The sequence below is a fragment of the Bactrocera neohumeralis genome, unplaced genomic scaffold, assembly GCF_024586455.1.
Source record: "Bactrocera neohumeralis isolate Rockhampton unplaced genomic scaffold, APGP_CSIRO_Bneo_wtdbg2-racon-allhic-juicebox.fasta_v2 cluster11, whole genome shotgun sequence".
In the NCBI taxonomy this organism is placed as follows: Eukaryota; Metazoa; Arthropoda; class Insecta; order Diptera; family Tephritidae; genus Bactrocera; species Bactrocera neohumeralis.
Window position 1 is genome coordinate 4,731,688 of NW_026089624.1, and position 62,938 is coordinate 4,794,625.

The 62,938-nt window shown below is 37.7% G+C and overlaps 1 pseudogene; it reads right to left on the reverse strand.

The window, feature by feature from the left end:
* Positions 1–7,840: 7,840 nt before the first annotated feature.
* Positions 7,841–40,736, reverse strand: LOC126765867 (uncharacterized; annotated as a pseudogene).
* Between the last annotated feature and the right edge of the window lie 22,202 nt (positions 40,737–62,938).

A 62,938-nucleotide genomic window follows, 5' to 3' on the forward strand; every position in this document is an offset into this window, starting at 1 on the left:
TTAAATCCTTTTGCGCTGGTTGGCGCTGAGCACAGTTTCCATAAGAGTGTGCGTTAGTCTTGTTCTCGTAAATGAAATAATCATGGGGTGGATAGCGGATTTAACTGGGTACTTATTTGAATAGAAATACAAACAAAACAGAAAAAATTGATGAAAGAAAAGATAACCGGGAACCGAAATCTTCTTAAGTGAGTTGTGCATGGGGTTAGTACCGACAGGAAATGAAAGGAGAGTTGATTAGTCGATCATATTCTAGGTCCACGTGTGAGACTACGGTTTGCTCAGACTAACGGGTGATCCAAGTAGATGTACTTTTTTCAATAGCCTTTTTTGACAGATCATGCGTGTGTCGTGTCAAGCTGTCGTGTCAAGCTGTGTGTGTTATGTATTGTTTGGTATTTCATTATGGAAAAACTTACGTCTGAACAACGTTTGCAAATCACTCAACTTTATTACGGAAATTCACGTTCTGTAAAGAATGTGTTTCGCGCGCTTCTCCCAACTTATGGTCAACAAAATCGGCCTATTGAACGTAGTATTCGCAAAACCTTCACCCATCTTAAAACACAGCATTCATTATTGGATAATATTCGGAAATTGGAGCTCGTAATCTTAGCGACATTTGGTTCCAACAAGATGGTGACACTCCCCACAAATCGCGCCAATCAGTGGATTTATTGAGAGAGAGAATAATTTCACGTTGTCGGCCGGTCAATTGGCCACCAAGATCGTCAGACTTTTTCCTGTGGGGGTATGTGAAGTCTAAAGTCTATGTGCGCAATCCCGCTTCAATCCAGGCCTTGGAACAAAACGCTTGTCATTCGCCAGTTAACAGCCGAAATGTTCGAACGAATCAACGAAATTTGGACTTAACAGATGGGCCATTTGGGACGTAACCGCGGTCAACATTTTAAAGAGATTATCTTCAAAAAAGAAATGCTAAATAATGTTCTTTCCAATGATAATAAATACTCCCCATTAAATTTGAAGTTTCTGTGCTTTTATTTAAAAAAGAAAGGAACCTCGAAATTAATCACCTTTTAATTGGGTGAAAAATGAAGTTATTGTTTCATTCATGCCTAACTTCGGCATCATCGTCATCACCAGACTAAAACTTGGAGTCACTGCCAGTTTTCCTGAGGAAGATTTTGGCAGAGGCCTGACAAGGGGGACATAGCGCTTTATTTGGTTAGGATGCCAACCAGGGCACACAGAAGTGAATCTATTTATATGTACTAAGAGAACCTTTCCCATTTTAGAAACGGCTGGGTGCTCCCTATATCCCCCGTCCAAGAAGTGTGATGGACGGGACAATGTCTGAGATGAGTAGGTTCAGCGGCCATATAGAGGAGCGGAAGTTCGGTATAGGTTTTGTGGTGGCAGAGAAACTCCGTCGCTGAATCCTGGCATTCACCCCGGTGGATGAGCGTCTAGCCACAATCCGCAGCAAGGCGAAGTTCCTCACCAGATCACTGACTTGCCTTCACGCACCGATGGAAGAGAAGGACGATGTGACCAAAAATGTCTTTTATGAGCGCTTAGAGCGCACTTATGAGATCTGCCTCCACCACGATGTCAAAATCGTGCGTGGCGACTTTAATGCCGGACGTTCCATTGCCTGACCATGTAGAAGCTCGAATAGTAATTGTCTGTCTGAAGAACAACAAAGCAGCGGGGTACGATGGATTGCGGGCCGAGCTATTCAAATACGGCGGCGCTGAACGGATAAGAAGTATGCATCAGCTTCTTTGTAGAATACGGTCGGGCGGAAGCATGTCCGGCGATTAGAATTGAAGTGTGCTCTACCCAATCCACAAAACGGGAAATCCCATAACCAGGGTTTTCATTTACTACTCCGTAGCAGCAAAATTTCTTAAATTATTGCTATGCTATCGCTACCGCTCTCAATTTGTCGGGAGCCACATAACAATGTAAAGTATTTGTTCTATTCTGCTCCGAGTTTTGTTAGGTAAAAAACTATAGCTGGAGCGGTAGCAAAAAATTAAATTCTGCGCTATGCTCTGGCGTAGCGGTAGCAAAAAATTGGGAGCGGTAGCACAGCAGAGCTAATGAAAATTTTCATGTGCTACAGCTCCCGCATGTGGTTGTTGTTTTTTACCGCTACGGTAGATCATAGCGCAGAATTTAATTTTCTGCTCCCGCTCCAGCTATAGTTTTTTACCTAACAAAACTCGGAGCAGAGTAGAGCACTTACTTTACATTGTTATGCTGAGGCTATGCTGTGGCTCCCGACAAAGTTAGAGCGGTAGCAAGAGTAAGATGAAATGCTACGAGAGTAGCATAGTTTTTCAAACGCTGCCCATCACCTGCGCCAACTACCGTAGGATAAGCCTCCTCAACATCGCATGTAGTCAAATATTGATATAAACACCCTACAAAAAAAAATACAAAGTACGATCCAAAGTAAACAGGACTTTAAAAACAACAGAACAAATGGTTTTTTCGGCAAAATCAATTTATTTTATTCTGCTTCAATACAGCTTTTTGCATGGTCCAAAAGCATGTCGAACGAGGGTTTTAGCTCGTTGGGCGGTATGGTCGCCAGTATGCCGGTACAAGCCTTTTGAATGGCCTCTACGTCTGCATAATGCGTTCCTTTCATGGCCCCATGAATTTTCCCGAAAAGGAAGTAGTCGCACGGTGCCATATCAGGTGAATACGAGGAGTGGTTTATCTTTAAAATGTGATTTTTGGTCAAAGAATCGGTCACAAGCGTCCTTCGAATGTTGGATTCTGAGCAATTTTTGGTCGTCAGTCAATTTGTGCGGAACAAACCGTGCACACACCTTTCGTAAGCCCTAATGTTAGGTCAAAATGCGATAAATCGATATTTTGGAGATGTTCAATTCCATTTCCATGAATTTCAATGATGATTTCGGCTGATGTTTGATGAATTCACACACAGTTTCAACGGAATTTCCGATGATCACGGATTTTGATTGGCCCACATGCTGATCGTCATTTATGTCCTCACGACGACGACCACTTTGAAAACGTTGAAACCACTCGAGCACTCTGCTACGGGATAGGCAATCATCGCCATAAACTTGTTTCAATAATTGAAATGTTTCGGTAAATGTTTTAGTAATTTTAAAACAAAATTTAATATTGGCTCTTTGTTCGAAGCTCATTTTTGCACCGATGACACAATCATACTGACACTTAAAACACAATAACTTTACTTCCAATTGATGAAATGTCATGAAATTCTCACTGGAAAATCGAAAAAGATAGCAGACATATAAATAAAAGGTCTGTCGCAAAAGAAACAGAACTTTTTAAATATAACTGTTTCTGGCGGCGCCACCTATTGGTGGGTATATGAAAAAAAAGTTCGATCTCTCCTTGACATTTCGTAAAAATTTTAAGACAATTGGATAACTGCAATCGATGTTATCGATCAAAAAGTGATAGCAGCTCTTGGTCATCGATCGTAAAATGCATACAAATGCATATAAAGACAATGCTGACTTGTTTTTACGATTCCGAGGGTATTGTACACCGAGAGCTCTTCTCACCTGGCCAAACGATTAATCTTGTGTTTTACCTTGGTGTTATGAAGCGTCTTTTGTCACGCATTCGTCGTGCTCGACCACAATACCGTGAGGAAGGGTCCTGGCGCCTGTTGCACGATAATGCGCCGTGTCATCGGTCGACGCTTGTCACTGATTTTTTGACAAAAACCTCCATATTAACCATTAATCACTCACCCTACTCATCTGATCTGGCACCCTGTGATTTTTACCTATTTGGAAAACTTCATTTGCCCATGAGAGGACACTGGTTTCAGGACATTTCAGCTATCCAAAATACCAATATTCTCAAGAGCATTCCGAAAAATGACCTTAAACACTCATTTGAAATGCTAATTGACCAGGCTAAACGCTGCATCGAAGCACACGGAAACTACTTTGAATAAAAAAGTATAACTTTTGAAAAATATTATATTTTTTTGTTGTTTTTTTTAACAGTTCTGTTTCTTTTGCGACAGACCTTGTAGATGGCGCCACCAGAGGGCGCTAGTTTCAAAAAGTCCTGTTTACTTTGGAACGCATCTTGTAAATAAACAATATTCATTTAAATATAAACATCAAATATGAACTCTATCTTGAAATGAATCGAGATTGACTACACATTTCTACTGACCAATCAATAATTCTGGAATGCACGCAAATATATACATTCTAGCTTTTACCACCGACTTCGTCCGCATAAGTTTTTTCGTTTTCTCCCGGCTGTAAGTCCCCCTGACACAATGTCCCACTATCGTGTTCCGGTTCTCAACTTCACATCAAAATTTCTTCAAAAGCAACCTAAGCACATAATGGGTAGCTCCGAATGTTTCCTTAATAAATATAAAAAGTAAATAATGTAAATCCGTTTAAAATACTACTAACTACCTACCAACCCCCGATGTTAGACAGTGTGACATCCACAACATCGTCTGCGTAGGAAGTACTAGCTTAACGTAAGTAGTATAATAATGTAGGAAGCTAAAAATAAGAGGCCTTATTATTGTAGTACATTTTTGTAAACTATGTTCTTTGCTTTTCCCTCTCTGGCCAACACATGGAGATTCCGTGGACTTGAAACACGTGAGCAAGCCACGTATAATTGTCCGTGAGAAAAACAACTCTTTTCTAAATTAATGCCGGCTACTTTTAATGCTTGCCCCTGACCTTAATTTATCGTCTTAGTGAATGCGATTTTCAGCGGAAACTGTAATCTCTTAAACTGGAATGGCAAATCTGCCGGAATTATGGGTATATGGGGGATTAAAACATTCTCTCCTTTTGCCATTCCAGTCATAATGATTGCTTTTACAAGATTGCGACCGAGGTGTGTTACTTGCAACCGTGTGCCATTACACAGTCTTGGTGCATCTAAATTCCGCATCAAAAGGACAGGAACGCCTATTTTCAGCCTCAGTTTGTGTGAAGGTACTCCCGACAGTTCTAAAGAATTAAGAAATTCTACAGGGGATGATGTTACTTGTTCAATATCCCTTACACTGTCTACAGAGAAAAACTCAACAATATCACCTCCCACGCGTGACATAATTTGCTCGTTTATCTGTCCCACCATTCATTCGTCGGCGCTAAAATTGCTCTTTCACATAACCATTCTCTATTCCTCATATTAGTTAGCAGTTCGCTATAGACGAAGTTATTTAGATCATCTGGATTATACACAACATTGCAGAATTCACGATCCAATGTAATCATGCCATTACCATCCTTTGCCATACGATCTTCTCCAATTTTAAGAAGAGCAGCACCATATTGTCCAGATTGTACATCATTGTGTAGTTGTACTCTCATATTTGTAGACAGACTAAACGTTTTTACGTTCATCCATAACGTTGACGCTTTTAAACACGCATTTATTTCAACTGCAGGGGTGTCTTAAGTGATAACCGGCAAAGTCTGTCTAAAATCGCCCGGAAAAAGTAAAACCATCCCGCCATGATATTTGGATTACTCTTGATGTCTTTCAAAGTCCGATCTAGAGCTTCAATTGCTCTTTTATGGGACATGGTACACTCGTTATAAACTAATAATTTACATTGCTGCAACATACGGCCACGCTCGCTGTTTTTACTTATATTACAGACTGTCATTTCTTCATGAGCTAAGTCTAATGGCAGTTTAAGCACCGAATGTGCCGTCCGACCATCATTGAGCAGAGTGGCGGCTATTCCGGAAGAGGCAACTTATCTTTTCGGATTTGGGCTAAAAGCAATTTTAAAAGAAAGGTATTTCCCGTGCCTCCAGGAGCATGCAAAAATAACAAACCCCCTTCGCCATCTTCGATTTTTTTGACAACATTGTCAAATACTAACCTTTGTTCTGGGTTCAAACATGGAACAGACTCTGTTAACTGTTGTTGTAAGGAAGCAGTACCGTAATCTAGTTCCCGTATTAAATCGCTACTGATTTCCTCGGTTCTCTGTGGTCTGTTCATTCCATAATCTGATAAATCCTTTCCAGAAAATGTTTTAACCTGGTCTTCAATTTTTGTCAGACCCTCATTGTAAATTAAATCACTGTATGTGACATTGGGGTTTTGCTCTTGTAATCTGTGCAATATATCGTTCGTCATATCATTTTTGTATTTATCCCACAATTGTTGAGGATTTGAAAGACCACATGTCGCTACTAATACAGCAAATAGCTCTCTCATCTTGCCTGCTGATCTATATTGAGCAGCTTCTTCCAGTGTCACATCCCAATGGTTATCATTCTCCAGTAATCCTCTTGCCTCACATGCCTCTCGAAATGTAGAATAATCTTGTGTGTTGTATTTTTTTTTAGATCATTGAAAGAGGTAGGTCCGCGCACATGGTGTAAAAGCATGCGTTGACAAAAATATTCCATGTTACTAACATGAACTGTATAAACTCGTCCGAAAGCATCTCCAGATTTGACGCCAGGCCAATCCTGAACAGAAGTACCTTGACTGCGGCGTTTCCAAGTTTTCCTACTTGCATCCGAAGTATAATACCTCGGCACCTTGACATAAAGAAGAGTTTTTGCAAACTCATCTCTGATACAAAGATCAAAAAAAGCAGTTAGAGTGGTTTTTGGCGGAGTAGTTATTCGTTCGTGGAAATTGTGTTCATTAAAATAAACGCGTTCACCATTTTCTAAATGCACGCTGAGATGTGTCACGGTGGGATGCCTTTCGTGCAACGGAAATCCTAACAGACGCCACACGGCTTCGTTGCCGCTGACATACCGACCAGACTGATAAGTTTGTACCTCATCTACGGGATTCGGAAGATCAGTATTTCTAAAATTGAAAATAGCTTGATCACTACCCTTGTTTATATATTTGCAGTAGGGTTGCCAGATAGAAAATCGTTACTAACTGGACAAGATAAAAAAAATTAACTTGTCTGGACACCGCGAACAAATTAAATAAGTCAATTATTTAAAAAAAAATTTTATCATATTAAAAAAAAACATATATAAATTCATATTAATAAGTACGTATAGGTATAATACATATTTCAAAATGTATATTTGTTATTACTTTTTAAATCCTTTGCCAATTTTATGCCTTTTTCCGTATTTAATAATTTTATAAATTCATTACAATTTTCAGATAAATTTTGTCTTATTAAAAGCTCTGCTTTTATTAGATCTATAAGCATTTTGTTCCTTTCTTTCGAAAATAAATTATTAAATAAACTAAATATTTTTCGCAAAAAGCGTTGCTAATTGGTATGGAAAATATGATTGAAATAATTTTTTTTCATATTTTTCATTTCATTTTTATTGTATTTTGAAAAAAAAATTAGACTGTCGTAAATATTACGTAAGGAGCAATATTCATTATATAACTCATCACAATTAATATCGTTACATATATTTAAGTTTGATATCACATCATTTAATTCAGTCCATGTGCATAATTTTGTTTTGATGCAAAACAAAGATAACTGTTTCATAATTGAGCCCCCTAAAGCACAAGTGGTATAACTCCACTTTTTCTTCTGTCGAGATATTAAAGGGTTTGCTAAAAGTTGTATATAAAAATCAATATTGAACTTTTGGACTACTTTTTTCAATAAAACTTCAGAAAAAGGTCTTATTTAACGTAAATTGATGTTTTTGAAACTTTTTGTCCATTAACTCTTGTTTTATCGAGTACCGAAAATTAATTATACCATTTGTGCTGTAAATTTCATTTAACTTATAATTAGTTTGAAATCTGTTTCGTTTTCTCAAATATTTTTTTATTCATCGTCACTTTCTTGAGATTCTTCCTGAAGTGGGCCAACATCTTCAGCAGTCTCACTAGTAACAAGCCCCTCGAAATAATTGTGGTGTACTGGAGGGATGTATGGCAGCAAGTCCATCATATCTTTCCTTTTTTCTTTTGAAATAGGCCGAGCTCTTGTGTACAGCTTACCTGATCAATGATGCAAACATTAACCGGTCGTCCTTTTTTCCTGCTGATCGTCATAACTGTCACATGAAAGGCATTCTTTTTCCTTGACAACGCAATAGTTCTATACCAGTCGTCAGGTGTAAATATTTGTTGCGACTTACCAAAATTTTCAATAGATGCAAAGTCACAGTCATTGGGGAAGAATGAATGTCCACTTTGCATAAACTTTTGGTCCATAATTTCTACATTATTGTCTGGACTTTGGACATATTTCATCAACGTCATAGCGATTTTCCAGTTACGGTTTTGACCTGTGCATGTGTCGCTATACATAACCACATGTTTGGCTGCTGTCGATCTAAATTTTATGTGTTTAATTAAACACGATGAAATTTCTTGTGAACCTTTAGAATCATTTACTTCGCCCCAACAATACATGAACCCCATTTTCGTTGAAAGTTCATGGCAACCTAAATTGTATACGTACATATTACGTGTGTAGTAGGCCTGTTGACACACCAATTTCGGGAAAGGCAGGGACTTCTCCAAATCAAAAGAGAATGCATAGTAGCTGTCATTGTTAGCACCTTTTTCAGCATTCGCCTTCATGGAATCGCGAGCTTGTTCTGCCTTCCGTAAATGAAGTTCATGGTCCTGCTTGAGCTGTCTCTTTTCTTCTTAATCTGTTGAGTATTTTACTATATTAGAAAAAATGTCACAATTGACGCAAGTGTCTTTATGTGGGGCGTGAAATTGCAGATTGAACTCGTTATTAAAAGTTCTTCGATATATATGCACCCTAACAGGCTGAAGCCCTTGGCTTTCAACGTGCTCCTTATACAGATTGTACATAAGTCGTATATTTAAGTTCTCGGCTAAATATTTCCTATTTGGGTTGTGTTTTCTTGTGTAGTGAGATTCGTATGAAGGAAAAGCTGAAATATGGGCTCTTACTTGTGCCATTTGTTCATCGGAGGTTTTGTTACCAGGCACCTTCTTACCCCGTTTATCGTCCCCTGGAGGATAGCCCATTTTGACCTTCTCCAAAGCTCGCGTCATTCTTCCATTTGAGATTTGCAATGTTTCTAAGAAGTACCTCTTGGAAACCTGTTTGGTTTCCCCAGCAACATTATGATAGAACCAATTGAACTTGTTCGATTCTTCTCAGCGGTGGTTGGCCGACGACGTACCGGTAATATTGGTTTCAAAAGACCACAAGGGAATGCATTTTGGGCAGAGAATGTCCTTATTTTCAAAAATGCTTCGACTATTTTTTTTCGTTCTTCTTCTGTTATTTTGTTAAAACACTTTTTGGTGCATTTGCAATCGAGATTGCTAAATTGCTTCTCTGGAATTGGCTTTCCCTTTCTAGTGACGTAAGAGTCTCCCGAATTTCGCTTCCTTTCTTCTCGCTTCCATTCCTTTCTCTGCCTTTTTCGATCTCTCTTGGGCCTTCCTTCTGCATTTTCCTCTGCTTCACCACTTTCATGAGTACTGGGTCTCCCTTCCACATCAGCAGCTGCTTCATTGTCCTCTATGGAACCGGGATCATCAACGGCTGAAACCAAAGTTTACGTTCAATTATTTGAGAAAGTATAAACATTACGACATGAATTAGCATTTTCGATTAAGCACCAAATTGGGTTTTACAACAACAACAAACGAGTGAAGAAATTTTGCCATTTTCAGCTTAACAGTTAATTCTTAATTTCACTATCGTTACCTTCACCTGAGTCCATCTAAAGAAATTATTACAAAAAAATACTGAGAATAAGTCTTTCTCCCATGAAATTCACTGCACGAACGGTGAATTTGTCAATTATACCACTTGTGCTGTCAACGAATAGGCGGCAGCATTCACTGCACTAGTAATTTCTGCTTTTTATGAGGTTGCTATGGGAACTAGAAGCTACCACGTTATTGCATTAAATAGAACACATTTTCCTCAATACAGTACCATAGCTAACTCAAAAAAAAAAAATGGAGTTATACCACTTGTGCTTTAAAGGGCTCAATTGAGTAGTTTAATGTTTTTGTTAGGAATAATTCCGCTTGTTGTTTAAATTCATCTTTGTCATCTGGGTTCATTTTGTGCATCAATGTATTTGCCTTATTCCCAAAAAAATTATCATTCAGTCTATTTTTGAGGCCTATTCTTCATTTTTCCATTACTGTGTCGACTTCAACAATTGTACATGAATCAGATTCCGATACTTTCATTGCCACATGAAAATCGTGCAAAACATTTTGCGCAAAATATAAATATGCTTCCGAAAAGCCATCGTGTTGGCACGTGTGGGCGAAGCGATTTATACTCCATGGTGAACTCGAAACACTCCTTTAACTTTTTTGTTTTGCTGGATAAAGAACTAAACTCGTTAAAAATTTTGATAACAATATTTTCGATGTCAATTGATAAACAGCTTATTCCAACTTTTACACAATTGTTGATTACATGGCAATTGCAATTTGCTTTTAATATGTTCTTATTTTCAAGCAAACGGTTTTGGTATACCGAATTGTTAATTCCATAATTAACCGCTGCATTATCTGCACTGAATGCAGATATTTGATCAATACTCAGATGAAAATTGTCATTTATTTGCTTGATTTTGTTATATATATCAATCGACTTGGAGTTATCGTCTTCATAAAAATCCAAGATGTTTTTACAAATACCACTTTTAGAATCAAAACATTGAACAGTATATGCAAAATATTTAACATTGCCAAAAGCTTGCTGCATCGTTTCCAATAGCAAAATAATAACACTTTTTTAAATCCAAAACTACTTGCTCTTGCGCAAATGGTCCTAAAACATTTCGTGCAATAGCAGAACTTTTTGTACGACCACAAGTTATGTTTGCTGCAATTTTACTATCGGGAAAAATACTTTTCTCAAGCTTAGTATGGCAATCTAAGCTATTATAGCTCAATCCATTCTTAATATTGTGGAAAATGGTTAAAAGCTCAAGTTTCGCGATAAGTATTTCTTCAGTGTTTGCTGATTCTCTTAACATAAATTTGCTCACGCTTCCAGAAATTTGGTTGGTCTTTACAATATTTTGATGTCTTTTTGTACGTGAATATTTCTCCACTCCTCTGACGGCTTCATATTTAATTGTAATATCAACCAAGCAGAATTTGCACAAAGCAGTGTACTCATCTTTTTTTTTAACCACGAAGCAAAGTTTGGCATTTCTAGCCATCTTGATGAAAACGCAGTTAATCTCTTTTAATTTATTGGCTCTTCTTCATCCGACATTATCAACTGATGAAACCATATAAATAAATACTCATGTAATTAAAAATATAACTTAGTCATCAATTTCTACTTACATTTTTTACAAAAGCGTTTTCCTTATTCACAAACAGCTGTTTAAGTGATGTCAAACGATCATTATGCATTGAACACTTAGACAACAGCAACTTCACGACGTAACGACAACAAATGTAATGGCAACAAAAGTAGTGACATTGCAATATTAAGTAGTTTAAATAAAGGAAAGTGATTATATATACGTATCTTAGTGTGTTTTATTTATGTTAAACATGGAAAACGCTGTTCCGAACCAGAAATGTGTAAGCCCAACCTATATGATTGAATGTACATATGACAATCTGAATATAGGTTGCATTCCCTTATTTCTGCGCCGGAACTGCAATTTCTTTATTTAACATATATATAACACACTTAATTACATGTATATAACAACTTTTCGTTATAGAAAGCACATAATATTGAGATTTTACTACTTTTATCACAGCATCCAAAACGTGCAAACGCATTGAATGTATGTCTATTTTCAAATAGATTGGATTCAGTTATTTCTGCGCCGGAACAACTTTTCCCCATCTTCCATAATTAAAACACACTAAGTTACGTATATATAACCGCTTTTGTTTATTTATAGCACATAGTTGTGCTATTTTATTAAAATTATTTGATTTAAAACGAAACCGAAAGCAAAATGTCAACAAACTTCGAATTGTACGATTTACGTCACAGCGATCAGCTGTTCCTCATTTACTTTTTTCTCACTCGTAAATTGTCGTAAACTTTATTATTTCAGCCATAATAAGAACGTGTGTATTTCCAGTTTGAGAGATGCTGCTTGTCGCTCGCTGTTGTCTAATCCAGACCACCTATAAACCCTAATTTGCAGATATATTTGATGGCGCGTACTGAACTGCATGCCTCAACATTTATGTGGGCGTTAAACATTTTTGATAAAATTGGTGAATTGGGGACTACCCAACTATTATCAACCGTAACGTAGCTACCTTTTCGGAGCTTCACGGTTCCTCTTCGACCTCCGTCTGCTGGCGCTCTTTTACGATACAGCGGGCATCCGTGGTCGTTCTGAACGGTCTCTTTCACTAACTTGCCAGGACATTTTTTTGTGCATTTTCCGTCCTTCATGCAGGGGCTCTGTGGATTTTCGGGTCCGCATGGACCGTGAATCATATTTTTTACAATAATGTCATGGAGAGTCTTGTCAATGTTGGGATCCGGTATTTCAGCGCTGATTATGTTATCTATTTGATCGGGTCGTAACTTATCTTTTAACCACAATAATATATGGACATGTGGCAGTCCATGTTTCTGCCATTCGACAGAGTACATAAAGCAGCGCGCGTCTCCGAACACTCGGCCTTTATTAATCACATCCATTAGTTTTTTAACTTTTAGTATAAAAACTCTTGCGACTACATCATGTCTATCTATTGCGCTTTGCCCCGGCATCAACTCATTGACTATTATGGGACAGGTTGGGTTGCAAGTAAAGGTGACGAATAAGTCAGGGCGACCATGTCTACGCACATAAACAAACGCGTCCTGAGTATATTCGTGTAAGTACCGCGAGCTATTTACAAATGAAGACGGTAAAATGACCATGCGACCTAAGTTATTTGGATTTAAATTAGCGTCATTTGCCACAGCGTCTTGAAGATGGATGTAATTCTCTGCTCTTAGTTTAGTTTGATTTAATGATATGTACCGAAACCTCTCGCTTTCAACTTTAACGTACATGTCAACGTAAAACTGATTGGCCAGTTGCTTGCATCTTTGTAAAATGTTAAAGTTGTTTTCTCGTAGCATCATGTTGTAGGCGTAAAAATCCATGCATGAAACCATTTTGTTATGCAAGTGAAGACCTGTTTCAGGATTAATTTGAGGATATTGCAATGCATCATAAAATTTATGAGTATCAGGCACCCTGGTTAATGTGTCATCTCGGGCCTGTAAAACTATATCACGGGAAGCAAACTGTTCGCCTGTAACCATGGCTGCGACTTCATTTATTAACGGTGCATTATACCGCCTTTCATGTTCCCCACTTGGTGTGCGATCAGGGTGCATCACCAACCTATAATCATCTGCCGGCATTCTTTCTAGTGCTGTTTGAAAGTATTGATAAGGCGATTATGTTCATGCAACATTCTCTGGTTTTTTAAAACAGTATCCCTTTCGATTTCTTGTATATTTTGACACCTGCGATCAGCTTCGTTTTCTTCATCGCCCATGAAATAAAGTTGCAAAAACTTTGGTTGTTCATTATTTGCGGGAAGTAAGGAACCAATCCTGTGATACACCAGTCCTTGGATGGTAAAAGTAGGTGAAAATCCAGGCATTACGACCTCTTTATCTACACCAAATGATGTCATCTGAAAGCAAGAATTATACTTTCTAATCCTGCTTAAAAGCCGGGGCGATTCGTTGCTGTCGTATAAAAGTAAAGATTTAAGAGGTTCCTCTGGCCCGCTAAGTAATGGAATTTTAACCTTTCCACCAGAACAGCACATACCTGGAGTTTCTTCTTTCCATTTCAGTGCTTCACAATATCTGCATTTTTTTCCCATTCTCTCAATGATAACCAATCGGTGATTAACTTAGTCGATCAAAGGGTCATACTCAAAAGCGGCACCATTAAATGCCTTCCACGTACTCATTGAAAACGTACGTCTTCTTTCTGCGTGCCGTTCAGCATTTAAAAGACGTCGTCTTTGTGAATCTTCGTCAGTCTCTGCCGCAATCAATTGCGCGTGACGTTCGGCATCTAAAACTCGACGTGTCTGAGTCTGTTCCACTGTCTCAGAAGGTCTTTGAGATGCGTGGCGTTCAGCATCCAGGATCTGACCTCGGCCTGAGTCTGCGTAAACGTCTCTGAGGCCCTTTGAGATGCGTGGCGCTGAGAATCTAACATCTGACGCGTCTGAGTCTGCTCTTCAGATTCTTTGCTTCTAGCAACTTTTGTATTTCGAGCTCTGCTAGAACTACGACTTAGATTGGATTTACGTTTGCGTGGCATATCGTAAACAATAATTAAAGATTTTTTAAATCGGTAGTTTTAAAAACTACAACGTAAGACAATTTTTTATAAAAACTTCGATAAAGCTAACCTTTTTACTTAAAACCTAAATATAAAAATCAATCAATAACGTATTGAACCTAAACAACTAGGTTTAAATAAATTAAAAAGGCTTATCTTCGCCAATGCTGAGGCAGTACAAAGCAAATACATATACAGACATATACTTAAAATGCATTTTCATGCAAAACAATAGCATTCAACAAACAATAACATAAGCATTACTAAGGATAAAATGTTTACATATGATAACCCATGGGTTCTTAGAATACATTTTAGCAACTGTTTGTAAATGTACTCACATTAAAACAAACCCAAGGGCACACAACATGTGCACTTGAAAACAATACCATACAATGTAGCATAAACAATATGGTACATACATATGAACATGCACATGAATTGAAAATTAACAAATGAAAGCGACTGCAAAAATAAAGAATAATACGTATCTGAGTAAACCTAGAGTTATGAATGATTGGTTAGGAAAATACCTAAGTACATCTAACAGTTACCTTAACTACCTAATAATAAAAATGTAACTAAGTACTATCTATCTCCTAACTAAATTTCATCAAAATCCGTTCAGCCGTTTAGACGTGAAAGAGCAAAAGTCCCAACAAAAACGACTAAAAATCACTAACTCAATTTAGTTATCTACCTACTGCCTACCCGCTAAGAACGATGGCGTGATTATTTATAGCCTATGACCATTTCTAGGTTATCATCTATCACCATACCAAATTTCATCAAAATCCGTTCAGCCGTTTAGGTGTGAAAGAGTAACAGACAGACAGAGTTACTTTCGCATTTATAACATTAGTATGGATTTAAATGATAAGGATGACGAGAAAAGTTTAAATCCGGTTGACTGTCTGTATGTCCGTTCATCCGTACAAGCTGTAACTTGAATAAAAATTGAGATTGCTGAAACTTGGTAGATAGCTTTCTTAGTATCTACAAAAAAGATTTTGAGTTCGTAGATGACCGTAATCGAACAACTGCCTCGCCCACAAAACGCCATTAACCGAAAACATGCAAAGTGCCTTAACTAAGCACTAAATAAAGATATAAAACTGTTATTTGGCACAGAGGATTGCAGTGGCAAGGGGCACCTGTGGGTAAAAACATTTGGAAAAGTGGGTGTGTCCACGCCCACTAATAAGTTTAATGTGTATTTCTCCCATACCATTAAAGCTACAACAACCAAGTTTGCTGAATAAAAATCTTATAAGAATTTCTAACGAAAGTGTGAGAATGGATGAAATCGGAAGGTAACCCAGCTCATGCCCCATATAACGGTACAGTTCAAAACTACTAAAAGCGCAATAAACCCATAACTAATTACTCTAGAGACATTAAATTTTACTTCCGAGATGGTATGAGAAGGCTTTTTGATAGCCGGTGTAAAAATGGGACAATGGGTGTGACACCGCCCACTTTTTGGTTAAATCCCATACCTCGAGACCCGATTTCGACTAAGTTTAGTACGTATCATTTTCCTGATATTCTTATGTTACAGTGGTAAAATAGGCAAAATCGGCCTACAACCACGCCTATTTCCCATATAACACAATTTAAAATTATATGTGATTCCTTTACTTTCCAGTACAAAAATAAAGTAATAAAAATATAACAGAATAAAATTTTGCAGTAATAATTCCCTTTTAACCAAAAATTGTCCAAATCCATCCAAAAAGTACCTAGGGTCTCGAATATGTGGACCCCAGTATCTATAGTTGACTTTCGACTTATCGCTCAATGTGTGAGATATACATATAGTTGAAATTCATGGATAAAGCTCCTCTGACAATGGTATGTCTGTATGCCAAAAATTAGTCGAATAGGACCAATACTTCGCTGAACCCCCATACCTAATACAAGAATAAGGATTTTCGAACTTTCAGGTGACTTTATGCTGGATATATCTGCCAATATTTGAGTTATCTCAATGAAATTGGGAGAGTGTGTTTTAATCATGTCTATGTATGAATTCGTATTTTGCAGTTTTTTGCATATGGGTAGGGATACTGTCTAACCCAAACAGAACCATTACTTCCTGTTCTAATTTCTGCTTGTACCATTTTAGTATATGGTAAATGTTCAGTTTTATAATAATATTTCATTAGGGTATTCAGACCGAACTTGTTAATCTGGTAGTTCGGTTGTTGATACTTCGTTAAAACACTTAACATATTTTTTGCTGTACATCAGTAGTGGGTGTAAATTTTGTTTCAATTATATTAAATACTTACTTTTGAAAAATTTGTCAAAAACTAATTTGTAGTGGACAGCAAATGTATTTGTTCGCAATGAAGTAAGTTAACTTTTGAGGCAACAACGCAAACAAAACAGCTGAGTGATGTTACCAAGTAACGAAAAAACTATCAGTGCCAGTCTAGTACTTCGTTATTCGGTAAAACGATAATCTGTTAATTTTACAAACAATTTCCGAGTTATTTGCAAACCACTATTCTGAAACAAGCTCAGATATTTCATTCAGCACACAGTTTCAAACCTCTAAAACCACCACACTGTCCGACACTTCCTACTCTGTCTCCTCTCTTTCTTTTTCTGCTAAACAAATAGAAACCAGCATTTCACTGTCTGAATTCGAGTTCGTTGCATCTACCGTTAAGGGCAAGTCCCCGGGGCAAGATAAAATTTCTTATCCAATTATCAGACATATGCCGAAAAGTCTCAAGCTCCGATTGGTAAAGCTTTATAACAAAATTTTCAATACTGGTGTCTACCCCCAATTTTGGAAAACGTTCTGTGTTATACCAATACTTAAACCACACAAATCCTCCGATGAACTTGCTAACTATAGGCCGATTTCCTCCTTCCATGTATGGGCAAAATTTTGGAAAAGATCGTGGCTAACCGCTTGATGTGGTATGCTCAGCGAAACAAGTTCATATCACCGAATCAAGTCGCCTACAAAAAAGGTCAAGGCACATTAGATGCTTTAATCCAACTAGACTACTTCATTACCAACGCTTTGTCCAGCAAAAACCACGTGTTCGTACTTACTCTGGACTTTCACAGAGCCTTCGACAAAATTGGAGCCCATATTATTATTCGACAACTTACAAAATGGAAAATAGGCCAGAATATGATACGTTTTATTACTAACTTTCTCACAAACAGAAAACTCAAAGTCAACGTAAATGGGTTTCTTTCATCAACACTCCCGCTTTCTAATGGTACGCCGCAAAGCTCACCTCTTTCAGCCTTCCTTTTTATCATTGCTTTCGATGATATTAGTAGGATGATAAGAAATTACATAGGAGTTGAGCACCAGATCTATGCTGACGATGTTCTAATCTACACAAAAGTCTCTGACATTAATTTAGCTCAATCCTTATTTACTAATATGCTCGCCAGAATTGAGTCTTGGTCACTGGAGTCTGGTGCTTCACTTTCCTTAGACAAAACACATATCCTTCATGTATGTAGGAAGCAAAATTGCAACGGTATTTCACTTACCCACAATCAAACTAACATCGAATGTAAAACACACCTGAAAATACTAGGATTAATTTTTGACTCTAATTATAACTTTAATGCTCACTGTAAATATGTCAGAAACTCGTTAATGACACGATTAAATATTGTTAAATATCTCTCGTCTAAGCATTCATTTATTCATCCGAACACACTAATCAATGTTGTCAGAGCTCTGCTAACTTCAAAAATAGATTATGGGCTCCCCATCTATGGCAATTGCTCCAAAAGCAGTATCAACCTTTTAAATGCACCATACCATTGCGCAATACGGCAAAGTCTCCGGGCCTTTCCAACCTCGCCAATAAAAACGATAATGGCTGAATCTGGTTTACCAACTATTCAAAATAAAATTATAGATTCTTCGCTCCAAATTCTTGCGAAAACGGCTGAGAACACCAACCCATTACTAAATACAACAATCACGCATGCCACGAAAAAAAGAAAAATTCCAAGAATACAATCGGCTATTTGGAGATGCTTAAGTTTCGCTGCAGAAAATAATATTTTACGTAACGCAACATGCAACAGAATAAGCTTATGTTTTTGTCCAAGCAAAACACACCAAACGAAGTCTTTCAACAAACCTTTGCTGAACTGGAATCTAATTATACAAATAATGGCTGGAAGTTATTGTTTACGGATGGCTCCAAGTCCATCGATTCCACTTCGTTAGCAGTTGTCACTGCCACAGGAGAAATTATTTGCAATTGGCTTCTCCCCTCAACGAGCTCTGTATTTACCGCTGAAGGAGCTGCTATTCTTCATGCAGTTAATCACGCAAAAATGACGAAAGGAAAGTTCCTCATCTGTACCGACAGCAAATCGTGTATGTCTGCAATAACGTCTCCTTCCAATCGCAATCCCATAATAGAAGTTATCAGGGACGCGGTCATTGGTGCCCCTCAGAAAATCCAAGTAATGTGGATCCCTGGCCTTGCTGGTATTCTGGCAACCACTTTGCAGACCTCGCTGCGAAAAATGTAGCCAGAACTCCTGCCTTAACATACTATGTCTCAACCAAGCAAGACATTTCTAACCTTATTAAGCACAAAAGGCATCAAAAAAACGCAAGCGAATGGAAAACATTTAAACATCACTACGCGGTCATAAACCCAGCCAGAAATCGAATAATCTACTCGTCAACAGTTCCAACTAGCGCAATGAAGACATATACTCGATTAAGGATTGGACACACTATGATAACACACGCCCACCTACTATCGGGTAAAAGCCCAACCATTTGCCCCCTTTGCGATGACACCGCTTCTATGAAACACTTACTCACACTCTGACCGATGCTTCACTCAACAGGCCACAACTCTGGCAACATTGATCTCATAAAAATACTAAGTGAACCTTCAGAAAAAAACGTTATGACTGTATATATGTAGATTCTTAAAAACCAACGATTTGCTAAAACATATTTAAGCAACTCACATCTTTACTAACCCTTAGCAGATAGAATTTTTCACCTAGTTATAATTACAAGGCGGCTGAAGGCCTCGTAGCCAGTGCTGCGTTTATGTATTTATATCGGGTGATTTTTTTGAGGTTAGGATTTTCATGCATTAGTATTTGACAGATCACGTGGGATTTCAGACATGGTGTCAAAGAGAAAGATGCTCAGTATGCTTTGACATTTCATCATGAATAGACTTACTAACGAGCAACGCTTGCAAATCATTGAATTTTATTACCAAAATCAGTGTTCGGTTCGAAATGTGTTTCGCGCTTTACGTCCGATTTATGGTCTACATAATCGACCAAGTGAGCAAACAATTAATGCGATTGTGACCAAGTTTCGCACTCAGTTTACTTTATTGGACATTAAACCAACCACACGAATGCGTACAGTGCGTACAGAAGAGAATATTGCGTCTGTTTCTGAGAGTGTGGCTGAAGACCGTGAAATGTCGATTCGTCGCCGTTCGCAGCAATTGGGTTTGTGTTATTCGACCACATGGAAGATTTTACGCAAAGATCTTGGTGTAAAACCGTATAAAATACAGCTCGTGCAAGAACTGAAGCCGAACGATCTGCCCCAACGTCGAATTTTCAGTGAATGGGCCCTAGAAAAGTTGGCAGAAAATCCGCTTTTTTATCGACAAATTTTGTTCAGCGATGAGGCTCATTTCTGGTTGAATGGCTACGTAAATAAGCAAAATTGCCGCATTTGGGGTGAAGAGCAACCAGAAGCCGTTCAAGAACTGCCCATGCATCCCGAAAAATGCACTGTTTGGTGTGGTTTGTACGCTGGTGGAATCATTGGACCGTATTTTTCAAAGATGCTGTTGGACGCAACGTTACGGTGAATGGCGATCGCTATCGTTCGATGCTAACAAACTTTTTGTTGCCAAAAATGGAAGAACTGAACTTGGTTGACATGTGGTTTCAACAAGATGGCGCTACATGCCACACAGCTCGCGATTCTATGGCCATTTTGAGGGAAAACTTCGGAGAACAATTCATCTCAAGAAATGGACCCGTAAGTTGGCCACCAAGATCATGCGATTTAACGCCTTTAGATTTTTTTTGTGGGGCTACGTCAAGTCTAAAGTCTACAGAAATAAGCCAGCAACTATTCCAGCTTTGGAAGACAACATTTCCGAAGAAATTCGGGCTATTCCGGCCGAAATGCTCGAAAAAGTTGCCCAAAATTGGACTTTCCGAATGGACCACCTAAGACGCAGCCGCGGTCAACATTTAAATGAAATTATCTTCAAAAAGTAAATGTCATGAACCAATCTAACGTTTCAAATAAAGAACCGATGAGATTTTGCAAATTTTATGCGTTTTTTTTTTAAAAAAGTTATCAAGCTCTTAAAAAATCACCCGATATAATAAAACTCTTTTTTGTTATACGAATTATTATAAATAAATAAATAATTTTACAAAAGCAAAACACACGTTAAAAACTACCGAGTAACGACTAACGAATTAACAAAGCTGGTCTGAATACCCCTATTAAGTTGTATATTATATTTATTGTGTAATTTAACTTTTCACTGTTTAAGTGGTTTGACACTTTCATAAATGTCACAGAATACTAAAATAAATGTATTACTGCTTTCGTATTCTTCAAGGAGTCTCCTCTTAATATTAAAAATATTAAATCAAAATTAATTAGTATAATTTGAAGTTTATCAATTTCATAAAATTCTAAATTATGTCTTACTGAGTTTATCTTTCTTTTGTGTGTGAATATCGAACTGCCATGCAAGGTGTTCGTTTTATAGACTTGTTTAATAATATTCTACTTAGATAAGGATAATCCTTTTTTATATACAAGTACATAGCGACTTGTTGCACCTGTATCTAATAATATACGCAAGGGCTTGCAATTGGGTGCTGTTCATTGTAGTGTTGGAAGACCATGGTGTTTTATAAAAAATGCTTCTGGTCTGCATATTCACTTGATGATTCATTGTGGAGAGAGTGTATGTCTTGGGAGTGATCGTTTATTTGGTTCACAGTCTGTGCTTTCGTATGTATGTTTGCGTCGGTTCCGTCTCTGGCCCTCTTGAGATGTAAAATTCACATCATTAGGTTGTAGGTAGTTACATACATAATTGTTACTGTGTCGGTGCAAGGTTTAGTACTTCAAAAATCTTTCCTGTAGACCAACTACTATAGCTTGTAATGCTATTATGGCTTAGTTTGTTGACATCATTTATTTTTGTTTTTTTTTATATGTATATAAGTTTGTTACTTTATGTTCTTTATAGGATTGTTTTTTGGGCAGGGTATATGTCCTGTGTACGAGGCGTCAACGCCTTCTGCATCCTTTTATTGTAGGGCCCCACGTTGGGCACCAACTAATATTTCTGGGTCAATGACTATATAAAAATATACTTTTAGTTCCACAAAAGCGGAACGTTCTTTATTCGAAGCGAGCATGTGTGTGTGAGCATATTATTGTTTGGGCGTTGGTTACTACAGACATATGTGTAGTTTGTGGTTTGATTAATGGAAAATTTCTAAAGTGGCGTTACATAGAATAATGTTACCGCTTGTTACTATAAGCTGCTGCCTCATGTGCAGACTTCGTAGTGTGAGCATTAACTCGAACAAGTGTTTTTGATTGGTACAAATTATTCAAAGAGGGTCGAACACGAATTGACGACGAACCACGTCTAGGATGGCAATCAATATCAACTGATGATCAACAAGTCAATCAAGTAAAGGAACTGGTGCTTGAGAATCGACAATTCACAGTCAGAGATTTTACTGGCACCGTAGAAATATCGGAAGAATCACTGAAAACCATTTTGAAAGATCACTTGGGCCTAAGAAAAGTAAGATTGGTTTCAAAATCAATAAATTTTTATAAATCTCCTTAACGTCTGTGAAACAATGCTTTCGAAAAACCACGTCAAAGCTGGTCAAAAGGCAGTGTTATGTTGACAGTTTTCTTCGATTATCGAGGTGTGAAGCACTTCTACTTCCTTCCGAGCGGCCAAACTGTTAACAGGGAATAATATTCGTTTGCGCGAAACTATTCGTAAAAAGAGGCCCAATTTATGGGCTGACAACTCTTGGTCTTTACATCACGATGATGTACCGTTGCATACCGTATTTATTCTTCGTGAGATTTTCGCCAAATTTTCAACCAGTATCGCGCCACTCGCTCCGGGGAAACCGTTTTGAGGCAATTGAAAACATTAAACGGGAATCGCTACGCGAATAGAAGGCTGTTGTGCTAATTGACTTGGAAAAAACGTTGGCACAAAAGAGTTTAATTTAAGGTGGCCGACATACATAGATTTTGAGGAATAAACTAAGAATTTTAAAAGGAATAAACGAAGTATTTTAAAATTATGAAAAAAGTCTTACCATTTCTAGATCACGGCATTAAACTAATAGTATCCAGATTACTAAGAAATCGCGATGTTTTATTTTCCCCGTAGGCAACCAGTTAACAGCACATATGAAACTCTCACCACGAGAAAATGTCAAAACCCTGTTTATTAAAAACTAGCTTTGACCCGCTCTGTTACCAGCGGTTTATTCTCATTATTCCTTACTGGAGTAGAAACCGTGACTCATAGAGTTTTGTTTTGTTCGTCGAGAGAGGACTTTACTTCTCAATTGCCTACTTAGTGCAAAGTAGCACTTGCGTTGGATTTCCAGGCTGACATTGTTGATGGTGTTTATGCTGGTTCCAAGATAGCCGAAATTATCTACGACTTCAAAGTTATGACTGCCAACAGTCACGTGGAAGCCATGTCGCAATTGCGACGACTGTTTGTTAGATGACAGGAGATATTTCATGTTGCCTCGTTCACTGACAGACCCATTTGCTTTGCTTTCTTATCCATTTTGGAGAAAACAGAGCTAACGGCGCAGTTGTTGAGATCAATGATAATAGCATCAGCGTACGCCACAACCTGTACACATTTTTAGAAGATGGTACCTACACTATTTAGTTATGTAGCTTGAACTATTTTCTCCAAGAGTAGATTGAAGAAGTCACACGAAAGAGAGAGTCGCCTTGTCTGAAACCTGATTTGATTTCAAAAGCAGCTTTGAAATCAACGCAAAGGTGAAGCGTTTCGATTCTCTTTTCACGGGTCTTTTCCCTGATTTGGCGCATGGTGAATATCTGGTCGTTGTTGATTTGTGTGCAAGTCGAGAAAAAAATTGTTCGGCTGTCTGTTGTGATTGCAGCTTCTCGGCGTCGAAACTTCGTTGTGTTTGTTGACCTGCGGTTTTTCCTGCACAGAGGCTGTGTGAATCTTGGCTGGAACAAAATAATGGTTCGAGCCGATGTTAGGACCACGGAGCGTATGCACGTCTAAAACACTAGAAACGTATCTTCCGTCTATCACAATATGATCAATCTGGTTGGTGGTTTTTTGATCCGGAGACACCCAGATAGCTTGATGTATTTTCTTATGCATCTAGTACTAGATAACAATATTTCGGCCCCCGGAGAACTTTCCTACTTGCATGAACTTCTTATATGACTCCATCCTTCAACTACCAATTCTTTTTTAAGCGCCTTGTTAGGTTAGTATCCGTCTGCGTGCGAAGAGTCCAGATTTCCAATCATTGAATAGCTGCCGGAAATAACCTGTCAGAAATCTACCTCTCTACCCATCAAGACTCGAATACCGCGAATGTTTTGTGCGCTGCGACCCAATTGGTTCAATCACTTGTTTGTGCGACATTGCGCATTCGGCCCACGTGATCAATTTGATTCATCAAAACTCCATGACTACTACTTTTCTAAATGTTCGTTTCTTCACGTACCAGGTTCAGCGGGAGCTTGAATAACTGAGTGTGTGATTCCATCACCACTTAGCAAGATTGCTGGCATTACCGAGGACACATTAGCCGGCGCCAACACTTTTTCCTTGTGCAGCTGTGCCAGCAGCAAGTTCAGAAAGAAAGTTTTTCCAGTACACCCTTGTGTGTCCTAAAAAAAAGGTTCTCTTGTCCGCTAGCTATGTGGTTTGTTATTAAATTGAAAATTTACCTTTGATCCGTTGGTAACAAAGGCTCTGTTTGGTTAACTTGAATTCCCAAAGCCACAGTATCGTAACCAAATCCTTGGCCAGCCCTTCCGTTCCTTGTGGGGCAGGCATACTAAAATCGGGTAGTAATTTTCCAACCATCGCGATGCATCGCAAAGATTTTATCCTCTATAAGCTTCAGTTAAAAATTATGTCATCGTTGGCTAGTATTAGCCCCTGTTGTGGCGAGCAATGCCTTCTGACAAAGCATTTTTGTACCTGTCCCACAATTGTCGGAGATTAGAGAGTCAACAGGTGCTTATCATAATCGCAAAGAGCTCTCTCAAGGTAGTCGCTGAACGGCATGACATGGCGTCGTCCATCGCCCGTCCCAGTAGCCATTGTCTTCAGACAACTCCATCGCCTTACATGCTTCTCGAAAAATGGTATTTTCCTAAACATCTACGATTTTTAGCCCTTGAAAATTGTTGGGGTTTCGGATTATAGTCAACAGCAACCGCAAACAATTACGCTCAAAGTGGCCTGTTCACTGATCTCATTTATGTATTTGCATATAAGTATACTCGAAACTTCACTTTTATTTGAGCGTTAAAAATTTAACAAAAGAGCGGTGAATACTTGACCTCCCAGCTATTGTTCACAAACACGCTTTCCGCGGTACCTCTCAGATCAATGTTCACAGCCCCCTTTCAAGGCGCCCTACGTCTATACAACAGGTAACAATTTTCATTCGTTTGCATATGATTAAAAAACGCGCGAGTTATGTCAACAGCAACAACTCCACTTCCAACAATATCAAAACCACAGCTCAGGCTTAGCATTGATAGCTGAAAGTGGTTAATGCTCGAAGAATTTTTGAAGTTAATATTATGTAAAAATTTGTCAATTAAAGTTAATGACCCTTATACAAATAAAATACTTAAGTGTCGTTAAGTAAACAGTTTGCTTAAATGTTGCTGCACTATGCACAATCGATACTAAAGCAATAAGCAATAACAAACGAAATTGCTTTATCGGCAGATTTTCGACCACTGCTGATTGAATTTTTAGTTTCAAGAACCCAGTCTGAAGACCAACAGATACGAATAAAGTTGAATTTTTTGTATAAAATTAATTTTGTTTATTTAAATACATGTATACGTACATATGTGTATACATACAAACCCTGTCAAGAAATTATAACTAATAAAATTCGACAAACACTACTGAGGTCGACTGACATAAGCAGTTGCGGTAAACACACTGGTTGACAGATCGCGCTAATTTTTGTCATCATAATTAAGGACAGTTGTACCAACCTAGGAAAAAAAAAATTACCTGTCTTTCATATAAGCGGGAGATGAGAAGGGGAAATAAAAAATTCTTTTTACCGTTATTTTCTTGACAGGGTCTATAAAAGGAATAAAAATTAGAATTATAACTGGCGCAGTCATTGGATTACATCTCTCAAGAAAAGTAACTAAAACGAACAAGCGGTTAACTGTTCAAGTGAAATTTAGATTAAATCAAATTAAAATAAAGCAAAAAAAAAATTTACCACACCACAACTAATTGGAAAAATCAACATGAAACGATACACAGCAAATGGGAATTTGAAGAATGTGACAGAAGAAAAAACAATCTTCGAGGAGCAACCACCTACCTTAACTGGAACAAGGGAGTCATCAATGTCGTCAAAACCAAATCAAATTCCATCAGCTGTAATTCGCAATTCCGATTATCAACTACCATTGTCAGAAGCATTGAAGGAAGCAGCAAGAATTCAAGAATTTCGAGGAGACGAAACATATGACGTTGCTACTTTCATCAACGAAATAGAGCTCATCATCGAACTTTTCTCCGGGAACAACATTGAAGATTACTTTTACAAACGGCACGTTCTAAAAAACATCCGGTTAGAAGCAGCAAAAGTAATCAGAACTCTCAACGACCCAAACTGGAAGTAAAACAAAACTCCAATGGATCTTCGGAGCTCGAGAATAATACCATCAATTATACCACAAGGCATTGAACTTGGGAAACAATAATGTAAGCCAAAAATTTTCATATCTTAAAAATATCTTAGATAAGTTAATTAACAAATACTATAAAGATTTTACAAAACCAAAAGAGTTTTGTCTCTCAACCAATCAAGCAATGATTTTAAAAACCTTTTTAAATAATATACTAGTACATTTAGCCAGCATAGTACATAGTAGAAACTTAATGAGCCTTAGAGGAGCATATTATTGTCTAGAAGAGTTTTTTAATTTAGTTTAATAGAAAATAAATTTAGCAAAAGCAACAATATTCAGCCAATAATGGTAATTATTTCAGTTCACGCCGTAACTATGCAGAATAATATCAGGTAATTCATAACCAAGTTAGGTAAATAAATAACACTTTTCAAAATAGAAAGAGTAATTGGAGGCAAAATAATACCCAAACACAACATAACACTCCAAGGAATTCTCCAACTCCAAGGGGGCATATAGAATTCTAATGTATCCAGTTAGAAGCCAAAATAATGTGGATCATCTTCAAGAAACTAACATGGATATAGAAGAAAATGGCGAGGTAAATTTTCAATTAACCAACCAGAATAAAATTTACCGATTGTAGAATTAACAATAAGAAAAAATAAAATTAAAAGTTTATTTGATACAGGCTCAACGATTACTCTGATCGACGAACACTCATTAAAAGAATATAAAAGGCTTAGATTAGAAAAATCCTATGTACATTAGCAGGAAAAACAGAAGTCGATTTTGAAACTATAACGGAAGTACCTAAGGAATTAAATGATCCTAATAAAATAGCTTGGAAGGTAACCCCATTTAAAAATAAAAAGTTTAATGAACTAATTGGTCAAAATATATAAAAAGCTTAATACAAAAACTACTCTCAAAGAAGATTTTTTGAAAATTAACAACAAAAAAATAAAAACAAGAAAAAACGTTAACTTCGGCTGCACCGAAGCTAATACACCCTTCACAGGAGCATTTCTTTTAGTATCTATGTGTTCAGTTTATATGGAAGCTATATGCTATAGTAATCCGATCTGAACAATTTTTTCGAAGATTCCATTGTTGCCTTAGAAAATAATCCATACCAAATTATGTGAATATAAGTATCTTGTCAAATGCAAAAGTTTTCCATACAAGAACTTTTTTCAGATAGTTCGGTATGTATGGCAGCTATATGCTATAGTTAACTGATCTGAACAATTTCTTCGGATATTACATTGTTGCCTTAGAAAATAATCTGTACCAAATTTCGTGAATATGTCTTGTCAAATGCAAAAGTTTTACATACAAGAACTTTTTTCCGATCGTTCAGTTTGTATGGCAGCTATATGCTATAGTTAACCGATCTAAACAATTTTTTTCGATATTACATTATTTCTATGAACAATAACTCATACCAAATTTCGTGTAGATATATTTTGTCAAATGAGGAAGTTTCCCATGCAAGCATTTGATTCCGATCATTCAGTTTGTATGACAGCTATATGTTATAGTTAACCGATCTGAACAATTTCTTCGGGGATTACATTGTTGCTTTAGAAAATAATCCATATCAAATTTCGTGAATAGATCTTGTCAAATGAAAAAGTTTTCCATACTAGAGCTTGATTCCGATCGTTCACTTTTGTGAAGATACATTGTCAAATGTGAAAGTTTTCCATACAAGAACTCGATTCCGATCGTTCAGTTTGTATGGCAGCTATATGTTATAGTGATCCGATATCGGCCGTTCCGACAAATGAGCAGCTTCTTGAAGAAAAAATGACGTTTGCAAAATTTCAAAAGGATATCTGAAAAGCCGAGGGACTAGTTCGTATATATACAGACAGACGGACGGACGGACGGAAAGACAAACAGACGGACATAGCTTAATCGACTCAGCTCAACATACTGATCATTTATATACATATATATACTTTATAAGGTCTCCGACGCTTCCTTCTGGGTGTTACAAACCTCGTGACAAACTTAATATACCCTGTTCAGGGTATTTCGGTATAAATACAGAAATAATTACACTAGAATCTTCTACCTTAAATGTTGAGAACATATCAAAGCTGTATAGAGATGATATGAATGAAGAGGAAAAAGCCTATATAAATATAATTCTACAAAAATAGTCCGATTTATTTTATCAAGAAAGTGAAACTAACACACAAAGGCTTAAATAAAACATGAAATGATAACAACAACGGATAAACCCGCATATTTCAAAATATATATGTAGGTATCCAAAAATGCATGAAGAGGAAATTAAAAGACAAATAGCTGAAATGTTAAAGCAAAATATTAATAAAGAAAGCTGTTCCCCCTATAACTCTTCCATTTGAATAGTCCCAAAATATCGGATAATTCAGGGAAACAAATATGACGTATAGTTGTGGATTATAGAAAGCTCAACGAAATAACAATTGATGAAAAATTCCCTATTCCTAATTTAAAAAATATATTAGACAAATTAGGGAAAGCGAACTGCTTTTCAAGAATTGACTTGGCGAAAGGATTTCTCCAAGTTTTAATGGAAGAAAACGATCAAAAGAAACCTGCATTCTCTACTCCTTTCGGGCATTACGAATTCATTCGTATGCCATTTGGACTGAAAAATTCTCCCTCGGCCTTTCAACGCTTGATTAACGTAGTACTTATGGAATACATCAATAAATTATGCTCATTTTTAGCACTTCCATAGAAAAGCACATTGCACGATTCCGATTACTTTGGCGGAGGAGTAAAAAAACCGAATTTCTGTATAAATGGGGTATGTGCGGATAGGGGAGCTTCTCCAGAGAAGAAATATCCAAAAATAATATAAAAATAACTTTTATTTTTTTAAATATTCACGATTAAAAGTTCAAAAATTTGCACTAATAACACATGGTATTTCTCTATGTTTCACTAAATTCTTTTCACGTTTTTCACTCTGTATATTTAAATATACACTCTAAACATTGAAATAAGTTCGCATTTTACTTTTATTTTGGTATATTTTACCTAAATGTATTAATTTAAAAATCTCTTAGCGCACTCATCGTTAAGAAGGTTAGATTGTTTACAATTATGAGGAAAACAAGCCTTGCCACATCTTAAACAGCAAATATGTAGGATTTTTAACAATTTTTCTTTGTTTGCTTTTTCGCGTGATTCTTTTTTCTATATTAATTATAAAAAAATTCTTTCTACATATGTATATGTGCAATATGTGATTTATGTGACTGAAGTACTTTCGCGTAGTACTCCTTTCTGCGTTGGCGGCCTTCGGCCGCGCTTTAAAAAAATAACCCTGGTCGAGCGAATACCCAGGGTGACTCAAGTACTTTCGCATAGTACTCCTTTCTGCGTTAAAATAAAAAAATACATTGAGTTTCGTTATAAAGTGGTTATATTGTTTGGTTATCTTGCACTGATATTGAAAAAAAATTTGAGTTTTCGTTATAAAATGGTTAAATTTTGGTTATTATATCTGTCAGAGATTTCCATTTATTTTTTGATAATACGTTTTTTTTGTATATTAGGTGACAATATATAATGGGTTGTCAAAAAAGTCATGCGGTATTTTTATTGATTTTTTTTGAAATTGAAATGAATTTTTGAGCTCTTGACCGATGCTACGGCTGCTACTATGCCGGTCTCGTTCGACCAATTCAGCGATTTTATCGCAATTTTCGACGACAGGCCTTCCGGAGCGTGGCACATCTTCGACCACCTCTACACCAGAACGAAAACGTTGAAACCATGGTTGTGCGGTGGAAATGGAAACTGCACAAATTTTATTTATAACTCACGAACGACTTAAAAGAAACGACAATCAATCAAACACATGTTAGCGCGTGAAATGAGCTTTCCAAAAAGGTATAGCGAATAAAACTAGAACTACGCGCTTTCAGAGCCAGCTAGCGAAAATACCGCAAGACTTTTTTGACAACCTAATATAATATTATTATATAATATTACTATATAATATTACTTATTTGGTTATTAAATTAAATAAAGAACATATCCACATGAATGGGTAGAGGAATTTTTGGGAAAAAAGGCATTTCAGCGAATTTCCTTATTATCACATGTCAGCGCTCCATTTCGTCGTAATTTTTAGCATACACATGATGTTCATCACGAGTGTAAAATGTAATTTTTAAAGTAAAAAGACTGTTAAAAGTGTAAAATGTGGATTTATTTAAAAGTTTATAGTTTAATTTAATTAATTTGAAATGAAAAATGTGAGTAAAGTGTGTGTAATGTGTAATGTAAACTAAGCGTTTGCGGTACCTATAACCCTGTACATTTTTTAATCAGGAGGACTTCCTCTTTCCAACGGTACCTTCAAATCGCGGTGCTAAAGAAATCGGAATTGTGCCGAGCACATGAACAACATAAAACAAATTTTCTTGAAATTGAAGGAAAACAATCTGAAAATCCAAATAGACAAATGAAATTTTTTGTAAAGAAACCCACTATCTTGATCATACTTTGAGTTCAGACGGCATTAAAACTAATTCAACAAAAGTGCAAGCCATTCAAAAACTGAGTATTCCTCACTTTCAGAAACAAATAAAATCACATTTGGGTATCCTAAGGAAAAACACAAAAGTTAACATAAAAGATACACAATATATCGATGCTTTTGAAAAATTGAAAAGAATGCTCTTTAACCCTCCGATATTGAAATAACCAGACTGATCAAAAAATTTTAAACTAACAACAGATGCTAGCGATAATGCAATAGGAAAGGGCCTTTCGCAAGGAGATCATCCCATGGCTTATGCAAGTAGAACCTTATACCATGTTGAGACCGAAAATTTAAAAGATTAGATTAGGTATATTTAAGCATTTCATAACCCAACAGTGTTCTCACTGCCGTTGGAAAGATCAAAAAACAGCTGTTATTGTCATTCAAGAATTCAGATCGCTTAATATTTATCAAAAGAAAAGATTGTCGTATAGTATTTTGAAATAAAAAGACGGCTCTTTTTAATATTTTCCATATAATAGAAATAATGGATGCATTTTTTCATTTGTTAAGTTGATTTTCAGATGAAATTAGATTCATTGCTTTAAAAAAAATTTGTTTGTTTACATTTTTTTCCCTTTGTAGTGTCTAAATCAGCTGTGATAATGTAACAGATTTCTACTGCTGACAAGTAGATTGCGCAAAATCAGAGTCGCCCAGAGAGATTTAGCGTGCATCAGTTTCAAATCATTTCAATGAAGTTCAACTGTCATTTTTGTATGGCAAAATCTTGATAAATATTTAAGATTAGTGGGATAATCCATTCAACAGCCGAAATCGTGTGATTAAGTGTCGGTCTGAACATGGTAATAAATGACCACGAAAAACATTATGCTGCAATCGAAAGAGAATTGCATGCAATCGTCTGGACGGTCAACTATTTTTGACCCTATTTATATGGTAAACCATATGAATTCGTAACTGATCATCAACCACTTGTTTGGTTGCATACAAAAACTAAAGGAAAATACATTAACCCGAGACTTCAAAGGTGGCTCTTAAAACTTGGCGAATATAACATACACATTAATTACATTAATGGTATGGAAAATAAAGTCGCTGATTTCATGAGTCGGATAAAAAGTATATCAGGGAACGTGAACACAGAAATTACCTCTCAAAAAAGTGAAAACAAAACAAAACAGAGGATACAAAAGTAATAAATGGAAATATAAAAATATTTACATACATATAAGTTAAAATGGCATAGAGACCAATTATATGGCGGATTTGTTTAGACAACATTGTTTGGTTGTCAGAAAAGTCTTGCGGTATTTTCGCTAGTTGGCGCTGAAAGCGTGTAGTTCTAGTTTTATTCGTCGCATGCTATACCTTTTTGGAAAGCTCATTTCACGCGCTAACACGTGTTTGATTGATTGTTGTTTCTTTTAAATCGTTCGTGAGTTATAGCGTCGCAAACATGGAGCAAAATAAAGAGAAAATACGGCATATTTTACAGTACTACTACGATAAAGGCAAAAATGCATCTCAAGCCGCCTATTAAATTTGTGCAGTTTATGGACCCGATACAGTTTCCATTTCCGCCGCACAACGATGGTTTCAACGTTTTCGTTCTGGTGTAGAGGTGGTCGAAGATGCGCCACGCTCCGGAAGGCCTGTCGTCGAAAAATTGCGATAAAATCGCTGAATTGGTCGAAAGAGACCGGCATAGTAGCAGCTGTAGTGTCGGTCAAGAGCTGGGCATTAGTCATCAAAAATTCATTTCAATTTCAATAAAAAAAAAAAAAATCAATAAAAATACCGCAAGACTTTTTTGACAATCCATTATAAAATCGAAACGAGTAGGAATACTTGTATATACGGAACTTCCAGATAATTTATACAAGCGGGTCCAAACCAAATTAATAGAATACCGAAGTAAGGTTTTATAAACGCAGTTTTAGTGCAAAAGAGGTTAGCAGCGAAAATGACTAGTTTAAGCAAATTGCTAAACAGGTCATCCAGGAGTAACAGAAAACTGCGAAGGAATTTAAACCAAACTCATCACAAAAATTTAAAAACTTTTAAACAAAAGTATATAAATAATTGTGATATCTGCAAGAGATCAAAATACGGAAGAAACCCTATTAAAGCAAAATTTAATATCACCGAAACACCATCTGACGTTAATGAAATTTTACGTATGGATGTCTACACTATAAAAAAACATAGCTTTATCCCACTTGTTGATAAATTTTCTAAACATGCAACAGCTATACCGTTGGAAGACAGAAATAGTAACACAATTATCGAAAAAATTAGAATGTACTTATCAATGAGAATTAAATCAAGAATGTAAAAGATTTCTTAAGGACGGAAGATATTCAAGTACATTTTACAAAACCAAATAACCATACGGAAATATAGAAAGGCTCCACAGCACATTATCCGAAAAATTTAGAACACTGGAAGCACAAAATTTACAATGGTCTACACAAGAACGAGTATACAAATGCATCGAGTGGTACAACAAGTCTATACATTTCACAATAAAGGCAAAACCTTTAGACATAATTTAAGGAAACATAGAAAAAACACTAAATAGAAATAAAATTTTGGAAGCAAAAAACAATATTATAGGAAAAAGAAACGAAAATAAGGAGGAATTCACACAAAATTATTAGGAAGGTTGCGTGAAAAATTTCAATCCACTAAGGCATAAATATGAACCTCGTTACAAAAACTTGAATTTAGAAAATATATACCCAAGCAACATTAAAAAAACACTACTTATTTCAGACTACACAACCATACTCTACATTATAGATCCTAATGAAAGAGAAACAGCAATTGAAAACCTCAGAGAACATGTGCAACAATCAAAATTAATAGATTATAAAGAACTTATCCTCTCAGAAATAAATAAAGCTAAAACTAAATAACATACTTTACAGAGAAATAAAAATAAAAGACGTTTAGCCAACATAGCAGGATCAGGCATGAAATGGATAGCTGAAGATAGATGAATATGATGAAGATAGATCCCAAATAGAAAAACATTTAAATAATATTGACGAAAATAATCACAACATTATAGAAGCCTTTAACAATAATATACTTGAAAACAACAATTTCAATGATACAATATAGAAACTCACTAACACTATCGAAATAGACAGACAAAAGATTTTAGAAAAATGGAATAGCGTAAATCAATCTAACAAAGATATTCCTTCACATTTATTTTATATGGACATTATGTTAAAATAAACAATTTAAATGATAGTATTGAACACATCCAAAACAATATCATTGCTGCAAATAACAAAGTTATGGTAAACAATATATGTCTTTATGTAAAATGACAATTATTTGTTTACGTGCCATTGCACAAAAATAAACATAGATTTTGATCTGACATATTTTACAGCCATTGCAAATAATTTTCTGCGTGTGTTTGTTGTTGTGCCGTGCACCAAGTTCTGCAATTCGTGCACCGTTCAAGGGTTTTGCAGGAGCAAGACTCCCCCTAATATCTTAACAACTGACCATTTCATAATGTTTAGCAACTGTAAAATTGAAATGAGCAATGTAATTTTCTCTAATTATGATAAAATATTTAAAGATGGATTTGTTAAATTGCCAACATTTTTATTTATAATAACACTAAGCTAAGCTTATCATTAGATGAAATGGTCTTAAACGAAATAGACAATATAAAAAAGATTGAAGAACTTTCATAATCATATTGTTAATAATAATTATTATTACTACGATTGTTATCTTACATATAAAAATTAAACGCCTTTTTTGTATGTCCGCGCATTACGCCCGAGCTACAGAATGGAAAGACCTAAAAATGTGCACGGGTATACCCGTCCTGGAGAAGGTCCTAACGGCAGCCTTTTTTTTTTGCAATATCACCCTCGATTTCGCAAATTATGTCTATATTTATAACCTAAGAACGGCTGAACCGATTTGGCTGAAAATTGGTGATGAGGTAGCTTGGAATCTCGGGACGGGCATAGGCTACTTTCTATTGTTTTAAGTTAAAAGTCACAACAATTCATAAATAAACAAAATTATATTTCAAAACATAAGCATGTGTTCAATATTCATGTAAGAATTATTTGATAATTTTTTTCTTCAAAAATACAAAATAAAATCACACAACTACTGGCAGGTATTGTGGTTTTTGTTTACAAACACATATATATGTATTATAGTACGAGTAATAAATGTAACTGAACATGAAAAAGTTGAACCATAATTTGAGATGAGTGCATAACAGCTGACAAATATTCCTGAAGTATTGCTCAAAACAATTCAAAATTTAAAAGGAACGATCAAGTCTGTGTTTTCTTAAGTGTAGTATCTGGGACTTAGCCGTCGATTTAGTAATTACATTCGATGAATGTTAGACAAAACATTGCCATATGGTTAGATATAAGGCGTGGGACGGGGCCTCTTCTGCTCTACTCCTGCACTATTATTCACTATAATAAGAGCATATGTAAGGACTGTCCCGTAAAAAATTTACCCTTTTATTCCTTAAGATTATGACGTAACTGTTATGGCATTAGTCTCAATGGGGTTTTGTTTTTTTTCTCTATAATCTGACGATTAACAAAATGTATAACATTTGGTGTCAACACTTCAAACTATTAAGATGTCTAGCAATCAAGAAAAAGTGCGCGAATTGGTTTTGTCCACTTACCTGGAAAATCCAGAATTAAAATATTCAGTTATAGCTAAAAAAAACAGGAGCATTGGAAAGTACTGTTAAAAGGGTTGTTTCGAATTACAAAAAGGTGTACCTACTATACGAAAAAGGTTCAGCTAAAAAAGCAGGTGCAGAAGGAAATTTAGCAAAAGAGTAAAGGAAGTTTTAGCAGAATCCCAACACTTCAGTACGAGATGTTGCTGTTAAAGCAGGTACCTCTAAAAGTACTGTACAAAGGATAAAAAGTGATAGTAAGCTAAAGACATATAGAGTTCAAAGAGTGCCAGATCGTTCCGATGAAAAGCAATTGGTTGCTCAAAAACGAGCTCGAAATTTATATGAAGGATACCTAACAAAATTTGACTGTTGCGTGATGGACGACGAACCATACGTTAAGGCAGATTTCAAACAGTTGCCGGGGCATGAATATTATACCTGTATGAAGAAGGGGCAAGTACAGAGAAAATTTAAGGAAAAGAAAATTACCAAATTTCCCAAGCAGTATATGGTTTGGCAAGTGATATGTAAATGCGGTTTGAGAAGCAGTTTTTTTGTAACACAGGGCACAATCAATTCAAAAATTTATATTAGCGAGTGCCTTCAAAAACGTCTTTTGCCATTTATTCGCGAACATGAGGATACTGTAATGTTCTGGCCTGATTTAACAACCTCTCACTATTCTACAGCTACCATGGAGTGGTGTGAAAGCAATAATGTCAATATTGTTCCAAGAAAAGCGAATCCACCTAATTGCCCAGAGCTTCGACCTATTGAGAGATATTGGGCTCTAATGAAATCGAATCTCCGGAAGAGTAAAGGTACTGCAAAAAATTAAAAAGATTTTAGAAATAAGTGGCGAAGGTCGTACGGTACTATCGATGAAAACACTGTACAAAACATAATGAAGAGCCTTAAGAAAAAAGTAAGAAATTTTTACAGAAAATAAAAATTTGTTAAATGTTATTTATAATTTGTAATCTCTATGGTACTCATTAATAAGAAATAAAACAAGACTTTGAAAAAATTCTTTGGTTGAGCTTCCATACTGCTCTGAACTGGTGGCCAGGGGTTGGACCCCACCCAGATCCGTAATGTCTGAGTACATCGGGCAATTTTCTAACCCCGCCCCACAAAAACACTCCGACGTATCCGATAGGTGCCCTGGGTTATCCTCAACGAACCCAACGTCCTGAATGTACTCGTACGTCACCCGGCCGTTAGGACTATTGTCCCAACGTTCTTGCCACCTACACCTAACCTTATCATCTTGAAGCCTCTTGCTCCCTAGATATCCCTCCCTCTCCACATCATCGTCGGAAATCCAGTCATTCCGTAGCAATGACACACTCAAGCCCCTTCTTAGCCTGAATGCAAAAGCACGCTGTATGACAATCAGGTCAAGAGGGGGTGCACCTAACAAAACCTGCATCGCATCCGTCGAGACGGTGCGACATACAGGCAAACAAGCAAGCATCATACAACGCTGGATTGAGAGGAGTTTTTGAGACCCCAAGACAGTCGTGGCGGCCTCCCACCATACAGGGACTCCATATGTGGCACATATATGGTGCGGACAGCAGGACGTCCGAGACCCCAATCGCTCCCCAAAATCCGTCGTATTTTGCCTACAGTTGCCTGCAGTCGCTCCTTCACATTCTTGACTTCCGTCACATATCTGATACTGACCCCATTCACACGGACAATCGGTGGACGAACCGGTGACAATCTACCTTTCAGCAGCATTGCCACCGTTTTATCCATCGATATGTCAACCCCCACATCTAAACCCCAAGAAATAACGATCCCTAAAAGATCTCCTCCCGCCCGCTCGACCACGAGCGACCTTCAACCATAAGAAGAAGGTCGTCCGCTTGCGCACAACACTTACAGAGAGGCTCGAGCTGCCCAAGCAGAGTGTTCATCATAAGGTTCCAAATATATGGACCATAGATGGAACCCTGCGGCAGCCACGAACAACTCCAATCTCCACACTCCCATTCATGCCGACAAGAGAGACCTTTCTGTCCGAAAAATAACTTCGCCAAAGAGTAAATTACGTTGCACCGCTCGATCCCAGCTTATGTCATCAAACGCTCCCTTAAAGTCAACAAATATGCCAAGGACATACTAACGACATTCTGAACAAAAAACCACGCATCCTCTATACTGCGTCCTTTCCTGAACTCAAACTGCCTCTCCGACCACATACCCCGCGTTAGCTCCTGAAGCCGTTCCACCATTACTCTTTCCAGCACTTTTCCAAGTACTGGTAGGAGACTGATGCCCCGATAAGATCGAGGATCGCTCCTGACCTTATCAGGGGACTTCAGGAGAGGAACAACCCTACCACGTTTTCACACGCGTGGAGAGTATCCCTGGAGGATGGAGTTATGTGTAGAAGTTCACGCAAGTGAGAAAAGTTCTCTGATCGCCATTCACTTGGGAGTGGCCAGAAACGATTCTTTTACACATGGCTCAAGCAGCTCACGACTTCCGGTCTTAGACCAAGTATCCTCTGGGAAGCCTAAGAACATCCGCTCGAAGGCGAGCTAATGTGAGAAGGCGAAACATCCCCTACATAGGATTGTGCGCTGAGCTTGGGACCCGCCACGTAAAAAGCACCCCCAATGAAATCTAAACGACAGCCTCGGATGAGAGATTCCCCTTTTAATGACGACCATGGCAAACGAAATAAGGACTACGATTTGAGGGCATGCACCTGGAATTTCCGGATCCTCAATTGGGAAGGTGCCGCTGCTCAGCTGGTTGATGTCCTCGCGAAAATAGAGGCTGACATCACCGACGTAAAGGAGTGCAAGTTTGGTGTTGGATTCGTGGTGGGAGAGAGACTCCGTCGCCGAGTACTATCATTCACTCCGGTGAATGAACATCTAGCCATAATCCGCATCAAAGGCATCGAGGTTCTTCAACATATCGCTGATTTGCGCCCACGCCCCGACAGAAGAGAAGGACGAGGTGACCAAAGATGACTTCTATGGGTGCTTGGAGCGCGCTTATGAGAGCTCCCCCGCCACGATGTCAAAATCGTGCTTGGCGACTTCAACGCCAGGGTGGGCAAAGAAGGTATCTTTGGCACTACGGTCGGTAAATTCAGCCTCCACGATCGAAAAACTACCAACCAGATCGATCAAACAAACAGTCGTCGCACTCGCGACTTGGCTCTCACATCACTGTTGACAGTCATACCTTTGAAGTTGTAGATAATTTCGTCTATCTTGGAACCAGCGTAAATACCACCAACAATGTCAGCCTGGAAATCCAACGCAGGATTGCTCTTGCCAACAGGTGCTACTTCGGACTGAGTAGGCAATTGAGAAGTAAAGTCCTCTCTCGACGAACAAAAACAAAACTCTTTTAGTCATTACCGTCCGGCTATATGGTGCAGAGGCATGTATGAGGACAACAACTGATGAGTCGACGTTTGTAGTTTTCGAGAGAAAAGTTCTGCAAAAGATTTAAGGTCCCTTACGCGTTGGTCACGGCGAATATCGCATTCGATGCAACGATGAGAAAACGACGACATTGACATAGTTCAGCGTATTAAAAGACAGCGCCTACGCTAGCTAGGGCATGTTGTCCGAATGGAAGACAATACCCAGCTCAGTAAGTTTTGGACGCAGTACCCGCCGGGGGAAGCAGAGGAAGACCTCCACTCTGTTGGAAAGACAAGGTTGAGAACGACCTGACTTCGATTGGAATCTCTGATTGGCGCCACGTAGCGAAAAGAAGAAACGACTGGCGCGTTATAGCATTAACACCACCAACAATGTCAGCCTGGAAATCCAACGCAGGATTGCTCTAGCCAACATTTGCTACTTCGGACTGAGTAGGCAATTGAAAAGTAAAGTCCTCTCTCGACGAACAAAAGCTAAACTCTATAAGTCGCTCATAATTCCCGTCCTGCTATATCGTGCAGAGGCTTGGGCGATGACAGCAACCGATGAGTCGACGTTACGAGATTTCGAGAGAAAAATTCGGCGAATGATTTATGGTCCTTTGCGCATTGGCCACAGCGAATATCGCATTCGGTGGAACGATGAGCTGTACGAGATATACGACGACATTGACATAGTTCAGCGAATTAAAAGACAGCGGCTACGCTGGCTAGGTCATGTTGTCCGAATGGACAGAAACACTCCAGCTCTGAAGGTATTTGGCGCTGTACCCGCCGCGGGAAGCAGAGGAAGAGGAAGACCTCCACTCCGTTGGAAGGACCAAGTGGAGAAGGACCTGACTTCTCTTGGAATATCCAATTGGCGCCACGTAGCGAAAAGAAGAAACGACTGGCGCGCTGTTGTTAACTCGGCTATAATCGCGTAAGCGGTGTCTACGCCAATTAAGAAGAAGAAGAAAGAAAGTATCCCTCCCAGACGCAGTTATTATGAATGGCCTCCAGGTACTCCGGAATGAACTTCCATAAGCTTTTACACATCTCTCAGTTCAAACCATCAAAACCTGTGGCCCGTTTAGACCTAACCATCGACGATACCACATCGAGGACGAGGTATTCGCATCCAGTCCCAGGATAAATGGGCTACTACACGCTCGCTATATTTACAATATAAACTAGCGAAAATCATCCTACCGAACTCCCCTTCTATAGCTACACATATACCCAGTTGTGAAGAATCCACATCTACGTGGATTACACGCAATCGTAGCGTGGATTATACAACTATTGCGGCGTTAGCTCTAAGGTCAGTGAAGACCTCAAAACCCCGAGGACGACTCCGAACCACACCATTGGTGGCGTAGGGCTCCTGGAGTAGAGCAATACAGCACCCACCCTCAACCATGCAACAACCCAACTCACACATCACGGCATAGGAGCCCTGACAGTTAAGCTGGATGATCAAACCCATCAGTGTCTGGCGAGGGCGCGCTCAACAATGCCACAATAGGTAGGGCAGACAGCTGACATCATAAGATGCCCAGCTGGTCTACCCTTAAACTCACTAGAAACTAAAGCAGATGTCTGCCGGAGGTGCAGCAATGTGCTGCATTGACGCAACCGGGAGTTTTGTGGCCTTCTTGACCACACCTTCTGCAGACATCTGCTTTAGCCCTACACTCAGCCACCCGGTGATCAAATCCCATGCAACGGAAGCAGCCAGCGACGGAGCTCTCCGGTCGCACCCCGAAAGAGAACCACTTTATGTAGCACCTACCTGCTTCCAAGAGGGCGGACATCAACTTGTCCGTACCCTCCAGGGCGACATTGGTGCTACCGTCAGCGGTCACCTTCCAGGGACGACTGACCATCCTTACATCCGACGTCTGGGACCCCGGGCTGAAATCCTGTAGGTTCAGCCGGAGTAGTTCCTTCATGAATTCCTTATGGGCGATCTCCGTATGGTCCCCCTGAACCACCACCCGACGACCCAACTTCCGGTTGACAGAGACGTCCAACCCCACCTCCCCGAATTTTTTGTTACTCACCACTCTCTCCCTCTCTAAAACAGAGGGAGTGCGAATAACCGCCCCACCACCCTTAATTGGTCTAACTTCGTGGACCCTCACACGAAGTAATGGACCCAGCTCTTTCACCACCTTCTTTATAACTTCCTTAGAGGAAGTTGGAGGCCCCTTACTCCTTACCACGACCGAACAGGTATCCACAGGCTTCGGCGTTACCGGTGCGATTGCTTCCAGCATAGATGCTGGAGGTGCAGGCATCGGTGCCGACGGCGCCGGCATTAACCTGCTCGGCGTCGAGGAGTGTCTCCCGCAACTTCTCTTAAGGGCATTTACCTGTCCGCGACGATGGGCATTCTCGGTTATGATCGTCATCAAGAGCGCTTCATATTTTGAGGCAAGCTCCAACAGCCCCTTCGCGGTTCCTACATCGAAATTCTTAGCCCCAGGAACCAGCTCGTTTAGCTCCCCCGTAATTCTTTTGTTCTTTTGGCAGCCGCAATACGGCTGACTGCCCCACCCTCGACAACAACTACTCCCCGCCAGTAATCGCGCTTTTTTCCGGCCCCCTTAGCACGCCCGTCCTTGACGACTCACGCAAAGGCCCGCTCAATAACAGCGACCACCCAAGCGGTCGATTATAGCGTGCTCGCTTTGGCACAGCCCACAACCCCAACCAGTGGTCGGATTAAGACCACTCAATTGGCTGCCGGCCGGACAAAGTCCCCGTAACGGTCCGGAGTCGACCGATGTAGCGCTGAGCCGAATCGCACCGTGGGCTAAACGGTTCGCTGTTATGACCGTTTGTCCTCATAGGAGTCGCAATCTCCAACACTGGATAGCCGCTTGCACCCTTTGGGCAATCCTGTCCAGATCTTCCTGACACTGAGCCAACTAAGCGCCAGATGCTCAGCACAGAACTATTGGCAGGCAGTCCAGTCAGCAAGAGTGCCAACAACACGGAGCTACACTGGAACCGTGCGAAGCTTCCGCCAATAACAACAACGTGGAATGAAATTGCTTACCGCTATATTATTCACTGTCAGTACACAAAAATGCACAAAATTTTATAAAAATGTGTACCCGCACAAAAACACTCGCGGTCAACAACCCTCGCTACCCGCGATCGCACAAACAATTTCACCGAACCGCTACGCACACGCGCCAGGCAATAACGGTGCCAGCTAAATCGCGTAAACAAAAGACCGCATAAAAGGAAATCGCAAAAAATCACCGAAAATACACTTTAAATATCGCAACGATGCGCACCCACGTCTATCCGCGTCGACAGTCAAGTAACGATGACAATAAAATATGTATATTGCCAATTTAACTATTCCATATTGTTTTCACCATAAATGATATCCTTGACAACAAAGAACGAGCGGAGCCGCCGGTTTAGACTAGTTGTACATATATACAAAAAATTCTCTAAAATCAGAATACAAATTCTGGAGATTTTTCAAATAAGGAAGGGAGGAGTTATGTCAACAGCAACAACAACTCCACCTCCAATCAAAACCACAGCTCTGGCTTAGCATTGATAGCTGAAAGTGGTCAGTGTAAAAATTTGTCAATTAAAGTTAACGACCCTTATATAAATAAAATGTTTAAGTGTCGTTATGTAAACAGTTTGCTTAAATGTTGCTGCACTATGCATAATCGATATTAAAGCATTAAGCAATAACAAACGAAGTTGCTGATTATGCTTTATAGGCAGTTTCATATTTCGATTACTTACGATTTAACTAGATTTTCGACCACTGCTGATTGAATTTACGGAAAATGCGTCTTGAGTATGATACTCATGCAAATAGCGGAGACTGTTTACGAATGACGACGCAAGGATCACCATGTGACCCAAATAATTCGGGTTGATATGTCCGTTGTTTGCAATGACGCCTTTGAGGTGCACGTAGCTTTCGGCATGCAACTTGCTCTGATTTTTTTTACATATGTACATATCCACCAATTATCGCGATAGTAGTGTCCTATAGCACAACAGCAAATTTAAATTATTTTCACGGACCATTGTGGATGTCCGATAATTGATGGCAAAAGTGATCATATTTGGTGATGTATTTGGTTTTGCACTGTGAAGGTAGGGAAAAATCCAGGCAAAGCGAGAATTTTGCTCATCCTGAAAGACGTTATATGAAAGTATACTTTCATTTTTTGCATAGTTTAAGAACTGTCGAGTTTCATCAGTTTCACATATAAATAATGTTTCTGAGTGTTCCACAGGCTCTTCTAAAACAGGAATGTTAACTTTTGTCCTCAAAGTAACACATTCTCGTTTTTTCCTCATTGCATTTGAATACCCCACAATGTCGACACACATTTCCTATGCCACAAGTTTTAATGACCTTTTTAATCCAATGTCGCGTCATATTTGAATCATATTTTTGAAATTTCTAGTAAATATTTGCCGACGCTCTACTTGACGCAGAGCGATGCGAATAGTCGAACCTTTGTCTCATCTACTATATCAGAACCACGTTGATTAGCCATTAGGTGGGCATGGTCTCGGCGTCAAGAAATCACTTCATCAGTTTTTTGAGTAGACTGCTGAGATACCACGCTGAGAAGTTAAGCGGATAGGATTTCCCCGGCGTGGAGCATCACTTTGTGCAGAAGTTTCTCTGGCTCTGACTTCCACTAAACGTGCTGCTTGCTCCCATCTACACTGTTAATCAAGATAAGTAGGTTCTTTCTGTGTAGCAATTTCCATGGTTCGAGCTCTTAGTGAGCTTTGTTAATGATTGGGTTAACGTTTTTGGGTGATTATTAGGTACACAAAAATGACAAACATATCCTAGTTCTAGAAATATGTACGAAATATCATTCTATTTATATAAATACAAATCTTGTAGCTAAAATATTAAAACTACAACTAATTCTTTCAAATCTTCTTAAATGACAAAAAACATTTCAGTCGATAAGTGTAAAGATTTACACATAAATGTAAAGATTTTCGAACTTCCAGGTGACTTTATGATGAATATATCGGTCGATATTTGAGTTATCTTAATGAAAATAATAAAAAAGTGTTTTTCTCATAACAGTATATCTTTGTGCCTAAAATAAATAAAATCGGGTGAAAACTTGACCTACCACTCCATATAACTATGACCAAGATTTTCGAACATCCGGCTGACACAATCGATTCGACATTCGTATATTCAAATTGGCAAACAAAAGTTCGTTTTGGTTTTGTTGCGTCTTGACTGGTACCAAGTAAACATATCAGTAGAAAAAGCGGAGATAAAAATTTTAAAACAAGTACAGTACAGGCATAAGGATTAAAAATAAAATAACAAAAATATATTACATTTTTTGAATTTCAAGAAACTGCTACGTGGAACTGTATTATCCGATTAGAAACGTAGGCTGATTAAAGGAATGATTCAATCTGACATGAAAGTTGTCCAAATTATTTTTATGTAAAGAGGCATTAAGGTAGGAACAAAGTAACCAATTTTACTATTTACTAAGCGTAGTGGTCGTATAGGTACCACTCATGACACGAAAAAATGGCGCGTTCAGCAGCTAGCAACTAACAGTCATATGAGGATCTAGATGTAAATAAACATCGTGTGCATCAAATAATAAGAAAAGATGTAGGCCTCAAATACGAAAATCAAGTGCATTAGACATTCCTAAAGCAACGTCATAAAAATACAAATTGCATTTTATGAAATACATTTATAAATTTTGGGACGAAGACTCCCTGTTCAGAAACAGTCTTCAAATTTTTTCTGTACCGTGAGAGTTCACGTTTGACTCTAATCTTCTTTATTAAAATTTCTTTCCTCCATACATTTCTTAATTCTAATCTCTTAACTATGTACAAATGTGTGTATATGTGTTTATGCTTTGTGTACACATACTCGTATATGTGTAAATAAGTATTCTATTTTTATTGTATCTATACTTGAGATACCAACGCATTGACATTTTACAACTGTTTAGAATCACTGTGTGACTTAATGCATCTAACGCATTTATACACATACGTACACACCATAGATATTCTGTTATCAGATGATGCTTGTGTGCATTAGTATTTGGATTATGTATGTTTGTATTAGTTTTATGTATATACGAAGTTCAAATGGAACAGTCACAGTTCTTGTTTCATATTTTGATCTTAAGTATATATAAATTAGTAATAGTTAACGCTATTATTAAAACTAAAATTAGCGAAACGTGACCACTTATGTGATGCAAATTTATACCTTTTAATTTAATATTTTCTTTTTTAAGGAGTTATATTTCCTGTTTCAGATGTACAATAACTCGGGTATTGTTTATTGATGTTGAATCAAAAGGCTTTATTTGTTGTTCTGGGATATCTTCAATATCTTTAACCCAAGAAGAGGATAGCAATTCTTTATTAATTTCTGATTGTACGTGATGAGTTGGTGTTCCTTCATGTCGGGCTGTACATCCTTCTCTTATTGTCATTATACCGTGACTAGGGATTTCCATATGAATTTGTTGATTGTTATCACATTCTAGATATATCATTGCTTTTCTTAATAATTTGTAAAGCCAACGATTTTGAAAAAACAATTTTATCCAAAAATTTTCATTTGTAGACGGTTTGAATTCTCATGATTCATTTTCTAACTGTTTCAAGGCTGCTACTTCACATGAATTATCAGTCGCAGATTTCCAAGCCCAATTTCCAGGAAATTGGTAATGATTCTCCGAGTTAGTAGAACATTTATCCAGATTTACCTGATTCATAAGTGAATATTGATTTAAATCAAACTTGTATATTAAATATTCTGCTTTTATTTCTGAAATAATCATATTACCTTTGTATTTTATTGGAAATGGAATTAATTTGTATACGTTTGATGGATCATACCATAATAAGGGGATTTCTATGTTTATTACTAGCCGTGAATCAACAATTAAACCTTTAGCATTCATCGATTTATAAATTTCTTTTAATTCATTACCCGATTGCTTTCCAGGTAGTTTGTTTCTAATAAATGTAATTTCTTCATTAAGTTGTGAAGGCTTTAATAGTTTTGGATTTATGCGACCATGATTTATGTCAAAAGATTGATTATCGACGTTATTCCTATTGATATGGTTAATATTTGAAACATCAGGATCATTCGCTCAGCATTTTGATCTTTTATTAGTTGGCTATAAAATGTATTTAGTTGTTCATTAATTTCTTCAAAATTTGTGTTAACTTCATCTGTTGTCTTTTTTAATATATGTATTTATGGTAGAATCAACTGTTGATATCTGCTTTTTAAATAATTTTGCTATATCTTTTTGGTTGTCGAAAATATTTCTAATATTTGATACCATATTTTTTCGGTCATCAGCATCCATAATTCCTAATAATATATGGTAAATTGAACCAACGAATTCGAGTCTATTAATAAATTCTTGTACTTTATGCATCCGATCATAATAAGTACCTAATTCGTAATATATTATTAAGTTCCATTTTCAATTTATTATGTCCATTTCACTAATCGGTTCCAAATATTAGGTTGTCAAAAAAGTCTTGCGGTATTTTCGCCAGTTGGCTCTGAAAGCGCGTAGTTCTAGTTTTATTCGTTGCCTGCTATACCTTTTTGGAAAGCTCATTTCACGCGCTAACACGTGTTTGATTGATTGTTGTTTCTTTTAAATCGTTCGTGAGTTATAGCGTCGCAAACATGGAGCAAAATAAAGAGAAAATACGGCATATTTTACAGTACTACTACGATAAAGGCAAAAATGCATCTCAAGCCGCCAATAAAATTTGTGCAGTTTATGGACCCAATACAGTTTCCATTTCCACCGCACAACGATGGTTTCAACGTTTTCGTTCTGGTGTAGAGGTGGTCGAAGATGCGCCACGCTCCGGAAGGCCTGTCGTCGAAAATTGCGATAAAATCGCTGAATTGGTCGAAAGAGACCGGCATAGTAGCAGCTGTAGTGTCGGTCAAGAGCTGGGCATTAGTCATCAAAAATTCATTTCAATTTCAATAAAAAAAAAAAAAATCAATAAAAATAACGCAAGACTTTTTTGACAACCCATTATATATCGGTTCCATATACATATATTGCTGTGTTATTTTTTAGCGTAGTCACTGAAGCTCCTGGTTTAGCTGTATCATTAATGTGTAATGATTTAGCTTGTGTTGCTAGCATGAGCAACGTTAAAAGCCACATCGTCAATCTGCTTGTTTTACTCGACTGTTCTGAGTTGGCAATTATTTTTGAAGTAAATAAACTTGTAACATGATTTGGCTGCTCTGTTCTACTGCTGTTTGTTGCCTCCAGCGGGCACAATTTGTGAACGGGCCATTTAAGTACGCCATTTTGTAATTTTAGAGTTACAACTCTTATATTTCCATCACTTCCGGGATAAGTTTTAATAATTTTACCTAATGGCCACTTGGCCTTCTGTTAGATTGGTATGTTTGGTTTTCCATTTCATTCGTTGTTGCAACATTTCAACATATTCACATTCCCATTATTTCCAAAAATCTCTTTTAATTTATTTAATTAATTTCCACTTATCTAATGAACCTATTTGTGCATCATTAATTGCCTCAGGACAATCTATTATTGGACATCCTATTAAAAAATTATCAGGTGTTAAAACGTCTATATCGCTTTCACTATCTATTGCACATAGAGGTCGTGAAGTTAGTAGTACTTCAATCAGTGATAGCAAAGTAATCATTTCTTCAAATGTCATTTTAATTTCGCCTATCACTCTTTTTAAATGATATTTAACCGACTTGACTCCTGCTTCCCAAATTTCTCCGAAGTGAGGAGCTGCCGGCGGCCCAAAATGCCATTGAATTTTATCTGATTCTAATATTGGAGCTACGGTTGAATTTTTCTTGATTGCCATTTTGAAACCTAGGTCTAATCTTCTACAAGCTCCCACAAAAATCTGTTTCATTGTCCGAGTATATACTCGTATGGTGATTTTTACCTCTTCTGGCAAAAAATCTTTTCAAAGCAGCTAGGAACGCTTCTGTTATTAAATCACTTACTGCTCCTAAATGAATAGCTTTTATTGCCATACAAACAAATACAGCTATGTATTCTTTAAAAGTTTTTTGTCCTCTTCCTTTTAAACATTTCATATGAATCGGTCCGGCATAGTTTATACCAACTACACACGTTGGTAAATGGAATTGACATACTATAGATACTCGAAATTCTGGAAGATTTCCCTTAATTTGTTTTCCTACTTCTTTGCGGTAACGTATGCATTGAATACAAGTTCGAATTGTCATTTTTATAAATTTCTTTAATCCAATAATCCAGTAATTCCTTCTAATCATTGTTTCCTCCATGCAAGGTTATTTTATGTACATTTTCAATTATTAATGATGACAGATGTGACTTATTTAATATTAATGGGTGCTTTTAATTATATTTAAGATGTGCAGTACCCAACCTACCTCCTACACGCCGGATTCCATTACTATCCAAAATTGGATTTAAGCATGCAAGGCTACTTTTATTATTAATTTCTTTTTCTAAACTCATAATTTCTTCTCTCAATTGTAATTTTTGCTGATATCTTATTAACATCTCTTCAGCTTCTTTCATTTCTGACCCAACTAAGTATTCGGGACATTTTTGTCCTGTTATTTTTTTTATAAATCTCAAGATATAAGCTACTACTCTTATTAGTTTGAATATCGCCCAAGCCTCTGCACCATACAGCAGGACGGGAATTATGACCGACTTATAGAGTTTAGCTTTTGTTCGTCGAGAGAGGACTTTACTTTTCAACTGCCTACTCAGTCCGAAGTAGCACCTGTTGGCAAGAGCAATCCTGCGTTGGATTTCCAGGCTGACATTGTTGGTGGTGTTAATGCTGGTTCCTAAATAGCCTGGAGAAAGCAGAACTAACGGCGCGGGTGTTGAGGCCGATGATATCAATATCATCGTCATACGCTAGCAGCTGTACACTCTTATAGAAGATAGTACCTTCTCTATTTAGTTCTGCAGCTCGAACTATTTTCTCCAGAAGCAGGTTGAAGAAGTCGCGCGATAGAGAGTCGCCCTCTCTGAAACCTCGTTTGGTATCGAACGGCTCGGAGAGGTCCTTCCCGATCCTGACGGAACTTTTGGTGTTACTCAACGTCAGTTTACACAGCCGTATTAGTTTTGCGGGGATATCAAATTAAGCTATCGCGGCATAAAGGCAGCTCCTTTTCGTGCTGTCAAAAGCAGCTTTGATATCGGCGAACACACACCACCTCGTGTGTCGATTCTTCTTTCACGGGTCTTTTCCAAGATTTGGCGCATGGTGAATATCTGGTCGGTTGTTGATTTTCCAGGTCTGAAGCCACACTGATAAGGTCCAATCAGTTTGTTGACGGTGGGCTTTAATCTTTCATACAATACGCTCGATAGAACCTTAAATGCGATGTTGAGGAGGCTAATCCCACGGTAGTTGGAGCAGATCCTTTTTTATGGATTGGGCATAGCACACTTAAATTCCAATCGTTGGGCATGCTTTCGTCCAACCATATTTTACAAAGAAGCTGATGCATGCTCATTATCAGTTCTTGGCCTCCGTGTTTGAATAACTCGGCCGGCAATCCGTCGGCCCCTGCCGCCTTGTTGTTCTTCAGGCGAGCAATTGCTATTCGAACTTCTTCATGGTCGGGCAATGGAACGTCTGCTCCATCGTCATCGATTGGAGAATCGGGTTCGCCTTCTTCTGGCGTTGTACTTTCACTGCCATTCAGCAGGCTGGAGAAGTGTTCCCTCCATAATTTAAGTATGCTTTGGGCATCGGTCACTAGATCACCTTTGGGGGTTCTACAAGAGTATGCTCCAGTCTTGAAACCTTGAGTAAGCCGCCGCATGTTTTCGTAGAATTTTCGAGCATTACCCCCCTGTCGGCCAACTTACGCATTTCAGCCTCTTTCTCTTTCTGTCTATAAATGCGTCTCACTTCCCTCTTCAACTCTCGGTATCTATCTCATCCCGCACGTGTTGTGGTCGATCGTAACGTTGCGAGGTAGACAGCCAGTTTTCTCTCCGCTGCGAAAACCAATGGCTTCGGTTGCAGCTGTACGTAAGGAATTTGAAATGCCGTCCCACAGTTCCCTTATACCGAGTTGTTGTCGAGTGCTCTCAGAGAGCAGGAGTGCAAGCCGAGTAGAAAATCCTTCGGCTGTCTGTTGCGATTGCAGCTTCTCGACGTCGAACATTCCTTGTGTTTGTTGACGTGCGTTTTTTGCTGCACAGAGGCGGGTGCGAATCTTGGCTGCAACAAGATAGTGGTCCGAGTCGATGTTAGGACCTCGGTCTAAAACACTGGAAACGTGTCTTCCGTCTATCACAACATGATCGATCTGGTTGGTAGTTTTTCGATCCGGAGACAGCCAGGTAGCTTGATGAATCTTTTTATGCTGGAATCTAGTACTACAGATAACCATATTTCGGGCCCCGGCGAAGTCAATCAGCCTCAACCCATTTGGGGAAGTTCCGTCGTGGAGGCTGAATTTACCGACCGTAGTGCCAAATATACCTTCTTTGCCCACCTTGGCGTTAAAGTCGCCAAGCACGATTTTGACATCGTGGCGGGGCAGCTCTCATAAGCGCGCTCCAAACGCTCATAGAAGGCATCGTTCGTCACCTCGTCCTTCTCTTCCGTCGGGGCGTGGGCGGAAATCAGCGATATGCGCCTTGATGCGGATTGTGGCTAGACGTTCATTCACCGGAGTGAATGATAGTACTCGGCGACGGAGTCTCTCTCCCACCACAAATCCAACACCAAACTTGCGCTCCTTTATATGGCCACTGTAGTAAATGTCACAAGGACCTACTCATCTCTGTCCTTGTCCCGTCCATAGCATTTCTTGGATGGCGGTGATGTCAGCCTTTATTTTCGCGAGGACATCAACCAGCTGGGCAGCGGCACCTTCCCAATTAAGGGTCCGGACATTCCAGGTGCATGCCTACAAATCGTAGTCCTTATTTCGTTTGCCATGTTCGTCATCAAAAGGGGGGTCTCTTATCCGAGGCTTGTTGCTTCCTTTCATTGGAGGTGTTTTTTTAAGTGGCGGGTCCCAAACCCAGCGCTCAACCCTATGTAGGGGATGTTTCGCCTTCTCACATTAGCTCGCCTTCGAACGGATATTCTTAGGCTACCCAGAGGATACCTGGTCAAAGACCGGAAGTAGTGAGCTGCTTGAGCCATGTGTAAAAGAATCGTTTCTGGCCACTCCCAAGTGAATGGCGATCAAAGAACTTTCCTCACTTGTGTGAACTTCTACACATGACTCCATCCTCCAACTTCAACAATTATTTATTCATGCTAACGTTATAGATGAATCGCCCCAAGCAATTATTTTTACTTCTCTGTTGATAACTGTTTTTATCCTTTGTAGCAATTTAGCAAGTAGGTGAGCCGCGCTTAGTTTTAGTTTTGGCAACGTTTTTAATTGGATTTACTTTAGTTTTACCAGCAACTATTGTTATAACTGATCCAACTTTAGCATATACAACTGCTGCATAAGCTTTCTCTGAAGCATCTGCGAATCCATGTAGTTCAAATTTTAAGTTATTTTTTGTTTCAAACCATCTAGGAATTTATTCTTTTTATCCCTGGTATGTGCTGCATAAACTCTTGCCATTCTCTTGTAAAATTCTCGTCATGTAACTCGCCCCAGTTGAGATTCACCAACCAAAGTTTCTGTATAAACAACTTTGCTTTTACTGTTATTGGTGAAAGCCATTCCATTGGGTCGAAAATTCGCGCTAAATCAGATAAAGCTTGTCTTTTTGTAACTAGCTTTTGCGTTAAAAGATTCGTATTAAATCCAAACATGTCTTTGGTAGGATCCCATTGAATACCCAATGTTTTTATTGGTTCATCTTCTGCTAATTTGCGCTATTTATTGGAATTGTTGCTATGATCTCACTGTTGTTTGGCATCCACTTCCTTAAGTGAAATCCATATTTTTGTAGTTGTTTCGATATTTCATACTGAATCGCCTTACATTCATTTATTGAATCTGCTCCCGTCATTAAGTCGTCCATGTAGAAGTCGTTTTTAATGATGTTTGAAAGCAAATAGTTGTGAGGCTCGCAGAAATTGACAATTTCTTGTAAAGTTCTCGTTGCCAGGATAGGAGCTGATGCTGTCCCATACGTAACTGCTTGTAGTTTGTATTCTTCTATCTTCCGCATCTATTTTCACTTGCTTTTTTCATATGACCTATTTCTAAATATTCTCTCATAAATTGCACGTATTGTTTTCATAACTCGCCATTTGTAGCGAACCTTTTTTCAAGATTAAGAAACCTCGCCATAGCTTGTTTGCGAGAGTCTCCTAATCTTTTTTAAAAGGTAGATTGACGACAAATCGATTATTTTCATCTTTTACTGTAGTTTTTTCAAAAATTTTTTGACCTTCATCATCATCTGCTTCATCTGCTGAAGTTGTGGAGTCTTCTATTTCCCAAAACCTCTCCAATGTTGTAGTAACCGCTGGTTAAATTTTCTTATTTTTTCTCGGTTGTTGTAAACCTCCCGACAATATCCAGCCCAATTTCGTTGCTTGACCTAGTATTCAATCCTATTTAAATATGCCTTCTTCTAGTATGTCAGCAAATATATCACTTCCAATGACGACATCGATTCGATCTGATTTATTGAAATTGGGATCAGCTAACGTATAGTTTTCCATTGTTCTACATCCCATTTAAACGATTTGTCTGGTTGAGCATTAACTAATTTCGGCAAAACTAGTGCTTCGACATTGTATGCTTCGTTGCTTAGGAATCTCAGCTTGATTCCAATGCGGATTTTAAATTTGGACACTCCCACTGTGGTATTTCCTAAACCTTGTAGTTCAGTTACTTCTCTTATTTTAGGTAAATGAAGTATTTGAGCTGCTTCTTCGGAAATAATAGTCATTTGAGCTCGGTGGCCGATTAGAGCTCGCAGTGTGACATACCGTCCATCTGCTGCCTTTACTCTTATTTGTGCTGTTGCTAGGAGTATCGCTGTTTCCGAGTGTTTCGTCATCATTGTGGAGGATTTTTTTGCGATATTTTCTTCATTTCCTTCTTTTCTTTTTAGAACTCATTGTAATGCAATAAATTATGATGATTTCTTTCACACTTATTGCACTTTTTCTTATTACTACAATTGCCTTCATATACGTGATCAAGGCAATTGTAACATAGCTTGTCATGAATTTCCTTCGATTCATCGTAGTTAATGCCTGGAACTTTCTGCATTCAAAAATTTGATGCCCAGGAACCTTGCAGTATACACAATTTTTTTGTGCAGCTGTATAAAATGTAGGTGTTCGCTGTGGCTGCTTTTGATTGTCCCATTTAGCTGTTTTTCTGTCTCGTATGGCTTCAAGAGCTTGATATTGCTGATCCAAAAAACAGGGCTTTGTATTTCTTTACTTTTTTTACGTTCTGCTCATATAAACGTAGACTTTCTTTGTCTAGTTTTCGAACCACTATGCGAGCTTAATGGGTTATTCGTCGTCTAAATTTAAATTGAGTCCTTTAAAAGCGTAAATACGTTCCTTGGTTGTATCCAACAGCTGCTTCATGCTTGCTGCACTTTCTCAATTTGCTGACATTCGATCCAGTAGCCTGTCTACTTGTGCTGTAAATTTTAGTCTTCTTCTCTCGTATCTCTCCTGAAGAATTTGCCAAGCAGCTTCGTAATTTGTATCTGTTACTGGTAGATGTTGAATTAATCTATCAGCTTCACCACCTAATGATGTCTTCAATCGGAACATCTTTCCCACTTCAGTAAAATGCTCCGAATTATGCACCAAACTTTTAAAAAGATCGCGGAATGACGACCATTGTTTTATTTCACCATAAAATATCGGAATTTTAATTTCCTGCAGTTTTATATTAGAACACATTTTTTGTGTTGCATTGTTCCTCTTTAATTTTTCTGTAAATTTTTCGAGGGTAATTGTATATTTTTCTCGAAATTACTCTATTTGATCCTCAATAGAGTTTTCCGTTATTTCTTTCAGGTGGATATTTTGCGTCTCCAAATATGCCTCTTCTGCATATTCAAATTGTATTTGAAGCTTGGTGTTGAATTCTCCCATTTGCTCGAGAGAATCTAGTTCGTTTTGCTCAATTTCGTCACATGTATTTTTGAGCTTTTTTGCACGCCGTTCATATCTTTTTTCAATGTTAAAAACAGAATCAGTTGGTTTGAACTGATTAGCTTGTTGCAAAGATGCAATCAGCCACTTGCTGCTTACTGCTGAAGGACCTTCGGCAACATTTTGAACCTTTAAATTTTGAATGGAATTTTCTATTATTTGAATTATATGCTCGTATGTAGTTGTGCAACTGCCTCAATAACTGTGTCCCTAAGAACGTGTGTATTCTAATATTTGACAGATGTCGTTTGCAGTCTATCGCGCTCATTGTGTTCAACACATGTGTGATGATAGAAAATCCAAGCTGTGCCGAAAAAATGTACGAATGGCCGCCGATTGTCACCGCTTCCCTTCCCGCTGTAACAGCTTTGCCTACAAACGTGCGTAAATATGTATGTATGTATACGAATGAGCGCGAATACATATCGACGCAGATTTTTGCGAGTCGCGGAAAAATATTTTAGAATGGACAAATATTATAAATCGACAACTGCGTTGTTGCCACTTTTCTCACTTCTTTCTGTGAAGAAGCATCAGAAAGTCGTTCAATTTACGATTTTTAGCTTTTGCCATCGTCGCGAAAAGACGCTAGTTGGCAAAGGCATGCTCGGGAGATGTTACGGCCTCTGTTTTTATGAATGAAGCGAGGTTTCTTAGGAGATTTGCGCCTGCGTTTATGAATGAAATCGTTATTGTTGTAAACTTTACTACATTTGAGCTTCGCCAATTTGGCTGCCATATTGACTTGTCGTGCTTTTGCTATTTAGACAATTGTTGTTTTTGTAGAACAATGCTTCAATTTTTTGTTGGTGACATATTCACATGTGTACGCATATGTATGTTTGTATGCTTATGCAAATATATGTACATATTGATAAGTGATAAAATCATGATTTGAATTTCTGAACGCGCACATGCGAATACATACATACATTCCTATGAGCAAATAATAAGATTAATATGATAGACGATGTATTTATATATTGTTGCGATAAATTCAAAAGACATATAGTGTATTATAACACAAAAATATTTATTAGTATAGTATATTATGCAAAAATTAAATAAAATTATTAGATATGCAAGTCCAAATTTACTATAAATATTACTATGCATGCATTCATACAAAATTTTACTCTTATCATAATTATTTTTACATGTCAATATTGAATTGCGGACGGCAAAACTCAAAAGCATACATACATTCATACATATATACATATGTATAGCATACATTGCACATATAAGCGATTGCCTGGTTGAGAGCAAAAATCTAAAAACGCAAAACGAAATTCTTTATATTCGTTGGGAGTGTAATCAAGGGCATGCATACATATTTTTACATACTCTGTGTGAGAGGTGCGTTTTGTACAAATTTTTTGCTGTTGAAAATGGAATTAAATATAAACAAGCAAAACGAAATTCGTCATGGGCATGTATTACATATATTTATCTCTATTCATCTTCTCTGCTTGTGAGGTGAATTCCTTACTATAAATCTAACAAATGTTCGCTGTTGAACCTGCACCTTCTCTATACTTTACGTTCTCTGGAGAAGGTGCAAATTGAATTCTGTATGATGTTCGATTTGACGGCTAACACAACTGGTAGAATTGTAGTAAGGAATTCACCATTTTCGCTGCTATTTAGCAGAAATGAGCACGTTCTCTGGCAGAAATATATGTAAAACGACTGAATTCATGCGAGAATGATTAAGAGAAATTCTTTGAAGAAAATATACAAAGTCACATATGCGTGATTGTTTTGTACCATATGAACCATTTTTTTTTCAAAAAAATGGTAAAAATTTTAATTTATTTACAGAATCATGAAAAATTAGATAAAAAATAATTTTAAATAAATTATTATTTCAAATAAATTATATTTATTTCGAGTATTACAAAATGAAGATTTCATTTCTTCAAAGAAAATTAATGACCTTCATGAAATATGCATATTCGCATTATTTCGTTATCATTTCCATATTTGTACCAAGAGAATTTCTATGGCATATACATATGTGTAGGAGAATTGCGGACAACACGATGCGGACAGACCTATTAAATGCAACTCTGAATAAAATGCAACTCTAAATAAGTAAAACGCTTACTGACGCCGAACGAGAACGTACAGTTGCAAATTGTATCTAATAAAGGAAAGACGTGTCGTTGCACCAGTCAAGCAAGTGTTTCATTTTATATAAGGAAATAATTCCTACATATGTATATTATTTCTTTGGCACATTTGCCTGTATGTTTACGAAAGCAAATGCGAGCCACAGACATATGTATATACATTCATAATACAAGTGTCGCACGCATCTCCGTTGTCACGGTCAAGCAATGGCCGGAACTCAAGAATGATAGAAACAAGATTGCGCAATGCGCATGTTTGCTTTCAGTCAGCTGTTCTTGCTGACGTCACGGTTCACTTATTATTCGCCCGCGCTTTTGAAAGTGAATTCGAATTGTGTTTTCAAGTGTTGTATTAATTGTTAAATTTTATATTTTTTAAAATGAGTTGCGCAGTGTTGGGTGCAATAACAATAACTTCAATAATGGTAAAAATTGTGCTACGAAATGGAGATTTTTCCATTTCCCTAAAGATAAAACAGTGGTAAAACAATGGATAATTTTTGTCGTCGTACGGACAAAATTAATGCAACATGCAGTTTGAAATGGGTAATTACCGCATTTTGATTACAATAATTTTACTTTTATAACCAAACACTCTTGCAGGTTTAAGTTCGCGGAATCCAACTAAGTTACTGCCTAGCGCTTTTCCCACGTTAACCACTGCTCCTGCAGAGGCTAATGAACGGCTGAAAAGGATGGAGTCTCGTTCCAAAAAAGAGATGTTAACAACAATGTTGAAGAATACCGCCCCTGTTGAAGTAATTCAAGAAGACGAGGTTGGAGAGGCACCTCAAACTGCAGGAGAGGAGGTGATCGATGAGAAAGACGAAAAAATACTGCATTAGGAAACAGAAATGTTAGTCCTAATTGATATTGATGAAGTATATTTTTCTTACATAAGTATGTGTATTTCTTATTCTTTATAGACAAAGGCTGAATAGTGTTGTTAGAACTTTGAATAAGTGCAAAAACGAGCGGTCAGCATAAATTAAACGCCTTAGGATTTCCATTAAAACCTCGGAATTCCACAAAAATAATTTGGAGCAAAAACTTAGCTGCATTTTCATCAACGGCCAGGTAAGTGCCAAAATTGTAAAAAGTATTATAAATTATATTATAAACCTAAAACTACAGAAAACATTCTTATATAAAAATGTATTGATGTTAACAAATGCAAATATGTACTAACATACAAACTAAGTTTTTGCACTGTTTCTTATCCTAATTATAATAATAATCTTAACTAACAATTTACTTTATTTATTTATACGCATGTATGTATGTTTATTTTATTTTTACAGGCAATATTTTTCAACGTGTGTCAGTTGATCTAAATTCCACTGACGCAATTGAAAGAAGTGATAACTTGGAGATTCTCAACAACGACGGACTTGAGAATTTGGCAGGGTACATCTGCCACAAACCCGGTAAAGACAACCTCGAAATTTGTGGCAATTCAGAAAATTGTTCGTCTTATACTTGGGTGGATCACCTTTCTGAAGGAGGACTCTCAAAACCAACAGATGTTAATGGAGTAATGAGAGCCTTGCAAGCAGTATTTGACGATGTAAATGGTAATGATTTGCACATATGTACAAATTACGCCCAGAAGAACTTAGATTTAAGTAATTTTGTAAATGGTAGCTCGAAAGTAAAATAATTGGTTTTCATAGCTAGAATGTATTTTAGGATTCGTTCCTTAAATAAAAACTTAATTGAACATACTTATGAAAGCAAAAAAAGAAAATTAAATAAGACAATAAATTGATACTTGGTCACAAAATATTCAATCTTTTTATTTGCATAAATGTATGTGGTTGAAACAAACACAGCAAAGAGACAAAATTAAATAATACAATGAAAATACAATTAAATGAATATGTAGGTAAATGTTCACTATACAATATTCACTTATATTGATGTTAACTTTTAATTATATTCATGTTTTTGTATGCCTGCAATACGAAATTGCTTCTTATTGCAAAGAAAAACAAACAACTGAAAATCAGCTGATTGTACGTTGGTCAACCGTGACGTAGATGCGCACAACGAACAAAATTTGAACTCGTCATTGCGCAATCTTGTTTCTATCATTCTGGCCGGAACTGACGTTTTGTCAAAGAGTCAAGTGCTGAACAGAATGCTCGCGAAAGACCGCAAACGACATCTGTCAAATATTAAAATACACACGTTCTTATGGACACTGTAATTTTGACAGCTTCACGACTACACGACTGCAGGCCGACAGTTGTCGCTCTCTTCAACTTCAACATATCCTTATATTTGCCAACGGCAGTAGGACGACAGTAGAGTTGACTGTAGAATGGAAGATAGAAAGAGGAGGTAGAGTGGAGATGCCACTAATATGTAAAATGTAAAATTATTCACAGCTCTAACCAACTTGACGTTATTTTACAAATAAAAGCATAAAATTGCTCTATTATAGCTCTATTATATCATTTTTAATAACAATTGATAATTTAAAACTAAAATATTTACATTTTTACTTATTTTTTGGATACAAATTTTCACTTTGCACAAAATATTAAAATTTCATTGAAGTGCAAGGTATTCGTATGGCCACAACGAAATTGGGTGCATGCAAAATGGAGAGCTGTAATGTTTTGTGTACATGCCGGCCATTGTTATGTTGCTGCCTTCTCATGTTCATGTAGTAGGATGCACAACGCAATTTTCAGTTCACTGTCGTGCTGCTGCCGTCTGTCGCCGTCATTGTGTTCAGCACTTCAATCTGTCGAAGCACTGTCGCGACGGCAAAGCGTCACAACATTGTGTTGCTGGTAGAAATTCCGAGCTGTGCCGAAAGAAACTAACAAACGATCGTAGATTGTTACCGCTTCCCTTTCTGCTCGAACAGCTTCGCCAACAAGCTAGCGTATACGAGGGCTGCTATATATATTTCTGGCCTAATAATGAAAATAGGAATATTTATCAACGAAACTGGTTTTATTGTTTTTCAAAATATTCTCCATCAAGATTTATACGCTTTTGCATGCGCTCAAACCAATTTTCGAAGCACTTTTTCCACTCCGATTGAGACACCTCCAAAACATGGTTTTTGAATTCTTCAACAGCATCTTCTGGCGAGGAAAATCGTTGACCACGCATTATTTTCTTGATGTGTGGGAATAAAAAGAAGTCATTGGGTGCCAAGTCAGGGCTGTACGGCGGATGATCCATCAATTCGACGTTTTGGCCGGTCAAAAAAGTGCTGGTTTGAGCATAATGCATAGGCATGCCTCTATCTGAAGGTATGTTACATGACGGTCTTGCATTATCAGTTCACGTACGGCATCGATGTTTTCTGGCACAACGGCTGTTTTTGGACGACCTTCACGGAATTCGTCTTTGAGCGAGCGTCGGCCACGATTGAATTCGTTGTACCAGTTTTTCACAGTGCTATAGGATGGTGTTTCATAGCCATACATGCACTCTTCTCGTGATAATCCACGTCGAGAGTTGTGAAAAATGATCGCACGAAAATGTTCACGAGTTAATTCCATTGTTTGGCCGAGATGAATTTTTTAATTCCCTGTAAATAAAACAATTCACTATTAAATGACAAAACGTTTTGAGTGATGTTATGCCAAAAAATATCAAACTTTCCAATGGAAATGTCAGATTGCACCTGGCAACACTTAGTGTTGCCTAGGCCAGAGCCGCTCAAAATAATTCATGCCTATACTCGGAGTATAGGCAAGCAAATGCAGTCGAAACATATACGCTATGACGCTAATTCTGCCAGCGTCAAAAATACACTCGAAATACAGGAATTCAGTTTGATGAAAGATGTTCAATTTATGATTTTTAGCTCTTGCCATCGTCGCGAAAAGACGCTTGTTGGCAAAGGCATGCCCGGGGAGATGCTGCGGCGTCTGTTTCTATGAATGAAGCGAGGTCGCTTGTGGAATTTGCGCCTGCGTTTATGAACGAAATCGTTTTTCTTTTAAAATTTGCTACATTTGATTAAATATCCAAATTTTAAAATCCAAAAAAAAATCAAAATTTTTAGTAAATGCCCTAAAAAAATTATGAAACCCATATGAGCTCTTAATATTGATAATAACCCCTGCCGCAACGACGATTTATTTCCCATTTAAATAACATGGGGTTTTCGTATTTTTTATACTCTCGCAACAAAGTTGCTAAAGAGAGTATTATAGTTTTGTTCACATAACGGTTGTTTGTAAGTCCTAAAACTAAAAGAGTCAGATATGGGGTTATAAGGGTTATATATACCAAAGTGATCAGGGTGACGAGTAGAGTTGAAATCCGGATGTCTGTCTGTCCGTCTGTCCGTCCGTCTGTCCGTACGTCCGTGCAAGCTGTAACTTGTGTAAAAATTGAGATATCGTGATGAAACTCGGTACACGTATTTATAGACTCCATAAGAAGGTTAAGTTCGAAGATGGGCAAAATCGGCCCACTGCCACGCCCACAAAATGGCGAAAACCGAAAACCTATAAAGTGTCATAACTAAGCCATAAATAAAGATATTAAAGTGAAATTTGGCACAAAGGATCGCATTAGGGAGGGGCGTATGTGGACGTAATTTTTTTGGAAAAGTGGGCGTGGCCCCGCCCCCTACTAAGTTTTTTGTACATATCGTTTCATTCAGGCATTTCCATATACAGTTCAAAAATGGAAGAAATCGGATAATAACCACGCCCACCTCCCATACAAAGGTTATGTTGAAAATCACTAAAAGTACGTTAACCGACTAACAAAAAACGTCAGAAACACTAAATTTTACGAAAGAAATGGCAGAAGGAAGCTGCACCAAGGCTTTTTTAAAAATTGAAAATGGGCGTGGCGTCGCCCACTTATGGACCAAAAACCATATCTCAGGAACTACTCTACCGATTTCAATGAAATTCGGTATATAATATTTTCTTAACACCCTGATGACATGTACGAAATATGGATGAAATCGGTTCACATCACGCCTTCTTCCAATATAACGCTATTTTGAATTCCATCTGATGCGTTCTCTGTATAATACATACATTAAGAACCAATGATGATAGCGGAATAAAACTTTACACAAATACGGTATTTGAAAAATATGTAAATGACGGATAATGAAATCTCGATTATCACTTTATCATGCGAGAGTATAAAATGTTCGGTGACACCCGAACTTAGCCCTTCCTTACTTGTTGCAATTAATTTTTTCTTTGCGAAACCAATTGATACATTGCTGCGCCCCCAAATTATTTTTGTAGGAAATTGAATGTTCTACAAAAATTTCTCTGAAATTTTTCAAAAAAAAAATCGATTTTTTTTTTCTTTTGGTCAGTCAGTGATATCTGTGTCAAATTTCACATCAAAAACTTTCAACTTTGACCTTGAATAACTTTGACGGAAGTGATTTTTTTTTTTAATTTTAGAGAAACTTTTTGTAGAACGTTCAATTTCCTACAAAATAATTCGGTGCCGCAGCAATGTATCAATTGGTTTCGCAAAAAAAAAGCATAGAGAAGGTGCAAATTGAATTCTGTATGTGATTTAAGAAAGTGTTGGTCACTCCACCATATTTTTATCTTTTCCCTCTCGCTAGTTTTCTTTCATACAAAATGATATGCATTTCTTGGAATATCACTAAGAAGTTTCACTTCTTCGCGCGTAGGGACTCCACGCACCAGTTTTGTTTTATTTTGCTAGTAATGCTCTTTTTATTTTTAGAGGCTTATAATACTTGCGTTGAAACAGATTCACCATAAATCTCTCGGTGCGACTCTGATTTTGCGCCATCTACTTGTCAGCGTTGGAAATCTAGTTTTTTTAAAGCAATGAATCTAATTTCACCTGAAAATCGACTTCCCAAATGAAAAAATGCGTCCATTATCTCCATTATATGGAAAATATTTAATAGAAGACGGCTTTTATTAGAAAATAATATGTGACAATGTTTTCTTTTAAAAAATATTAAGCGATGTGAATTCTTGAATGGCAAAAACAGCTGTCATCTGTCCAACGGCAGTGAGAAAGGGCTGATTAGTGAAGAGATTAAATGCAATCTAATCACTTAAAATTGTTGGTCGGAACATTGTATTAGTTTGGTGTTGCATATTTTTACCTATGATAATCTTTGCTTACTCTCTAAAACTCAGATAAATAGTTTTATTACACTTATCGGCTTATCTCTTATCGCATTCTGTCTGCTCATCGGGTTTCTCGTTGGTTACGGATTGTATGGTTTTCGTGGACTGTCGAACAGCTTCAACATTTGATCTTCCGGCGATGAATTGTTCTGGTTAACTAAAACTTTCGCGAGTTCAATAATTGTACTGTGCGTACGCTCAAGTTGTCCGTTTGTAGTAGAGTGGAACGCTGGCGATTGCCACCGCTTCCCTTCCCGCTGTAACAGCTTTGCCTACAAACGTGCGTAAATATGTATGTATGTATACGAATGAGCGCGAATACATATCGACGCAGATTTTTGCGAGTCGCGGAAAAATATTTTAGAATGGACAAATATTATAAATCGACAACTGCGTTGTTGCCACTTTTCTCACTTCTTTCTGTGAAGAAGCATCAGAAAGTCGTTCAATTTACGATTTTTAGCTTTTGCCATCGTCGCGAAAAGACGCTAGTTGGCAAAGGCATGCTCGGGAGATGTTACGGCCTCTGTTTTTATGAATGAAGCGAGGTTTCTTAGGAGATTTGCGCCTGCGTTTATGAATGAAATCGTTATTGTTGTAAACTTTACTACATTTGAGCTTCGCCAATTTGGC